Source organism: Sorex fumeus, unplaced genomic scaffold (genome assembly GCF_029834395.1).
Source record: "Sorex fumeus unplaced genomic scaffold, SorFum_2.1 ptg000006l, whole genome shotgun sequence".
NCBI lineage: Eukaryota > Metazoa > Chordata > Mammalia > Eulipotyphla > Soricidae > Sorex > Sorex fumeus.
In genome coordinates, this window is record NW_026606063.1 from 59,789,682 (window position 1) to 59,846,952 (window position 57,271).

Sequence of the window (57,271 nt, forward strand, 5' to 3'; positions counted from 1 at the left end):
TCAGCCAACAAGTTTATGTCACACTTTCCGGATAAACTGCTGCCTACCGCCTGGCTAAATCCTGGACCCCGCTGGCCCAGCACCGAGCTCGCCCCACCTCCAAACTCGGGCTCCGCCTCTACCCTCGCCGGAGCCCCGCCTCCCCACTTGGCCCCGCCTCCCCACTGGAGCCTAGTCTCGAACCCCGCCTCCTCGCTGGGCCTGCCTCCGCTCTTAACCACGCCCCCTACATGCCGCCGACTCCTACAGGCCCCACCTCCTATCCCGGCCCCGCCTCCCAGTCTAGCCCCGCCTCCAGCCTCCCGGCGCGTTTCCGCTCTTAATCCCGTCCCTGATTTTAGACTCGCCTCCTCCGGCCCGCCTCCAATCCCGGGCCCGCCTCTGCCCCTATAGCCTTTTGTTCCGCCCTCACTTCTGGCTCCGCCTAAATTACGCGGTCACTGCTCTTGGACCCGCCTCCTCCAGGCCTCACCTCCAGTCGTGGGCCCGCCTCTGCTCTTAGTCCCGCCCTTGATCTTGGGCTCGCCTCCTCTGGCTCCGCCTCCAATCCTGGGCCCGCCTCTGTTCCTATAGCCTTTTGCTCCGCTTTCACTTCTGGCTCCGCCTGAATTACCCGGTCCCAGCTCTTGGACCCGCCTCCTTCAGGCCTCACCTCCAGTCGTGGAGCAAAGGGCCCGCCTTTGCTCTTAGTCCCGCCCCTGCTCTTGCACCCGCCCCCTCCAGGCCTCGCCTCCAGTCGTGGGCTCTCCTCTGCTCTTAGTCGCGCCCCTGATTTTGGGCTCGCCTCCTCCGGCCCCGCCTCTAATCCTGGGCCCGCCTCTGTCTCTAAAGCGTTTTGCTCCGCCCTCACTTCTGGCTCCGCCTGAATTACCCGGCCCCAGTTCTTGGGCCCGCCCCCTCCAGGCTTCGCCTCCAGTCGTGGGCCCGCCTCTGCTCTTAGTCCCGCCCCTGCCCTTGGATCCGCCCTCTCCAGGCCTCGCCTCCAATCCCAGGTTCGCCTCTGCTCTTAGTCCCGCCCTTGATCTTGGACCTGCCTCCTCCGGCCCCGCCCCCAATCCCGGACTCGCCTCGCGGCCGGCCTGGGAGCTCGCGCTGCCCCCGCCCCTGTACTGCACGCAGTGGCTCTTCTAGCTTCTCGCTGGGAGGCCCTGAGCTCTTGCTGCTGAGACCCAGCGAGGCAGCCCGGGCTCGAACCGTGCTTGGCCATCCCGGCCAGGACTTCTCCCGCTGCCGGCCGGAGCCCGGCTGCTCGGGCGAACCCGCCTCCCGGCAGCGGAGTGGCCCCAGGTGCGGGCCGGGGCGTGGCGCCGGGGCGTCGCGGAGCGGCAGGTGCGGCTTCCGTGTCAAGATGGCCGCCGCGGGCCGCCGCCGCCTCCTCCCCGCCGGGCTCGGGCTGCCGCGCGTCGCCCTCTGTTTGGCCTGCTGGGCGCTGGCTCCCGCGGGCGCCGTGCCCGAGCTCGGGCTCTGGACAGCCACGGTCACTGATGTAAGTGGAACGGGCGCCGGACGGGCGCGTGTCCCGCGTGCTTTTGCGCTGGCCGGGCCTAGCCTCCTGTCGTGTCTCCGGGCCCGGGCTGGGCCGGAGGCGCGCGCTGCCGGCCGGGCGTGCGTGTAGTCCGCCCGCATCGGCTCGCCCGCAGTTCCCGGCCTTCTGCTCCGCCCTGACTTCTGCCTCGTCTGCTCGTTTATTCAGACCCCAGCCCCGGTCACCCCTAACGGCGTCTTTGCCGGGCGGGACAGGTCGCTCTCCTCCGGGTTTGCAGACTCGGGGCCGCACCCCTGACACCGCCAGGACTTTGCGGGGCTTCACTTTCGGCTTCAACTTAGCCCGAGTGCCTCGTCTCTTTTTCTCCTCCAGGGAGAGGGAAAAAAAAAAAAGGAGCATGTAGTGATGTAGTGTAAGTAGGCGCCTTCCCCTCCTTACAACTTCTTGGTTTATTGGGCTCCCTAGCAGCGTTGGGGAGCTGTGGGCGTGAAACCGTGCTGGAAAGTGCGATCGATTAAGGAGGAAATTGGAGGCCTTGAGTTTGATTTCCTCTGGGGTCCCTAGCAGCGTTGCGGAGCTGTTGGGCATGAAACCGTGTTAGGAAGTGTGATTGATTAAGGAGGAAATTGGAGGCCTTGAGTGTGTGGAAACTTCGCATTCCCGGGCAGCCCATTTGAGAACTTGGCATCCAGTTGTAACCTAAGATGATGTGGGCAGGATGCAGAGGCAATTTTTTTATAAAGAGCTGCTACAAAATTGTAAATAAATAGAAGGACCAGGGGGAAATGAGAAGAGGCGTTATCTTCTGCTTTTCTGGGGTTACGGGAACCTCTTGGCTGTTTGGGATCTAGTCTTTTTCACGTGCATTGAGATGTTGTCCAAGTCCAAAAGGCAAGACTTAAGTTTTATTGCTTCAGCCAGATAAAGAGTGATGTCAGAGGTCCCAGAAATATCCTACAAAACAAAAACTGCATGGAGGAAGGAAAGTAGTTCTCTTCCGGAATCTCCAAAGACCTGTGTAGTAATTTTTCTTCCCAGGTTCTTCCGAGTCGCTTCCCTGTTGCATACTGTGCAGATGAGCCTGCTTATTGCATTTTTCCTAACATTTAAAGGCGAGAACCTCATCCATGGTTTCCCCGACTTCTCTAGAGAATGGGCACAATTAATAGCTACTTCACAGGACCAGAGAGATAGTACTGCGAGTTGGGTGCCTATGTGGTCCCATGAGCAGCATTGGGTGTGGCCCAAACCCTTACCTCCCCCCAAGAAAAACTTCAACGAAGTCACAGTAAACAGTACTGAGAGTGACTCAGATCGTTTAACTACTTTACTATGTCTGTAAAGATCTTTGCCCAATATATTGCATGGTGAGTTTCCCAAGACCTAAGGAAAGGAATGGCTTTACTTGCTACTTGAGGCAGTATTTTTTTTCCCTTGGGTCTCTTATATTCTTTAGCGTGGTGTGACCCCACAAAATTCTACATTGTAAAAAGTAGCCTGATCTTTCCCCCACCTTCCATTCCAGCTGTCAGTCAGAACTTGTTCTTCTGAAAGAGATTAAAATGGCAAGTCTTTCATTTGTACTGTGGATCTGTCAGGAAATTGTTCTTGTGATTGTAAATTGCAGCACCAGATTTGTGTCCTTGTCCGGTTATGGTTGTGGGAAAGATGAGTTTTAGACCCACCGTGCCTGAGGCTTACACGATAAGCTGATTGATGTGTAGTAATTACATGCATGACAGCACTTGGGAGCTCTTGCTGGAGAGCAAAAACGGGCAGCTAGCCTTGCTCACATGAGCTGGTCATGCCTGTCCAGGTCTTCATATCTGAGTAGAAACCATCTGGCTGAGAGAAGGAATGGGAGAGAGCAGCGGTTAGGCAGGAAATTCTTTTGGGGAGGCCATACCTGGTGATGCTCAAGGATTACTGCTGGCTCTACATTCAAGGATCACTCCTGGCAGTGCTCAGAGGAATATATATGGTTCTTGGAGTTAAACTCAGGTTGGCCACATGTGACGTTAGCACCCCATCCGCTACACTACCATTCCAGCCCCGAACAGAAGATCGTTGGTGTCTGATCCTGCCATTCTGTTAGAGCTCTCAGAGGACTCTAACATGAAAGCCCCCACCTACCTTCCGTTTCTGAACTAGGTCATGAACCTGAGGCCAGGAGCCTCCAGTCTGTACCCTTGGGGACTAAAGCAGATTGTCAGTGCATGACTAGGATTGCGGGGCAGGACTGCAAGTCCTTTCTGGAGAGGCATCCAAAGAGTCTGCTGGCATTTGGGAATCTGGAATCAGTTGGTGGATACTTGCAGTGTAGGCACAGAATTGCCAGGTCTCTCTTTATGGGCGGGGAAGGTTTAGGCTGCATCTGGTGTTGCTCAGGGTGTATTGACTGAACTCAGGGATCACTCCTCCTGGGGCTCAGGGGATCATATGTGGTGCCAGGGATCAAACCCAGGTCAGCCGCAAGCCAAGCAAATGCCCTACCCACTGTACTATCTTTCTGATTCCAAATAAAGGGTTCTTTTTTTGTTTCTTGTTTTTAGGGGATTTTTTTTTTTTTGGAAGGGAGAGGGGTGTCATGTCTGTCTTTTTTTTTTTTTTTGGGTCACACCCGGCAGTGCACAGGGATTACCTCCTGGCTTTGCACTCAGGAATTACTCCTGGCAGTGCTGAGGGGACCATATGGGATGCTGGGAATCGAACCTGAGTCGGCTGCGTGCAAGGCAAACATCCTACCTGCTGTATTATTGCTCCAGCCCCTCATGTCTATCTTTTAATGGGAAATCTGAACCTATGTTTTTATTAACTAATTTGCAACTATAAAAAGGACCAAACAAACAAAAGTTAAATGGCACCACCACCAACCCCTGCTAACCCTAGTGGCAATTTTAGGGTGCCATTGAGACTTCATAATGGCTCTGGGTGTTAGCTAAGGATGAATGGGCAGTCTTGAGTCTGGAGACAGGAATATCACTTGTTAAATGCACAAGTATAGGCAGGAAAATATTGAGGTCCTGAATGAGGGCAGCTGTTGCAGGAATGGAAGGGAAGAACTGAACTGGGGATGTGTGTGAGATGAAGTGGGCATGGCTGGGGGGTGGGGGGCGATGGAGTAGAGGAACCATGCCTGGGAGGATTGCAGATGGCACCACCTACAGCCAGGGCCGACTCTGTGGGAAGGATGAATTGGTGAGGAGCCAGGAGCCGACAGGAAGGAGCCTGCATTAGAGTGACGTCACTGTGGGTGGCCTGTTGGTCTCAGCCATGGGACTGAAAATGTGGTTCTGGAGCTCAGAGAAGGGCTCGCACCGGGAGCCTTGATATTGTCCTTGGAGTTTCATAGTGGGAGGAGAAAGTTGTTTGGAAAGAGCTGTTTGTCCTGTTTCCTTTTGGTTTTTGTGGAGAGGTGGCGTTGTACCACATCTGATAGTGCCCAGAGCTTATTCCTGAGTGTGCACTACAATCACTCCGGGTGGCACTCTGGCGACCCTTTGCAGTGGCAGGGATCAGACCTGAATTGGCCGCATGCAAGGCAGGTACCTTCACACCAGTACTCTCTGGGCCCTTGTTTTGTTTCTTAATTCTTCATTCTCTGTTCGTTGAACCCAATTTCTTCAGACATGAACTAGCTCATTAATTGGTTCTTTTTTTAGTTACGGTAAGGACGTGAAGAACACATCCTCAATACCATGTCAGGGATGACCAGGCCTGGTGTGGGGTGTGGTGGGCGAGTTCCTGAGGAAAGGGCTTTGAAAGTGGGCCTTGAAGGAGAAGAAAGGAACTCAGTGAAGAAGGAGTAGGGGAAGGTTTTTAAGAAAGTCTGTGGGTTCATCAATAAGGTTGAGAGGGAATGAAGATGCGTGGTTTTATTTATTTTTTGAGGTTTATTACTATTATTATTTTTAATGAATCACCGTGAGATAGTTACAGCCTTACAGACTTGCATGCTTATGTTTCGGTCATACAGTGTTCAAGTACCCATCCCTCCACCCGTGCTCTTTCTCCGTCACCAATGTTTCCAGCATCCCTCCCACCACCCTCTCCCCACCTTGCCTCTGTGGCAGGCACATTCCCTCATACTCTCTCACTCCTTCTGGGTGTTATGGTTTGCAATGCAGGTGCTATCGTGCTTTCTCTTTTTAAGTTATAGTTGTATTTTGTTTGGGGGCCACACCTGGCTGTGCTCAGGGCTTACTCTTGGCTTTATACTCAGTGATCACTCCTGGCGGTGCTCTGGGGACCGTATGGGATGGGGATGCCAGGAATGGAACCCCAGGTTGGCTGCATGCAAGCCCAGCCCCCCACCTCCACCCCTCCCCCACACCCCATCCCCGGCTATAGCAACGCTGGGAGAGTTGGAGCTTACTCTTGGAGAGTTGAAGTGCCGAAGGGACCCATGACAATGTAGGAAGAGGGTGACGATTATGTCGAAAGTTTGTTCATATTGGTGCCAGAACAGCTGCAGACGACCACTCAGCCCGCGCTGGAGCTGCATTCACTGAGCAGTGGCCGCTGCGCCTTCCCTCTGTCTTGCTGGTCCCAGCTAAGGGCTAGAAGCGAGAGCCTTCCCAGCCTAAAGTCAGCTGCAGGCAGGAGAGACGCTGTAGGTGATTTTAAGAAAATGAGCCTGGTGATCAGATTGATGTTTTGAATAAATTAACACCCTGGGGCCAGAGAGATAGCACAGGGGGGTTATGCACTTGCCTTGCACAGGCCAATCCAGGTTCGAACGTGGAATCACCTGTGGTTTCCTAAGCACTGCCGGGAATCACTCCTGAGCTCAGAGCCAGGAGTAAGCCCTGAGCTTACCTTTGGGTGTAGCCCATTCTCCAAGTTCTTTCCCTCATCCCTTCGGATAAAGCAAAACAGCATTCTGGTCTCTGGGGGAATATACAGATTAGAAGTCTTTATTTTCCAGGCTAAGCTTATGAAACGAACAGTAGAAAACACATTTTTAACAAGTTTTTTCCTATATTTTGTTTCTTTAATTTTAGAAATCAGGACCTTTGGTATTTAGGAAAACTATGTTTAATTCTACTGAGATCAAGTTTTCTGGTAAGTATACTAAACTAATATAAATAAAATGTAATTAAATTATAATGACTAGCATGTACTAAAAATTTTCATTAATGTAAGTAAGTATGACCTATATTATAAATGAGGCAGCAATTTTGGTGTTGATCAGGTAGAACATTGTAGGAGTTTCTTTTAGTTCAGTAAAGACAAGAGTGGGTTTTTTTTATCTCAGAAAATGTAATGTAAATCATTCCTTAAAAATGATATTTGAGGGCTTGGAAAAATAGTACAGCCAGTAGAGTGTCTTGCATGCAGCCAACCCACGTTTGATCCCCAATATCCCATTTGGTCCCCAGAACCCACCCAGCATGATTTCTCAGTGCAAAATGAGAAGTAACCCCTGATCACTGCTGGGTGTGCCTCCCTCCCAAAAAAAGATAATTGAAGTCTAATAAAGTAAATTTCAATAAAGATAGTTAATTTTTGTGAGATTTGACTCCAAATCTAGGATTTTAAATGTAAATCAATTTCTTTTTGTTAGCATATGAAATGGCTTCATTGTGATAAATTCTTAGGCCCCTGAAAATTTTCTAAATATACACACGTGTGAAATAAAATATTTAATAGCTAATCATGAGGTAAAAATTACTAGATGTTAGCACATTAATCTTAGATCTTTGACAGTAAGAATACCAGTACAATTACTGATTTTGCGCGACGACCAACAACTCATCGATTTTCGAGTTTTCAGGTTTCTGAATGGACTAATGTTAGGTCAGAGTATTTATCGGTAATTTGGCTAGACAAGGTTTGGGATAAGCAAATTGGCTTCCTAGGATCCAGAGCCTGCCCTGTTTCTGTACCACACCATCTTCTGGTTGTTTGTTGGGTAATTCTGCTGTATTTTGGGACCTGTGCTGACATCAGCTAGAAAGCAGAAGGTGTACACGGCAGTTTGGCGATCACAATCATTAGTGTTGCTAAGAGCTTGGTAAGAGGCAATATAAATCCAAAGTAGGTGAGGAAAAACTGTTGACATTTTAATTGCCTTAATCAAAATATTGGCATCTAGATGCTTTCAAGTCCACTGTCTAGACAAATAAAATTTAAAAGCGTGGGGGGCTGGAGTGATAGTATAGCAAGTAGGGCTGACCTAGGTTCATCCCAGGCATCTCTGAGCACTGGCAGCAGTAAACCCAGATCTGGCCACAAAACAAAGCAAATCAAAAAGGCTAGAGCAGAAAAAAACACGTCTATGGACCACAGAAACACAAAAAATGATTTTAAAACCAGCCATATTTAGTTTCTCACATCTGCCTAATAGACCACAATCTAGAGAGGGATTAATATATATAAAGAGTGAGGCATTTAGAGTAAAGAGTAAAAGAGGGGCAAAAGCATTCTAAAAAGAGGGTTTAACACAAACACACACACAAGTATTTTTTAAAAAAGGGTTTAGCACACACAAAAGCATTCAAAAAAGAGGGTTTCACACACACACACAAACACACACACACACACGATCCATGAGACATGATAGGGAGCTGAGAGGAGTTACAGCTGCTGGCATGCGTGATCCACCTTCTCCCTGACCTGGGAGGCAGGACCAGCAGGTAATTTCACCCTTCCTGGAGCTGCTGCTATACTCTGAAGTTCTCAAACAGCACAGATTTTGTAAAAATGAATTTTTTTTTTTAAAAAAAGGGGAGGTTGAGTCAGGCCAAAGCTGGCAGTGTTCACCCTTCGATGAGAAAGCGGTGTTGAATTGTCACTGTGGCTGTCACGGGTGGGAGGAGCATCTGCCTGAGCGCTGTGCTCACCCACCCAGCACCCTTCACCCAGTGGGTGTCTGGGAAGGCCTGCCGAACGGGGAGAGCCCATGGATAATTATGCTGCCACTGCACAGTTATGGTTCATTCGAGTGAGCAGTCAGATACTCTGCTTCTACTTCTACCTCAAAGGTTTGGTGAAGAAGTGACTCGGTCTCTGTGTTTACACAGAACTAGATTCTCGTATCTCCCAAGCTAAAAAAAAATTTAGAAAAAACTCAATACCCATTCTGTGTAAAAATACTCAGAAAGTGGCCAGAGAGGTGGGGGTTAAGGGGCTTGCTTGCATGCGGCCTACCCTGATTCAAATCCCCCATACCACATACAGTCTGGGGGCACCACCAGGAGTGATTCCTGAGCACAGAGCTGTGAATAGACTCTGAACACTGACAGGTGTGGCCCAAACCTACCCACCCACCTCCCTAAAGAACTCTGTAAAAGAATAAACATCCCCCTCCACTTGATATAGGGCAGCTATGAGAAATATATCTCCAATTTCATACTTTCAATTTTTCCCAGATAAATTTTGATTAATGATAATCAAAATCCAAGCCTATTTTTATATGAAAGTTGAGTAGGCATTCTACGTGTTTGTATGAGAATATGAAGAACCTAGTATAGCAAAACCATTTTGCCAGTGAACTTTTTATTGTTTGATTTCAAAACAAAAAATGGAAATTGTGTGGTACTGGTATCAGGATGGACGTAGATTAATGGAACAGATGAAGGAGCCAAAAATAGGTCCACGTATACCCGGCCAATTGATTTTTTTTCCCTTAAAATGACAGTTCCAAGATAATTTATTGAGGAAAGGATCATCTGATCATCTTCTCGACAGATGATTCTGGACACCTGATAACTGTCAGCATGGACTCTTTTTTTGGGGGGGTGGGTCACACCCGGCGGTGCACAGGGGTTACTACTGACTCATGCACTCAGGAATTACTCCTGGCGGTGCTCGGGGGACCATATGGGATGCTGGGAGTCAAACCCAGGTCGGCTGCGCTCAAGGCAAACGCCCTACCCGCTGTGCTATCTCTCCAGCCCCTCAGCATGGACTCTTACCTGGACTGTGGACTCACATTGTGGACTGTCCTTCTTGGGAACTCCACGTACACATGCTCGGGCCTCTTGGCATTGTCCCACACATCACTGTACCTGTGCTCACTCACCACTCTATCTTCAAGTTAGGGATCTCTGCCATTTCTAATCTGCCATTTTGTTAAGTGAATTTTTGTAATTTCAGTTGTTATATTTCTTTAATCTCTAGAAGTTTAGCTTTGGAAAAAATTTTTTTTTTATTTTTATCCTCAGTAATTTTATATTTTTCTATATGTCTGTGAACATATAGAAACTAACTCGTGTTAGCTATTCTTATATTTTAATTAGTTATTGCCCTCATCTTTCTTATACTGAGTGATCTATTTTGTGGTTATGGGTCAAATTTTTCTGCTGGTGTTTTTATTTAGAAGGTGTGGGCATTTTAAATTTTGCTTTCTCATGAGTTATATAATGTTGGATTCTTTTGACAACTTTGTTCTGGAAGAGAGTTAAGTTTCTATTGTACAGTTTCCTTCTTTCTAATTTTTTGATTTTTGAGTCATACCTGGTGGTGCTCAGGGATTACTCTTGGCTCTGCACTCAGGGATCACTCCTAGAAAGGTTTGGGGGACCATATGGGGTGCCGGGTATAGGATCCCAGTCAGCTGCATACAACACAAGCACCTTGCCCACTGAACTATCTATCGCCCACCTGTTTTTCACTTGGTCCCCTTCAGGCCCCCTGGATCTGGGTGTCTGTGTTCTCTTAGCAATAATATTGTCTTTGACTGTGGCTTCATCAGGGTTGCCTCCTGGCCCTCTGGGACCTGTAATTCTTATGTTGTTCCTCTTAAATTCATCCCAGAGTTTTCTTGAATGCTGTTTGTTTATTTTGAGGCTTATTTCCATGTCTCTTTTGTGTGGAGATTTTCTTCACCTTATCTTGAAGTTCACTGCTTCTGTCCTCAGCAGCTGTTACTCTGCTGCCAAGGCCTTCACCTGATAAGTTTCTCAATTTTGTCATTTCCAGTTTCCTCATTTCTGCTCACTTATCCTTTTGTGTCTTATTGGATGTGCATTTCATTGTTTCTTTGAGCTCCTTAAATATCCTCAACATTTCCCCTCTGAGGTTCTGATCAGAGAAGTTTTAGAGCTGGTTAATACTGGTGGAGTTTTCCGGGCTGCCATCCTCACTCACTAAGCGTGGTGGGGTTTTGCCTTGCTTCCCCATGTGACTGCTGCAAGCTGGAGGTGTTTCTTGTGTGTTTTTGTGTGGCTAGGTAACTGGAGTTAGGATGTCTTTGAATGTTCATGGTGAGATATCAAGTAAGACCACCCCACTGCCTCTGCAGTGCCCTGTCAGGATGGTCAGACAGTCTTCTCACACAGCCGAGGCCCAGAAGCCTCCAGGGCACATGCCCAGTAAGATTGATTGGGTATCTTCTGAGGCTTCACTACCCAGGTAACATCACTGCTGCCATGGCACCTGGACTTGTGGCAGTTCTTTTCAAGCCTGAACTGGGCTGCTGTGTCTCGCCTAGACACAGCACATCACGAATACTGGTGGCCGGTATTCTCACTCAAGGACAGAATAGCGGGGTAGTCCCCTTTTTAGGGCTTTTTAGCTTTGACTTGATGTTTCTTCTGTCGCCTGGCTGTCTGCACCCGTCTTCTTGGCTTCAGGGCCCTTCGCTTAAGCCGGCCTCTCCACCTCCTGCAAGATGGGAAGGAGCCTTTCTGGCTCTGTTGGGAATGTCTGTTAGAATGGAGCCTTGGCTTCAGTGCCACTTCTGAGGTGGGACCCTTCTACAGCTTTTCAACACAGAAAAAGTCTTCTCCACTCTGACTAGGGGGCACTCATAAAGTTCCCACCACCTCTGTGTGAACTCAGAATTATTAGTCTTCTTCTTTTGCATGGACAAGCTGCTATTTAAGGGAATCTCTGCAGATTCTTTTCTTTTCTTTTTTTTTTAAAGTGGGGGGTTGGGGCCACACCCAGCAATGCTCAGGGCTCACTCCTGGCCTGGTGCTCAGAGAGAAGTCCGGGAACTGCTCAGGGGACCATCTGCAATGCTGAGTATCAAACTCCTGTACTGTCTGGCCCCAAGATTTTTCTTGGATGGAAAAGGAACGATTCCAAAGTAGTGCTCATGGGCCCCCAAGTCCACTCGCAGTGATTGTTTTTATTTTGGGAGCCACACTCAGTTGATGCTCAGGAGTTTATTCCTGGCCCAGGAATTCCTCAAAGCAGTGCTCAGGGGGATCATAAGGGATGGCTGGGGATTGAATGTTAATTGACCTCATGCAAGGCTGAGGTCTATCCCCAGTACTATCTGGCCCCTGAAATTCTTTGAAAGAGAATTCAGTGTGAGGACCCAAAAATCGAGCCTGCTGCTCAGGCCATGTGTGGTACCAGCACTCTACCTCAGCTCCTCTCCAGGTTTCTTCCTTTTCTTTATTGTTGGTTTGGGGGCCACGCCCAACCAATGCTCAGGGTTTACTCCAAGCTTGATGCTCAGGAGGTCACTCCTGGTAGGGATTGGGGACCATCTGTATTTCTGGGGATCAAACTTGGGTCGGCCACGTGTAATGCAAGATTTGCCTCACTCCCCCTCCCCCTTGCAGATTTTCTATCTTCTTTTCTCCTGATGTAGCTTCTTTCAGTCCTTGGGTATATTCTAGCCCAGAAACTCTGCCAGCCTCAGCCTTTTGGATTTTTCTCTCTTTGCTCTTTGAGTCTCTCTGCTTCCCTGCCTTTGATATGGCTTGTAGTGATCCTTGCCTTTCAGTAGTCATGAGTGCAGGCAGTTCCTTATCATACTAGGCCCGGCTGCCCAGGTGACTCCCAGCACCATAGCACAGGATCTGTGGATCTCTGAACTGAACCACCTGCAGCCCTGCTCACTGAGCTGGGGCTGGGAGGGTGTCCCAGCACCCAGGCATCATCTGGGAGCTGCTCCCATCACCACAAAATACTTAGCATTTGGATAAATTCAGTCACTGCTGACTTCACTCTACAGTCACCGATTCTCTTTTTCTTCCAGTACTTAGTCACCCCTAACATGGGATTACCACCTCTCCTGGGTCAGGTGATAAAGTTGTGCGTCTCCAACCCTTGATGTGAGAGGGACTAGGGGAGAGGATAGCTAAGGCCTAACAGGCCTTGATAGAGTGAGGGATTTAGAACAGAAGTTCAAAGGTGCCCTGAGCACCACCAGGAGTGATCCCTGAACACATAGCCAGCAGGAGGCCCTGAGCACCACTGGCAGTGGGTCCAAAAGTCCAAACCAAAAAACCCCAAAGCAGCTCTGGGCAAGACTCTGGGCAAGGCACCTCTCACAGTCCACAACATGAAGAAACCCTTTGGTAAAGGACGCAGAGAAGTCAGCCAGGTTAAAGGGAAGTGTGCAGAAGACACAGATGGTCAGGCTGCGTGAGAGCAGGGTGCGGATGTGACACCGTGAGAACCACCTGCTCTAGTCAGATCAGGGCAGGAGGGGGGAGCTGGCACTGCGGAAGAGTGATTTCACCAGGACTCTGATGCATGAAGGGGTTTTCTTGATTCTGTGTATGACAGGGCACCATCGAAAGATTTGTCTGGAAGGGCAATGTGATCAGACAGACTAGTAAGAACTAATTCTAGAACTGAAGCAAGTTCCTCCTGGGCAGCACCGGGACCCCTGCAGTGCTGGGACTCAAAACGGGGGACAGCTTCATGCACAGCATGAGCGTTATCTCTGCATTGCTTCTGCACTGCCTCCTACGAGGCTGACTGACACACTGGACTTGGCATGGAGGAAGTGAATAGTTTAGGAACCTCTGGTCAATGAGAACTTAACGTAATGAATCTGTTTATCTCATTTTTCAGTGACTTTTTTTGGAGGAATTAGATAGTATTTTACTCAACATTTCATTAAAGTAGTCCATTTTTATTTTTCATTGAATAACCATCAGATACAGTTACAGACTTATAAACTTTCGTGATTAAGTTTCAGTCATACAATGATTGAGCACCCATCCCTCCCCCAGTGCCCATTCTCCACCAGAAATGTTCCCAGTATCCCTTCCACCACCCCTACCCCTCCCCATCCCCTGCCTCTGTGGCAGGCACATTCCCTCTTACTCTCTCCCTCCTTTTGGGTGTTCTGGTTTGCAGTATAGGTACTAAGAGGCTGTCATGTTTGGACCATAGTCTACTTTCAGCACTTATCTCCCATCCCGAATGATTCCTCGAACCATCCTTTACTTAGTGGTCCCTTCTCTATCTCAGCTGCCTTTTCTCCCTGTGAGGCTGGCTTCCAAGCCATGGTGCAATCCTCCTGGCCCTTACCACAACTGTCCTTAGGTGTTATTTTCCTGTTATGTTCCTTTATATTCCACAAATGAGTGCAGTCATTCTATGTCTGTCCCTCTCTTTCTGACTAATTTCATAAAGTAACTTATTTTTGCATTCTTGGAACCTTACACATTGCAACATCTTGTCATATATATAATTTTTTAATACGAGACTTTCTTTTTCTGAACAGTTAAATCATTCAGTTGTTCTGGACCTATGAAGTTTACCATAGAATGGCATTTGAAGTACCACATCTGTTACAATGACTTCTATAACCTGGAAGTAAGTAAAGCACAGTTTTTAATTTATGTGAAGCTCTGAAGGGAAATGATAAATACAAAGCATCAATAGAGCATCCACTATGGGGACTAGAAATACAGTAGCCTTTGAAGTCCCACTGATTTTTTTTCGGGATTTCAACAGTAAGTGTTCTAATTCAAAGTTTCTGCTTTCTGAGAAGTATCTAAACGTTTCTTCTTCAGTTCTTAAGAGAATTGTTAGTAAACGTTTAAGTCACCTAGGTAGAAACCATAAATAAAGGGTCCGTGGGTCACATGCAGATATAAAACAATTGAAAGATAGTGAGATTTTATTGCATTCAAGTTATCAGATGGGAAGCCTTGGACTTAACGTAGGTCTAAGATGTGAGAGGAAGAAAGGAACCAGGCAGGGGAGAAGGGAGAGTTGGGAGGGGAGGAGGGAGAGGAAGGGGGAGTCCTAGATGGGGATGGTGGTGGGGAGGGGGCCAACTGGGAGGGGACAATGGAGGGACCTGGCTATGGTCAAGAATATTCCTGGCTCTGAGGCTGGACTCCCGCTCTAGGAAGTCCATGGGTTCCCTGGGCCAGGGTTTCCGTTCAGTTATTCTTATGATGGTTGCTTGGATCAGTTCCTTTCCTGCTTCTCTGTTATCTGTCAACTCCTAGTTTGAATAATGTGCAGATATCCAAATTCATTCTCCTTGAACACCTGCTTTATCTCCCAGTATTTCCCCTGATATATTTACCCCTTGCCTCAGAGCAGAGCTGCTCACTAAAAGTCAGAATGAGAAAGGTATGGGCTGACTGGTTTCAGGTTTAGGTGAAATAGAAATTGACAAGCAGATGAGATGAATCAGATCTCTGGGTTCTGACAGAACTGGCCACCACAGGGCAGGACGTGTGAGCCAAACGTCTAAAACATGCACCATGCTATGAACCAGTGTTACCTTAATGACAGAAAAGAAAAAGATGCTCACTTAAACAGTGCAGTTATCACGTGACAAGACCTGGATCGTTCTGAAGCATATCAGGGACAGTCAAAGTGATGGACATTCTGTAAACATGTAAGCATGTAAGCATGTGTTTTTTTTTTAGTGAAACACCATGAGGTACAGTTGTAGACTTAAAAATTTTTGTGTGGGCCGGAGCGATAGCACAACGGGTAGGGCATTTGTCTTGCATGCGGCCAACCCAGGTTCAATCCTCTGCATCCCATATGGTCCCCCAGCACCACCAGGAGTAATTCCTGAGTGAAGAGGCAGGAGTAATCCCTGAGCATCGCTGGGTGAGACCCAAAAAGCAAAAAAAAAAAAAAAAAAATTGTGCTTGGGTTTAGTTATACAATGATCAAGTACCCATCCCTACATGTGGGTTTTTTTAATTAGTCCTGTGATTCTTGCCTGATGAGTAAGTTGCTACTGTGACAGTTGCAAAATGATGATTTTTCAAATTCTAGTTTTTTTCTTCTACATTTATTAGCATTCTGTAAGTACGTTCTGCCTTCCCCTTTGCTCTTTTTTACCTGTCAGTTGTCAATAAGAGTTCACTCTTTTCTTTGGTAAGTGAGTTGTGATGTATTTCTGTTCTTATTAACTTCACTTGTATTGTCCTATCTTTCGCCAGTGGGCACTAGCTTAACCTACCTTCGATGCCTGCTAGCCATAGTTCTGTCACAGTCACCCTTTGGAAGAAATGAAACACTTCTGGTTATGATACTTGAATATTAATAATTTGAATATAGGGGAGCCTCTCCCATACATTCAGTTGACTTAGCAGCTTTATGTTACAGTTGGATTTATTTTTTTTCCGATCAGATAGCTTGCTTTCTCTGTCTAATTGCCTATACATGGGAAAAATTCTTGTTATACAGTGTTTCCTTCCAATCGTGCGGTAAATCACTCGCTCTTAAGATTATGCTTGCATTTTATATCACTATATGAGCCAGTTGGACTAGTTGAGATGTTGATTACTTCAGTTATATGTAAAACCATTTTCAAAACTTTTCCAACATTTTGTTTCACCTGTTTCCAGTTTTGGTAACTTGTATATGTTTAATTATCTTTTACTAAATTATTTGTATTGTCTTGGGTAAGCAGTATGGAAATAAGCCTTAACCTAAATCTTATTTTGGGTAGGAGCAGTTACAGAAGCATCAGCTGACTATCAGTGAAGACTTTTGTGGTAGTTATTTCAAGAACCCTGATTGTTGGACAACGAAAAATGAGAACTTAGATTGCAACAGTGATTTACAGGTGTTCCCCTCATTTAATGTGAGTATGAGTTTCCCTTGTTAAAGCAGAATCTATTTTGGGCATGAGTGATAGTACAATCGGTAGGGTGCTTTCCATGCATGTGACTGACCCAGGTTCACTCCCAAGCACTGCCATAAGTGATTCCTGAGTGCAGCATCAGGAGAAACCCCTGAGTAGCATTGCATGTGGCTTCAAAAGAACAACAAATAAAAAAACGCCAGGATCTATTTTAATACCATGAGTATCTGTTAATTATCTTAACTGTTTTGATAAAACAGCACTTAGACTTGTTTTTAGCTTTAGTTGTGTCTGGAGTAAAATAAGGCATTTTATCACTATTCTGTATCTTCCACCTTTTATCGCAGAGCCATTCCAAGAGGAACTGTTTATCATCCTTTTATGACCTACAGCAGTTCATTTCTCATCCTCCTTTCTGTCCATTGCTGTCAGACCTTTGCCCCCAACATTCCTTCAGAACTGCTCTAGGCAAGATCCTTGGTATTCTCCCAGTTGTTAAATTCTCTGATTTGCTGCTATTCCGAGACTTCTGTGGCTGTGCTTGCTAGGTTTTTCAGCATTTTAGTACACCAAAAGTTTTCTCTCTCCTCCTTGTGGAAGATGAGATTCTAAGATACTCATGAGCAGTCAACCCTGGGCTATATAGGTCAGTATAACTAACTTGGCTTTTTTTATACTTGACTATGTAAGAAAAATATGTAGCGAAGATTTCTAAAGAGCTTAAAGGAGTTCTTTTTAAAGTGTATGCTGAAGTATCACGCAATGAAATACATATTTAAGAAGTCAGCAGTTTGCTAAAGATTTCAAAACCTGTACCACACCCCATGCATCCAGCACAGAATATATTAGCACTTAGAGATCCTATCACATCCTCATACTCTCCCTACCAATGACATTCAGTTTTCTGATTAAGTGCTTTTTCTTTTTTCCTTTTTTTGGTGTGTGTGTGGGGATGGGGGAGTATACCCAGTGGTGCTCAGGGATTACTCCAACTATCTCTGGGGACCATTTTGGGTGACAAGGATTGAATCCAAAACAGCTGCATGCAAGGCAAGCACCTTCCCTGCTGTACTATCTCTCCAGCCCCCTAAATGATTTTTCAAAGACAGGATTTGGCTACTCTGGTTTGGAGTCCAGTCAGATTTGTTCTCTATAGTCTTCAGTTTTCAGAACTTTGGTTTTTCTCTTACCATGTTTTCTTAATTATTAAACATTATTTTCCCTTCATAGAAATACAGCGGTATATAATAGAAAAATTTTTTTTCCAGAATAAAGACCTAATAAATGGCAGAAATGTTTCAAACCAGGAAGGATCAATGGTATGTCATTTTATTTGTCCTTAAAGCAAATCTATAAAAGTCATAGTGAGATTAGAAAAAAACCTGATGGATATAAAGTAGGATTATAAGAATTGGCAATATAAAGTATGATATTAGAACTGGGGAAGATGGAATGCATGTAAAGCAGGATTAGCAGGGTGGTTGTTGGTTTTTTTTTTTTGGGGGGGGGGTCAGTTTTCAGATCCCAGACATGGAAAGTGTACATTCATCACTGCTCCTAAACAGTGTATTTGTTATACCTATGAATTTTACACACACTTGTTCCTGTCTTTGTGGGATATCCCTTTTTTTTTAAATTTTTTTTTTTATTAGTGAAACACCATGAGGTACGGTGTATAGACTTACAAACTTTCGTGCTTGGGTTTCAGTTATACAATGACCCATCCTTCCACCAGTGCCCATTCTCCACCACCACTGAACCCAGCCCTCCCCCTCCCCCCACCCCGCCCCACCTCTGTGGCAGGGCTTTCCCTTTTGCTCTCTCTTTCCTTTAGTGTGTTGTGGTTTGCAATAGAAGTATTGAGTGGCCATCATGTTCGGTCTATAGTCTACTTTCAGCATGCATCTCCCATCCTGAGCGAATCCTTCAAACACCCTTTACTTGGTGTTCCTTTCTCTATCTGAGCTGCCTCTTCACCCAGCATGTGCTGCCAGCTTCCAAGCCGTGGAGCAGACCTCCTGGTACTTTTCTCAACTATTCTTGAGTGTTCATCTCCCATTCTGTTACTTTATATTCCCCAGATGAGGGCAGTCTTTCTACGTCTGTCCCTCTCTTTCTGACTCATTTCACTTACCATGATACTTTCCATGTAGAACCACTTGTATGCAAATTTCATGACTTCATCTTTTCTAACAGCTGCATAGTATTCCATTGTGTAGATGTACCAAAGTTTCTTTAACCATTCATCTGTTCTCAGGCACTTTTTTTTTCCCAGATTTTGGCTATTGTGAACAGTGCAGCAATGAACATACAAGTACAGATGTCATTTCAACTATACTTTTTTGCCTTTCCGATATATATTCCCAGGAGTGGTATTGCTGGGTCAAATGGGAGCTCAATTTCTAATTTTTTTGAGAATCGTCCATACTGTTTTCCAAAAGGACTGAACCAGTCGGCATTCCCACCAGCAGTGAAGGAGGGTCCCTTTCTCGCCACATCCGCGCCAGCACCGGTTGCTTTTGTTCTTTTGGTTGTGGGCCAGTCTCTGTGGTGTGAGATGATATCTCATTGTTGTTTCGATCTGCAGCTCCCTGATGATTAGTGATGTAGAGCATTTTCTCATGCGGTTTTAGCCATTCGGATTTTTTCTTTGACAAAGTTTCTGTTCATTTCATCACCCCCTTTTTTTTTTTTTTTTGCTTTTTGGGTCACACCCGGCAATGCACAGGGGTTATTCCTGGCTCATGCACTCAGGAATTACTCCTGGCGGTGCTCGGGGGGCCATATGGGATGCTGGGAATTGAACCAGGGTCAGACACCCTACCCACTGTGCTATCACTCCAGCCCCTCATCACCCCATTTTTTGATGGGGTTAGATGTTTTCTTCTTGTGGAGTCCAACCAGTGCTTTGTATGTCCTTGATATCAACCCCTTATCGAATGGGTATTGGGTGAATATCCTTTCCCATTCTGTAGATTGTCTTTGTATTTTGGTCACTGTATCTTCTGTGGTGCAGAAGCTTCTTAGTTTAATATAGTCCCATTTGTTTATCTCTGTTTGCACTTGGTTGATCAGTGGCATGTCATCTTTGAAGATACCATTACCCTCAATATCATGGAGGGTTTTGCCGACCTTGTCTTCAGTGTACCTTATGGTCTGGTCTGATGTTGAGATCTTTAATCCATTTTGATCTGACTTTTGTGCATGGTGTCAGGTCGACGTCTAAGCCCATTTTTTTGCATGTGTTTGTCCAGTTATGCCAGCATCATTTGTTAAAGAGGCTTTGTGTGAAAGCCTTTTTTTAAAGTTTTGGCCATCACAGGAACTTTTTTGAAGCCTTCTTGCTTCAGAAATTGACACTACACTGTAAGGATATAAAGAGTTAGGGACTGGGGTGGGACTTCCGGAAGAGGCAGAGAGAGGTACAGCAGAGTCCTCAGTACCCTCTAGGTGTGGCCTCAACTTTCTGAAAAGGACAGAAAGAAATTGATCCAAACCAGGTCCCGGGGAGGATCTGGAGTTGGGGGAGTTGCTTAAGTTGGAGTAGTTAAGAGTTCAGAAAGGTTTAAGAGTTGTGCAGGACAATATGGGCATTCCTTCAAAAACTAGAAATTGAGCTTCCATATGACCCTGCAGTACCGCTTCTGGGAATACATCCCAATGGTGCAAAAAAGCACAGTAGAAATGACATCTGCACCTGTATTGTATTACAGCACTGTTCACAGTAGCCAGAATCTGGAAACAGCCGAGTGCCCGAGAACAGATGATGGTGAATGAAACTTTGGTACATCTACACAATATATCTAGGCAGCTGTTAGGAAGATGAAATCATGAAATTTGCTTATAAGTGGATGGTTATTTAGAGTATCATGCTAAGTGAAATGAGTCAGAAATAGAGGGACAGACATAGAATGACTGCACTCATTTGTGGAATATAAAATAACATGATACTGATACCCAGGGACAGTAGACACAAGGGCCAGGAATATTGCTCCATAGCTGGAAGCCTGTCTCCTGAGCTGGGGGAGAAGGCAGCTGGAATAGAGAAGGGGTCACTAAGTTAGTGATGGTTGAAGGAATCATTCGGGATGAAAGATGTGTGCTGAAAGTAGTTAAAGGACCAAACATGATAACTTCTCAGTATCTATATTGCAAACCATAATGCTCAAAAGTAGAGAGAGAGTATGGGGGAAATTGGCATAGGGGCAGGGGGAGGGTTAGATAGTGTAGGGGGGCAGTATACTGGGGACATTGGTGGTGGAGAATGTGTACTGGTGGAGGGATGGTATTGTATGATGGAAACTCAAACACGGAACTTTTGTAACTGTGTTCCACAGTGATTCAATTAAAAAAAAGTTGTGTAGGAACTGGGAGCAGGCTAGGAGCGGGTCGAGCATTTTTCATACCTTGACTTTCTTTTTTTTTTTTTTATTTTGCTTTTTGGGTCACACCCAGTACTCCTGGCTCTGCACTCAGGAATTACTCCTGGTGGTGCTCAGGGAACCATATGGGATGCTGGGAATCAAACCTGGGTCGGCTACATCAAGGCAAACACCCTACCCGCTGTGCTATCACTCCAACTCATACTTGACTTTCTTTCCTCTGCTTTTGGCACCATGCCCAGAGGTGGTCAGGCCTCACTTCAGGTGCTGCACTCGGGGGTCACTCCTGGGTGCTTGGGGGACCACGTGGGGTGCTGCGGACAGAAACTGGGTCAGCTGTATACAAGGCAAGCTCCTTCCCCACTGTGTTATTGCTTTAGCGCCCACATAGCATGGCTTTTCTGTTTTCTTCAACCACCTGAATGAGTAGTGGGAAGATGAGGAGCTGTGCGGAGAGGTAGCACAGCAGGTAGGCTTCTTGCTCCCCTCAGGCTGACTCCACTTCAGGTCTCTGAGCCTGGAACCGGGATTCCTGAGTACCACCTGAAGGGGCCCCAAGACAAATGAGTGATTTGGGACTCGCTCACTCGCCCAGCAGTGGCCAGGAGAAGCTCTTTGCCATGTCCCTAGTGAGGTGGAAAAGTCGGAAGAAAAGGAAGAGACATATTCAGGAGAAAGAAGGAAGAGCTTGGCCCTTGTGTGGGTGTGTCTGACTGTCGTGGCCATTACTGGTCATTGCTAGTCCTCACCAGGAACAGCTAGTAACATAAAAGCTAGTGCAAATTCAGCGATTGAGACTGTGTATTTATGTATGACTCTGACATCCTCAGTTCAGTTAAAAAAAATTAAAAACTTTTTATAATAAATGATATTAGGATGGGAAGAGAGAAGCTGGGGGGAAATGGTTTGAATGGTGATACTGAATAAATTGAATAAATTATAGTGTGGTAATATTAGAGGGAAAACCCACAGAAAAATCAAAAGCAGTAATCACTCAAGAGAACCACGACTCTTACCTGCCTCCATTCCTTTGGGTCAGAGAGGACAGTAGTTTTGGAAAAAAAACAAAGTCCACTGTGTTTCTTTTTCTACTGTCTTTTTTTTTTTTTTTTTTTTTGCTTTTTGGGTCACACCCGGCGATGCTCAGGGGTTACTCCTGGCTCATGCACTCAGGAATCACTCCTGGCAGTGCTCGGGGGACCATATGGGATGCTGGTAATCGAACCTGTATCGGCCTTGTTGGCTGCGTGCAAAGCAAACGCCCTACCCGCTGTGCTATTGCTCCAGCCCCTCTACTGTCATTCTTTTTCACTAATTTAACTCGGTGTTTTAGAAGGGTGGTCTAAGTCAATTATAATCGTTTTAAAGTGTGGTGAACTATTTGGCTCATATCTTTTGTACCAACTAAAAAATTAAAGAAGTTTCCCTTCTCCCCTCTTGTTTTAGGATGTTGTGGCCAGGACACAGAGAGATGGGTTTCATATCTTACTTGTTTCTATTAAAACGGACAGGACAGATGCAAGTTGGAGTTTGAATGGTATGCTAAAATTGCGAACCTGCTCACAGTTCTTTTCTGTGTTCTTGTCATTGATCTAAGTCTATTCAGTGTTAAAACTCCACACTGGAGATTAATATCTGTTATCACAAAAATTCATAATCTTGTTTATTTGGGGGATTAAGTTGCTTTCTTAATGCGTTCATATGTATGCGTGTACATAATGGATTGGAAAATGAATATTGACTTAAGGTAAATTTAGAACTATTTATATTTGTGGCCGGAGCAGTGGTCCAGTGGGGACGGTTAGCATGCAGCTGACCAGGCCCATCCATGGGCTCAGTCACAGAGCCAGGAGTGATCTCCTGAGCACAAGCTCTGAGAACAGGTAAATATGTGTCAGCCCCCTCTACACCCCCCTCCCCCCCAAAAGCCACCAAATTTGTAGACTTTCCCACCCCCTTGGATTTCATTTAAGCTGCAGCAGTGACTGGGGGGATCAAGCACCAGCAGTTTTTTCTCCCCAACAGCGCTGGCACAGGCTCCTGCCAGCAGACCACCCCTTCTCCCCCACCCAGGTTTATTCTCTGCCCCAGATTAAGCAGATTCCTCACAGGCTCCCATTAATCCCCTTGTTTAAGGGGAAGGACCACACCCAGCAGTGCTTAGGGGCTACAACAGGCTTGACTGCTACTGTGATCAGGGGACTATGTGGTGCCAGGGGTTGAACCCCGGGTTTCTGCATGCAGAGTCTTATCTCCAGCCTTCTGTGTCATCTCCCCAGACCACAACAAGAGGGTGAATGTTTTTGAACCATCTGGTTGCTTTGACCTATCTCCCAGATAGCATGTGAGGGTCCCAGATGTGTGCAGATAACTCTGACTCAGCCACGGGGTACCGAGGTACATTGCACAGGTCAGGCTTCTCTCGCCAGCCCTGGCAGAAGGCTGGGCAGCTGACATCAGCCAGTAGAGGGCGCCCCTGGCATTCTGCTGCCTAGCTCTGTGCCCTCTTCCTTCCGGGATTGATTCTTTCTGACACCAGTAGTGTGCTGATAGCTGGGCCAGTCTCTGAGCCCTGGCACCAGGGTCTGTCCTGTGCTGGCCACTCATTACTATTGCTCTCTCAGATGACAACCCACCCCCATGCTGACATTCCGTGATTCATCCCCCAAGTTGTGTGAAGAAAGTCAGGGTCTTGGGCATGAACTTCAGCGGGGTGCAGTTCTAAGGCCAGAACTTTTGTGCTGTCTCTGGGAAGGGGGGATTTGACCTGGGTGTTCTCCCAGCGCCTATATAGGCAAGAGTATCTTGATACCCATGGCATATCATCAGGCACTAGTCATTATCCAGTTTCCAGTGTGCTGGGTGAAAATCAATTGTTTGTTACTTCTGGGAAGTGAAGTTATGCTTGAAGACTTAAAAGGCCAGTGTCTAATTCTTTCATTTCTTTGTTTCCACTCTTACCTTCATCAGTGTCTCTTTCTATGAAGGGGCCACATGGCTATATCTCTGCATCAGATTGGCCGCTAATGATTGTGAGTAAGCCATTATTTAATTTCTTTTTTTATATTTTGTATCTTAATTGGAAAACTAGTGCCCTAGAGCGTTGACATACTTTCTATTTCTGGTTTGAGTAACTAGAAAATACAGCAATCGGTTATTGCTTATAGAAAGGGTTAATTGAATTGTTTCTCTCCCTACAGTTTTACATGGTGATGTGTATAGTGTATATTTTGTATGGTGTGCTCTGGCTGATGTGGTCTGCCTGTTACTGGAAAGATATATTAAGGATCCAGTTCTGGATTGCTGCAGTTATTTTCCTGGGAATGCTCGAAAAAGCAGTGTTTTATAGTGAATACCAAAATCTCAACAGCACGGGGCTATCAAGTAAGTCGAGTCTCTCTCTGTGAATGTGAATTCAGGGGCTCTAGGCGTTTGCGAGTGCAGCTGGAGGGGCGCCTCCTTCACGCGGTGTGTGCTGGGGATATCAGTATGATAAAGGAGAGGGACCCCAGGAGGTGTTTCTCAGAGCCAGATTCTGATGTCAGCCAGCACGTCTGTGGTCCTCATCTTCCGTTTGCCTTGTTTCAACTTTGTCTTTCTTTTCCTTCTGGGGAAAAGAAAATTCCCATGCCTTTGGGTGATAAATGCCCAGTGTGAAGTTCTGGACAGGGACCTGTGGGGGTCAGCTCCTGTTATCTGCAGAAAAGGGCAGAGAATGTGGCCACAGGGAGTCAAGTTGGCAGTGCCGGGCAGACGGCATCTGCAACCACTTTGCATCTCGCTCTTTGCTCTTACAAAGACCCTCTGTGATCGCTGCAAACTCCCCCCATCCTCCCTCACCATGACCAGTTCTGGTGGCACACACGAAGCAGGAAAACCAGGTAGTTGCACCTCAACCAGGTGCTTCGGGCTTGGAGGTAGGATGGAGAAAGGGCCGGAAGGAAAGGGGCACGCTGGGGGAGGGAGCTCGTGTGGAAAGGGCAAGTGCCCGGAGAGGTGTGAGATGCCGATGACGGCTGCTGAGTAGCCACTGGGAAATGAACTTGGTGCACGTTTTCAGAGGACGTGCTTGCACTTGTGTGTCATAAAATTCCTCCAGAGGCCGGTAATGAGTTGGCATGTCTGTGAGTGATTATTGACACTGAATAGTGGGTGTGCGGAGGTTTATTATGCTGCTTTTAGTATATTGGGGAATGTTTGTAATTTACCTGCCCCCAGAAAAGTTTAGGGGGGCAGAGAGATAGTACAGCAGGTAAGGTGACTGCCGTGCACATAGCCAATCACGGCCCCCGAGCACCCTTTTGGATTCCCTGAACCCTGTCAGGAGTAAGCCCTGAGCATTACCAAGTGTGGACCCCCAAAACCAAAATACCAAAAAAGATTTTAAAAGACGTGCACAAAAGATTAAAAGAAGGACTCACTTCCAGGAAGGTATATTAAGAATATTATTTCTGTTTATAAGTTGAGGTAAGATGTATATGTTGGTGTATAGGTTCTCAGTAAACCAGATGAGGAACAGTAAGGCAGATAAACATGGCTGACCCCAGTTCAATCCATAGCACCACATCGCTGCAAAGCATCCCATGAGTCCTGCCAGGAGAGAACCCTGAGCACAAAACCAGGAGTAAGCACCACTGGATGTGACCCAAAGAAGATAATTAAATATATTAGTGCTTAACACATGGCATGCTTGGATCATGTTGTATTAGCTATGAATACTGATACTTAGATAGGTAAATGAGGGGTTTATTTCTAACTTCGTGGTCTGTGAGCTGTTTCTCTAGTTTCACTGTTCTGTGCACTGCCTCCTAGACCAGTGGTCAGTAAGCACTTCAGTAGACCAGTGGTTTTCACCCAGTATTCTTGTGCAGAGAGCCTGCCCCCCCAAAGCCCCCCCCCCCAGGATATTTCAAAGACAATACAGATTGAAAGTGTATAAATGTGGGGGACCTTAGCACAAAATGTGAGGGACCACTGCAAGAAAGAAACAAGGTTGCGAGGAGGCCAAGGTTGATGCTCCCAAAGACATTGTGGCTTTATTTTTCTTATTTTGGTGCCACACTTGGCATTACTCAGAGTTTATTCTGACTGCTCAGGGATCACTCGGGGTGGGGCTCGGGACCAAATGCAGTGCTGAGGATCCAGTCCAAGTCAGCAGCATGAAAGGCAAGCGCTGTACTTGCTGAGCTATTGCTCTGGCCCTAACATGGTTTTAAAATAGTCACAGGATGGAAAATGGATCTAATTCTTTGTAGCCTCACAGAGAAGAAGGTAAAGGTAAAGGTAAAGGCCCTCCCGTTGATCATCGATTTGCTCGAGCGGGCCCAGTAACATCTCCATTGGAGACTTTGTTGTTACTGTGTCTGGCATATCGAATACTCTCGGTAGCTTGCCGGGCTCTCCGAGAGGGGCGGAGGAATCGAACTCGGGTCGGCCATGTTGACTGCGTGCAAGGCAAACGCCCTACCCGCTGTGCTATCGCTCCAGCCCACAGAGAAGAAAAAAGACTAGAAATTGGGGGGGCCAATTTAGATTGATAAAAGACACCTGTGCCCAGTGGCAGAATTTTTTCGGAGCTTATGAGTTGCCTCAGTGGGACTGTCAGTGTCATTTGGACCCTGTGACTGTGGAATCAAACATGGCTGATTTAGACAATCAGAATGGAGCTGTCCACGATAGACACTCCAACGCCTGGTGGCAGGCCTGGTGCTAGAGTGAATCACTGTCCATCTCCCTCCTTAGCCCAGAGTCTCTTGATATTCGCGGAATTGATATCGGCCGTGAAGAGGACATTGGCCCGTCTCCTGGTGATCATCGTGAGCCTGGGCTACGGCATTGTGAAGTAAGTCCTGGGGCGTGAAGAGACTGGACCTGCAGTCTTGTGGTCCTGGCCGTTGACATTATGACTGGCACATGGCGGGAACCATATTCATACCATAATCTAGGTCTTGCAGAGAAATTGCTGTAAGCGCACATTTCACAAGGATTTGCGTGTGCTGAGTATTTGATAACCACCTTCAAATAGAGACCCTGAACTTGAGTTCCAGTGACTTTGTGTAGTCAGAGGATTAATCTCCTTGAAAGATTGCAGACATCCTTTAAATGATGCTTGAGGGCTGGGGAGATGCTGAGAGGGCCAGAGCACGGGCTTTACATGTAGTAGGTGCAAGGCTCCCCTGTTCTCCACCCCACCCCCAGCCCTCCCTGGGACTGTTGTGGTCCTCAAGCGCTGCCTAGCAGCTGAGCTCCAAGCTGGGAGTAGCCCCCAGCACCGCTGGGTCTGTCCTAAAAACCAGCCAAGCAAAAAGAGATGCTCAGAGTTCCAAGCATTTCCTGTTCCTTGCACAGCACCGTGCTTTCATGATTGTATCTGAGCCTCCTGAGAAACAGGGCGTGGAGATGGGGGCAGCGAGGAGAGGGTGGCAAACTCCAAATCAGAACATTTTTGATGGATGGGTGGCTCTCTCCTGAGGACGCAGAAACAGTTCCCCTAAAATTTTGATTATAAAGAAGACATGGTTATGATGGGTCAGTAGAGTCTGGAAAAGGACTGCAGGGGCCAACAGTCGACTGTTCACTCACCCGCCCCTCCCGCTCCCCTCTGTTCTCTCCTCCCCATCCAGGCCACGTCTCGGCACGGTCATGCACCGGGTGATTGGCCTGGGGGTTCTCTACCTCATCTTTGCAGCTATTGAAGGCGTGATGAGAGTCATTGGGGTAAAGCCACATTAATTCTACCACCGCTCCTGTGTGTTATTGCTGTGAAGTACAATTTTGCTTTCCGTTGCCTGGAGAAGTGACGAAAAGCAAAATTTTATGTCTCGCTTAAAGTTTAGAGGTGAAACCTTAAAGCACGGAAATAATATGAGAAAGGTTTTTATTGGAGGGTTTCTCTCCCCCCTTCACTATTTTGCTATTTTTTTAAGCCTTTCCGAACTTAAAATTCTACACTGCATGCTTTTTTAAAAAAATTTTATGTGTTATGTAACTACTGTGAATCACAAGAGTTACAAGGTTATTCATTAAGTTTCAGGCATACAATGTTCATTACCCATCCCCTCACAGTGTCCACTTCCCTTCACCAGTGGCCCCATTTTCCCTCATGTGCCTTCCCCCCAACACACACATACTCCCTCTTTGACTGACACTTTCCCCTCCACCACTGTCCTTGTGTTCCCTTCCCTAACTTATCCCCTCCCACCCCCAATCTAGTGGTAAAGCTGCCTTCCAAAGACCAGTTCTTCTGCTCCTTGTTTCTATTACCTTTTTTTTTTTTTTCGCTTTTTGGATCACGCCTGGCAATGCACAGGGGTTACTCCTGGCTCTGCACTCAGGAATTACTCCTGGCAGTGTTCAGGGGACCATATGGGATGCTGGGAATCGAACCCAGGCCAGCCGCATACAAGGCAAACACCCTACCTGCTGTGCTGTCGCTCCAGCCCCAGTTTCTATTACCTTTGGACATTTGCTATTCCCCCTAGGAAGTATTCGAGATAGATCATTCTGTGTTTGTCCTCCTCCCTTTGACTAACTTGACTCAACACCATAGTCTCCATCGAGTACTTTTTTTTTTCAATGATGTTGCTGATTATAAAGCTTCCCCCCCCGATGTCACCCTTGGCATTAGCTTCCTCTCGTTTATTTATTTACTTATTTATCTTTGCTTTGGGGGGGATACACCCAGGAGTGCTCAGGGTTTACTCCTGATTCTGTACTCAGAAATTATTCCTGCTGGTGCTTGGGGAACCGAAGATCAAACCTGATTCAGCTACATGCAAGGCAGGTATCCTACCTGCTGTACTATTTCTCCAGGCCCTGCCTCTTTTTTTTTTTTTTCACGAATCATTTGTTTTGTAACTATGCAGCTCAAACATTTTCCTTGCTTCTGTAACTCCTAATGCCAGCATGTGTGCAGTCAGTAGAAAATGATTTGAACCCTTCTTGCATTTGTACCTGTTTACACATTCGTGCTTGAGTGGGTATAAGTTTGCTCTGACTCCGTGGCCCTCACATATTTGAGAGTTGACAGACCCTAATCTTGGAAGAAGCAGGAGAAGCTTCTTCCAAGATTAGGGTCTTGTTCCAGGGGAACAAGACTGGGACACACGTCACAGTGCTCCCCCTGTAGAGAAGTGCCAGAGCACTGATCACGCCTGGGAAGACCGCTCATTTTCTGGCCCTCGATTTTTCTTAAGAGTGTGATTGAGGGTCAGGAGCAGTAGTACAGTGGTTAGGGCGCTTGCCTTGCACGTGGCTGGCTGGCCTGGGTTTGAGCTCCGGCACCCCCATATGGTCTTCTGAACTCTGCCAGGAGTGGTCCCTGAGTATAGCCGACTGCGACCCAAGAACATGGTTGAGGCCTGAGTGGTTAAAAAGCTTACTAGATTTTATTTGCTTCACAGAACTTTGTGATGCCCACTCAGAAGGACTTTGGCTATTAAGCGCTTCACCAGGCCCAGAGTCAGTGGCCTGTCTGTGCTGTACATAACATTTACTTGTGCTCTAACCCAAAAAGCAGGGCATTGGTCTTTCACAGCTCAGGTTTCCTTATTCTTCTACTGTCTGTTTCTGTATTAGACACACTTGCTCTTCACAGCTCTGGCTGCGGCAGAAGAGGCTATTACTGCTTTATTGAACCTTTATATAAAAATGATGTGTGCCTTTATATGTAATACGTGTCATTTTATAGGAAACTATTTCTTGATAGAAAAGAGACAGGAAAGATCAATATTCTACATTCAGATATCATGTATATATTATATTTCTTTGAATTTTTACACAGTAGCATCTTAGAGTTTTAGAAGTATGGTTCTCTGTTTACCTATTTTTATTTTCCAGGATTCTAACCATTTAGTTATGTGGGGTGACATCCTCTTAGCAGTTATTGACTCCATATTTGTGTGGTTCATATCCTTTACTGTGTCCTATAATTGTTGTATCATTGAAATCATATTACTGTTCATTTGTAATAGTAATTGAAATAGTTATGCTTTGTTGTTGGTTGAAACTGGAAAATCAGCAGTTTCCCAAAGAACACACATACACATATATGTGATTTTATTTTTCAGTTCAGCAATTTAAGAGCTCAACATGTGTCTCCATATATAGAGAGGCTTAGGGGAAAAAAGATGGTTTCTACATTTAAGGAATTGTTGCTGGGAGAGACAGTAGACAACTAGGGACAATATAGAAACAACTATCACTAGATATAGAAAGCATCGTGCTAAGTGGAATGAGTCAGAAAGAGATGTACAGACATAGAATGACTACACTCATTTCTGGAATATAAAGTAGCATAATAGAGATTAACACCTAAGGACAGTAGCGGTAAGGGCCAGGAGGATTGCTCTGCCGTTTGGAGGCTGATCTCACGTGCTGGGGGAAAAGGCAGTTGGGATGGAGAAGGGACCACTAAGTAAAAGATGATTGAAGGGATCTCTTGGGATGGGAGATGCGTGCTGAAAGTAGACTAAGAACCAAATATGATGGCCTTTCAGTATCTGTACTGCAAACCATAATGCCTAAAAGGAGAGAGAGAGAGTAAAAAGGATTGTACCTGCCACAGAGACGGGGTGGGATGGGGTAGGGGAGGTGGGAGGGATACTGGGAACAATGGTGGTAGAAAATGCACTGGTGGAGGGATGGGTGCTCGATCATTGTATGACTAAAACGTAATCATGAAAGTTTGTAACTAAATAACCATCATTTGGAAGAGGCCCTATACCTCTTCAGCATAGAAATTCTAGCATAACTACCATTAAAGTAGTCACAGGAGAGGAAGATGTCTGAATTCAGACTGGGTTGACAGAGGGGGCTGTTACTAGAAAGAGAATTTGGAAAGAGGCCATTCTTGGAAGAACCAAGGGGAATATATAATTGGAAGCAGAAGTATATTGGTGCAGAATGTTCCAGAATAGCTGGCCTTTGTTGAGGGAGAATCAGAAAAGGAAAGACAAATAACATGCCCTTGACCTGAAGGAGGTGGCTTCATCTTTGAGATCAAAAGGGCCTGAGTGGATGCTTTGCATGTAGGGGCCCCATTTTGATCTTGGCATTGCCAGGTGCATTCTCCAGATTCTGAGCTGAGAGTAGTCCCTAGTACCCTGGCCCCAAAACAACAGAATGAGAGCTTCCTGTTGAAAAATGAAGACTCTGTACCTATGTCAGGTGAGGCAGAACCAGTACATGGAACCAACATTTTCTAATTTTATTCCTAGTTTTCAGAGTCTAAGACAAAACATTGTAATTACACCAGTCAAAAGAAATATTTCTTCTTTTTTCTGAAAGTTTGCTACAAATTCTCAAATGTATACTGTATTCTGTTCATGATTGCAAAATTCTCCACAAAGCTCTTATTCTGTGCTTGTAATTTTCTGTCTTTGCAATTTTAGAAAATTTTTCTAATCCTGCTGCATGCAGTTTTCTTCATCTTTAAATTCAGAGTATCACAGCCATTGGTTTACTTAGTGTCTACTAATAGTACAAACAGAAAATGATTTATGAAAATAAAAGAAAGATGTTCAAGGGCCTCATTCTGTAGCCACTTTACCTCGGTGGAGCTGCATCTGTGCTATGTAGTAGCCCTTGGATCGGCAGTGCTAATCAAGGCAGTAGAACAGTGGGTTTCAGCCTTCTTCACACCTGCGGACAGCACCAGTCCACAGATGGTGGTTGAAGAACTTTGACTTAGAGAGAAATCAGAGCTGCATCAGTCATAACAGTCTGTGTCAGAAAGAACTCAAGGGTGACATCAAGATGTGAATTGGAAGAGGACTGTCGGTAAGGAGTCACTCACAGTAGCTAAGAAGGGTTAAGGAATGGGTCTGAGGGTTACATGGGGTAGCTGGGGTGAGGTTGTCGTTCCTGAGGTGTGGAACTTGGGCAGGGGACCATATGAGTAAGGGTTGAGCTTTGCAAAGCCTCAGTTGATGAAGAGAGTTGGAAATCCCAGTCCGGGTTGGCAGGGGAAACCAGAACCGATGCTAAAAGTTGGAAGTAACGTTTCGTGAGAGAAGATTGCAGTCTTGGAAACAGTACGAGTTTATGAGGGATGAGAAGCTGAAAGGTGCCCAGTGAGGCAGAGAGGTTGGTAGAAGGAGACTTGTCATGGGAGGGATGAGAAGCTGAAAGGTGCCCAGTGAGGCAGAGAGGTTGGTAGAAGGAGACTTGTCATGGGAGAGGCTGAGAGCGTTTAGTAAGAGGGTGGGTGTCAGAGGTGGTCAGTGCTGCTGAGGTGAACTAACTACCAAGGTTCACCTGTTTCTTCCAGAGGATACCACAAGACAGTAAGAAAGTGACTTCAGGGAAGGAAGTGGGTTACCGCTGGAGTTTTCCGGTCAGTGTTGACCAGTCCTTGAGTACCTTCCTTGCTGATCCCTTGAGTCCAGTTGAACCTGAGAAATTCCATCATTTCTCCATGGCAGGCCCTGCTAATAACATCCAGATTCACAGGAGTGGGAGGCGATCTCAGGGATAAGTCCTGGTTTGCGGCAGAAAGCAAGACGTCATTTCAGTTCTCTCATCTCCATTGGTGTCGTCTTGGAAACCTGTCTCTCAGTTTCTGCCCGCATTTAGCTTTGATTTTCCTTGTGCTTCTTTCCTTCTCTACACCTAAGATCACCCCTCTGGAAAGGGAGATCCGCCTTTGCTGGCTCAACTGAGCAGCCCCTGTCGTCCCTTCTCTGGAAGGAATACTCACTACCTTTGCTGACTGCCATGTGATGGAGTTTCTCCTTCCAGTCTGACCCTGCATTTGCTGTCCTGGCTGTGAAATTCTTTCCTCTGTTTCCAAGTTCAGAGCACACCCAGAAAAAAACGTGTTAGTGTGGACTTATCTGTTACCACGATCTTTCACCAGTTGTGGACAGCAGGGTTCAGAGATCTTTTGAAACTCTGAAGGGAGGGGCTGGAGCAATAGTACAACAGATAGGGCATTTGCCTTGCACGCGGCCGACCCGGGTTTGATTCCCGTCATCTCATATGGTCCCCTGAGCACCGCCAGAACTAATTCCTGAGTGCATAAGCCAGGAATAACCCCTGTGCATTGCCGGGCGTGACCCAAAAAACCCCCCCCAAAAAAACAAACTCTGAAGGGAGACTGTGAAACCTCCTTTCCCAGACCCCACACAAAGACCTCATACAATGAAGGATGTCCGTGGGTCATCGGTGTTGAGGCTGCTTGCCTGACTTAAAGAGTGGTATCTGACTGAACTTACTGAAGAAACCATTCTTCTCTTGATAATTGAGAATCCAGATTTTTTATGTTTTGTTTTTGTTTGGGGGCCACAACCACCAGTGCTCAGGACTTGCTCCTGCCTTTGCACTCAAGGATCGCTCCTGGCAGAGCTTAGGGGAACTTTTGTAGTGCCAGGGATTGAACCCAGGTCAGCCAAAAGCAAGTATTGTCTGTTTTCCTAGATTGTGTGTACTAGTAGAACCTTTCACACCTTAGGGAGTGAATTGAACTGTAGACAACGTTTTTCACATTTTTAATGTTTTTGGATAATGTCCTTTAAATGATTTTAGTTTTAAGTATTGGATAAATTTAGTGTTTTTAGATAATTACTTACAGATAATGTATTTCAAAGATACCTTGTTCTTAACCATTCACAACGTATTTACTAGGAAGAATACTCAGTAAAGCCACTTGACAGCAAATTCAGGGAAAAGGTGACTATAAAATTCTAATTCCCTCTAGATTTGAATGAGGTAATTTTCTATCTATTGGAACATTTATGGCTATGGTCTGTTCTGAGCTGTGATGAACCAGGTAAGAGTGAAGAGAAAAGGAAGATTACCAAATATTGTGTGTGTTTGATATTGATATTTTTAGTAAAGACGTGTAAGAAAGAAGCTTAGGAATTTGACAGATCTTGGTAGCTTTTTTAGAGAGAAAATTCATTTCTATTTTATCTGAATTTCTGCTTTAACCTGAATTTCATCTCTTTGACTTTAGATTACTGCAGGGTAATTTTTTAGTTTTTGTTTTAAGCTGGGGTGAGGGATGCTGGGCCACAGCCTCACTCTGCTCACTTGGTGCCGAGGGGGCACCCCTGCCAGTGCTATGGGGAAGTGACCATAGGTGGTATAAGGATCTTTTTTTTTTAATTGAGGTACTGTCAGTTACAGTACTTTGATGATGAACCTTTTGTGTGCATATAGTTCCAACACCACACCCACCACCAGTATACACACCATCCTCCCTCAAGTCCCCAAGGCCCCTCCCTTTTCAGCCCTCCCCATTCCATGCAAGTGGTCTTTTTTCCTTTGACCATTTGCTGCTGCTTTGCTGTGTATCTTTAAGCCGTAGACATGAGAGAGATTGTTCTGCATTGTCACTTTCCTTCAGCACTATATCCTCTAGTTCCGTCCATCTTGCTGTAAATTGCAGGATTTTCTCCTTTTTCAAAGCTGCATGGTATTCCACCGTATATAGATATCACAACTTCTGACCTATTCAACTATATTGGGATATTTAAGTGGTTTTCCATATCTTGGCTATTGTACTAAGCACTGAAGTGAATGTAGATGTGCATTTATATATCCTTTCAAATTGATGTCTGTGGTTGAGGGGTAGTTGCCAAGAAATGGAATCCTTAGGTTGTATTTTTTTTATGAGTTTTTATTACAAAATACTGAATTTAGGGGGGAAAATGTACAAAATGTCAGTAGTCAGATGTGTACACATACAGTCCCAGGGAAAGTACTGTGACATAATTAAGTGATTTCTATGACCAACAGCTTTCCATGTCACAGACTGACCCCAGGACCACATAAAGTCTAGGAAGAATACTCAGTAAAGCCACTTGACAGCAAATTCAGGGAAAAGGTGACTATAAAATTCTATAGTTATCACTTCTGAATGCAACCTCAAACATTTTCTAGTCATTCTGACTTCCTTTTGAAAGGAAGAATAGACTTTTGTACATACGCACTTATATACTTTTATTAAACATGACTTTAATATAAACTATGTACAAAAGATCAGCATTCCTATAAATTAAAACATTAGGTGGCAAAGAGGCACTTGTAAGTAAAAATCCACAGTAGTTTGTACAAGACACATCTTACCTCATATGTTGTACAATAAACATTAAAACAATTGCCAAAAAGTGTTCACCATTTTCCTTATTGAAAAGTCTGTATTTCTAAATTCAAAACTGCTTATCTGAAATTAGCATAGTGTGAAACCAAAGGCAAAGCTCTCTGCCTTCTGGGCCCCTGCTTCCCTTATTGCATGTTGCAGTGGCAGGGAGCGCTGTCCTTTACAACTGCTAATACTATCGATGGCAAAATAGTTCCTGGGAATGCAACAAGTATAAAGTTACTTCAAACCCGCTGAAGTTTCATTTGACTGTTTCACAACTTTTAAAATGCTGTATATTAGTCACAAAAGTGAACAGGAAACACACTGGTTCACTTGGTGTGTAAAAATATTTTTCCACTACACAGAATTTAGGAACTTCATGAGACTTGTCAAATGGATATTTTCAGCAGAAGCACCATATCAATCACTATCCTCTCAAGGGGATGTTAGAAGGCTTCCACTTTTGACAATGCTGCAACCTGTTTGAGAAGTCCTATTTTTGGCCTGAGGCTGGTCCACAGTTTCTTTGAGAGCCGTTCCATACTGTCATCTTGGTTCTTTAAGTTCGACTCCTGCAAGTTTACTTTTGGCTCCGTCAGCTTCTTATCCTTCTCCAGAATGGTCTAGTCCCGCTGCTGCAGGAGGCGCTTCAGGGGTAGCACCTCCTCCTTCTGCAGGCCAATGAGGACAAAATTATCCCTTCCCCACTGACTGATTTCTAGAGCTACTATCTCCATGAGTTCACTTAGCTTCCAATTTGGGCGTTTTCTTTGGAGTTTCATTCTGAATTGTAGCAGAGGATTTATGTCTCTGTTTCCACAGCCTTTGCTCTTATTCTGGACTCAAGTTGCTGATTTTGTGCTGGCCGCTGCGGGGCCATGGTGATGGGGCTTTGAGTGGTGCTGGTCCTTCTCTGGAAGAGTTGAGGAGGAATTGGGATGGGAGGTGCCCCGGCGCTTCCTCTGCTCCTTTGTCTTCTGTAAGACAGAGTACAACGCCAGCAGCGTTAACTTTCCATCCACCTTCCTCCTCCCCGCCTCCTTCCGGTCCAAACACACTGCTGCTTGCACTGCTCACAGGTCTGAGGCGCCCTGTACTTCTTTTCGGAATTTCAACAAGAGTGCAGTGCTGACACTTTGTGCCAGTAAACACTGCTATTATGTTAGAGTGCTGACAAGGCTTGGGCCTGCCAAACTGTTTCACATTTTGAACACACTTATTACAAATTGTGTGAGTTTTGCTCTCTTGTTGAAATTCGGATCTGCAGTAAGTACATTTTACAGCAGGATGTGCAGTCCATCATTCCTCCTGTGGGGAGAAGTCAGTCCTGCAGCAGCAGACGTGTCCCCCAGCCTTCACCCTCCCCAGTGTCCATCTCGGAAGCCTCTGGGGAGTCCAATGCCTTAGGCCCACTTGCCGGTGGCATGTATTTGGCAGAGTGTGAGTGTGATGGGGGATAGGAGGTTACACCCATCAGTGCTCAGGTCTTGCTCCTGACTCTGCCCTCCGGGATCACTTCTGGGGCTATGGGGACCACCTGGGGTGCCGGAGATCAAACCTGGGTCAGCCACGAGCAAGGCACGCTCCCCACCTACTGTACTTTCTCTCTCTCTCTCTCTCTCTCTCTCTGGCCCCTTGCTTGGATATTGTAAATTTCATTTCCTCCCTGCTACCCTTCACTGCTGTTGACATCACTGAATACGTGCCCGTGGCTGGCCACAGTTTGCAGTGCTCACTGAGGCTTGCATCCTTTTTCTGCGGTGCTCACACATGGGTGTGTGGGATGAGGACTCTTCATTGAGGCCCACACAACACAGGTGCTGGACAGGTGGTGCTGTTTCCCTAGGCCTAATATGTGAGTGTATGTGTGTGGGGTGCCAGGGATCCAGCCCAGGACTTCCCAAATGAGGTGTGTGCCCTGCTCCTGAGCCCCGTCCCTGGCCTCTGCTCCCTTGACTTTGGTAAACTATATGCCTAACCCTATAGGAATCAAATTCTAAAGCAACAAAAAAATATAACACCTCCCCCCCACCCCACCCCCACTTATTCCCCTTCCCTATTCAAAAGCCATAGAATTTTGTTTCCTGCTTATTTTGGTTGTGTTTGTTTTGTTGTTTTGCTGCAGGCAAATGATTCTGATCTTGTGCTTCTGACCAGCCTCCCTCTTTCTCTCCTTGACTCTGGCTTGTGCTGGTGGATATCCTTTTCTGTGGTTCTCGCCCAGGAGGACAGGGCATGCTTGCTTTGGTGGCTGCTTTCCCTTTGTAGGAGAAATGGTTGAAACTTGACCTAAAGTGAAAGGCATCTTGGTAAGTTAAGGCTGCTGGAATTTGCTTTTACTCTCCTTACTCCTTGGTTTTAAAAACTTAGGAATAATTAAATGAGACTAGATCTTTAATGCAGAAAATAGATTGAAGACAAGATTTTTTTTTTTAAGTTTTGTCTTGTGAATGTTTAATGAATAAACCATTGTTTGTCAGGACTGAAGATTTAAGTGAATTGTATTCTTTGAGACGATCTGCATTTGCAACTCACCAGCAGTTAGGAAGAGGGAAAAGTTTTGGTACGCTGTGGTACTGAAGTGAAGTTTTTCATTTGATTAGTTAAATCTTTTTTTTTTTAAATTTAATCAATGAAGTCATTGGAATTTAAAATCGGAAGCAGGACTAAAAAATTTGTCACTTTTTTATTTTTTGCTTAACTCCATTATTTTCAATGTGTGGTTCCTGAGTACTGCTTCTTGCTTATACTATCGCTCCCAAGGGAAAACTGGGGAAAAGTCTGGATCGGACCCCAGCACCACTGCTGTGGAGTCCGTGGAGAGGCCTCATAGTGTTTTCTTATGCTTGACAGTCCTGACCTTGAATGTGTCCCCATGCTTTTGGAAAACAGCCATAGTTAGGAAGACCCCAGCCCTTGCCCTGCCAGAAGTTGGGGTTCCCAGGACCTCACTCTCCCATAGCACTGAGGCCAGGCTCTCGACTCCCCCACTTGTTGACTCCCACACTATTGCTTCCTGGTCCCACTTACTCTTAGCTCACCTCTCGTGTCTGGCCTTGGAGACCCTTGCAGAATCTGAACATTCCCACCCAGCATTCTTCCTGTTTCGCTGAGTCTATTGCAGTAATTCCTGCAGTCAAGTTTCTCCTAGTCTAACTGGCTCCATATTCATTTCATTTTCTTTCTTGAATGTATAAAAGAAAACTGATAGATCACCTTGCTTAGTGCCACCTTCTGTGAGGTGCCATTCAGAGGATAAAGCCAGCCCCAGACCAGGACGTTTGAAAGACCAAGAAGCAGAGCCGGGAGGCCTGGGCCATGTGGCAGGTCCTGATGTGACCTCTAAGGAAGGCTCGCCCATTGGGGGACCAGGAGCTTGGGACAGGAGGAGCATGAGGCCGATTTTCTTCAAACAGTGGGAAATCGTAAAGCAAGATGTATGGTGGTATCATGGTTGTTGACGAAATGTTGACTGTGATTATGCTCTCAGTATGTATGTGGCTTAGATTTTATTTCGTAGTACTCATTTTAGAAATACAGAAGAGTCCTTTGTATTTTATTATCTTAACTGTTTGTTACTGAAATGTTTTTTCCTTAACTTTTCCCACATTTTTATAAGTTTGGCTCAAACTATGAAGACTCTTAGGCTAAGAAAGAACACAGTGAAATTTTCTTTATACAGGCACTTTACAAATACTCTGATCTTTGCAGTACTCGGTAAGCAATTTGATTTTTCTTACAGCCATAAATTATTTTCGTGTTGCATGTTACTTCTACAAAAAAGTTGACTGTTTTGGTTTTTGTTTCAGCTTCCATAGTATTTATGGTGTGGACAACTAAGACATTTAGAATTGCAAAATGTCTATCGGTAAGTATGATCTCTCTGATTACACAGTTTCCATTAATTCCACTGCTTTGTGTAATCTTAAAAAAAATTTGTGTTTGTAAATGAAAATAATTTTAGGGAGATCTTGTTTCCTTTTAAATTTCTTTGATAGAGGATCAGGGATGTGTCTCAGGGGGCAGAGCATGTGCTAGACATTGAGTGTGCTGCTTCTGTACCCCTGTCCTTCCTGCAGGGTATGACCCCCCCCCCCCAATAAGAAGAAGAAATTCTTTTCTGTAGGATTATAATCTAAAAGCATTGCCTCCATTCAGAAACTTCCTCCCAGATCTGCCTTTTTGATTGTGTCCTTTCTCTAGTTCTCTGTGTCATTTTAGATAGTAGAACCTATTTCCCTCCCATCCCCCATAAGACTGGTATATTGGAGTGGGTCTGTGAACTCTACATTGAACTTGTTTCCAGGATAGTGTGCTTGTTCTGAGCACTGCAGAGCTCCTGAGCAGTGATCCCTCTCAGCAGGAGATGATAACGATGATGCGTTGCTGTGTTCCTTAGACTTAAGCTGGAAAAGTCTCTTTGTCTGGTGGTGTCAGGAGTGGGAGAGCTCTCTAGTTCTATTTGAACATTTTTAAAGCCCTCTGTAGTGGCTGAGATCGTACAGCAGGTAGGGCACTTGCCTTGCATGCAGCCAATCCAGGTTCTATTCCCCAGCACTGCATTGGGTCTCCCAAGCTTGCCAGGAGTAAACCCTGAGCACTGTCAGGTATGACTCAAAAAACCAGAACTGTAGGAGAAGGCACTGGATATGTTTTTTTTTTCTGTTTCCCCCCATAATACTTTTCACATGAGATTCTAAGTATATGTATGATTTAGATTTTTAGTTGTTTTCTAAATATTTCTGTTAACCCTCCAGTTTTGTGGGAGTAGTTATTGTGTTAAAGATTCATTAGATCTATTTTCAACAATCTAAAATCTATTAGAAGCAAAAAAAATAAATATAAATAAATAAATAAATAGAATCTATTAGAAGCCTTTTTGGAAAAACCACCTTGAGATTTTTGGATCTTATAATGTCGTGATGTGAAAAAAAAAATGCCCTTTGTCAGTTTAAGTTTAACTCTGCCTTGTGATTTTTGTTTAGAGAATAGAGATTAAGTGACCTCTCAGACCCTTTTGAACTCTTGATTTTTTTTTTACTTGTCTTTTTACTTAGTTTTTTACTTTTACTTATCTTCCAAGTAGATTTTCATAAATCAAAAGATATTTTCAAGTCTGTAGAGATCAGATTTTAAAACATAGAAACAAAAAACAGTAAGAGAAGAGAATATTAAAACATTGTTAATCTTAAAGGAGACAGGAAAGGGGAAGGACGTTAGGGACAATGTTTTACAAAAATCATGATTCACGAAGTCATAGTTGAGTTTTAGATATACAGTGTTCCAACACGAATCCCACCACCAGTGACAACTTCCCTCCACCAGTGTTCCGAGGTTCCCTCCTACTGCCCTTCTTTTTAGCTAATTCTTTTCATGAAACTATGTTAGGATTTTATTGATTTGATTTTTAGGATGAAGTAAGTCTTCATGCTGATTTTATAAAGATAGCATCTCTTAGGTTTTATATTTCTTGAAAGAAACATATATGGAAGTCTTAGGGTTGGATATATATTTACACTGTTTGAATGCTCAATCTTTGTATTTATCAGAAAATTAACTTTTCGCATTTTGAATTGTCCTTATTATAGAATTGGATGGAACGCTGGGTTGACGATGCATTTTGGAGTTTCCTGTTTTCACTTATCCTTATTGTAATAATGTTTTTGTGGAGACCATCAGCAAATAATCAGAGGTAACTAAGACAGGAAAATTACTATTCAGCAAGTGTTTGCTAAAAAATACCTTTGTAGAAATGATAGAGTAGGGGCTGGAGTGATAGCACAGCAGGTAGGGCGTTTGCCTTGCACGCTGCCGACCCGGGTTCGATTCCCAGCATCCCATATTGTCCCCTGAGCACCGCCAGGAGTAACTCCTGAGTGCAGAGCCAGGAGTAACCCCCGTGCATCGCTGGGTGTGACCCAAAAAAGCAAAAAAAAAGAAATGATAGAGTAGTAGTCCTTACTTTTAAGAAGAGAGACAAACAGCAAGTGCTAGACAATGAAATAGATGTATAAAGTTACAGGCCTGGGGAGGTGGTGTATCCATCCCACAAAAAGATCTTGGGGAGGGGTCAGAGAAGTAGTACAATGGGCTGGGAAGTTGGGCACTTGCCTTACACTCGGCTGATCCGGGTTCAACCCCAGACCTGCCAGGAATGATCCTGAGCACAGAGCTAGGAGTAAGGCTTGAAGCTCTGCCAGTTTGGCACAAAAACAAACAAAAAAGGCAGGTGGAGGCTCCTTCCCTGGACATTACTTGTTGCAAATTGGCTTCCAGAAAGATTTTTACCTTTAGTAATGGGGAGTAGCAGTAGCTATAGCTTCTTTGTAATAATTTTTCCACATTTGACAGTGAAGTAATTAAATTTTATTATTTCAGTTTATGAGAAAGTTTGAAAATGGTGGCATTTTTATATGCTACTGCTGGAGCGATAGCACAGCGGTAGGGCATTTGCCTTGCACGCGGCTGACCCAGCCAACCAGGGTTTGATTCCTCCGCCCCTCTTGGAGAGCCTAGCAAGCTACCAAAAGTATCTCACCCGCATGGCAAAGCCTGGCAAGCTACCCGTGACGTATTCGATATGCCAAAAACAGTAACAACAAGTCTCACAATGGAGATGTTACTGGGCCCGCTCAAGCAAATCGATGAACAACGGACAGACAGTGCTACAATGCAGTGCTATGATTCTGATACCAACTGAAAGTTGAACAGGTTTAAACATGCTAGTAAAACTACCTTTAAAAAGCAATTTTTTTTATTGAATCACAGTGAGATACAGTTACAAGGTTGTTCATGGTTGGATTTCAGTTTGTAAAACTACTTTTCTGTCTTTGATATAGATATGCCTTCATGCCCTTAATAGATGATTCTGATGATGAAATCGAAGAATTCATGGTAACTTCTGAAAATTTAAGTAAGTTATTTTGTTTTAAATGTTTTGATGTATTATACCAGAAATATTGTACCTTTAGCTATAATGCAGGTTCATTTACATTTCCCCCCACCATCACCATAAAAATATTTAGCTGTCTCTGTAAAATCCTCTTAAAAATCACAAAGAAAATTCAATAATTAAAATCTCAGGATTATGAAAGTAGTTTGAACTTCCGTTACTTGTTTGCTTTTAAATCTAAGTATTGAGGTAAGTACACATTTACACAAAAACAGTTTACTACATTTTGTGCTTAGCTTCTAAATAATGCTCATATGGTTAATGATTATAGCTAACTTTCTGTGGTTCTTTTCTTTCTTTTTCCATACGATGCATAACTGTAATTTCCTGGTCACACCGAAGCATTTCTAGTTGTGACTGTAAGGACTGTTTTTATCTTTTCTCTGAGTTTCTATGAAACATCGTATTTCAGTTTTGTCATAGTTCTCTAGTTTAGCATTTAAGATACTTTAATAAGGAAATCAGATATTGAGAGTGATTTTAATCTTTATTCATTTGCCTTCCTCTTTGATTTCTCTTAACAGCAACATTCTTTTCTACAATCATTTTGCTTCTCTAAAATATGTGAAAATTTTAGAATCTGATTGTCATGTAATTAGTGTATTCAGTGACCCCCTCCTTCTTTCAATCTCCTCTCATCTTGCAACCGTTCTCTTAAATATTATCTTATTTTGGGCAAAAGATATATAGCTGGTAGGAAACTTGACTTGCACGTGACTGGCCTGGGTTTGATCCCCAACATCCCTTAGGGTTCCTCAGCCCCACCAGGAGTGGTCCCTGAGTATAAATCCATGAATAAGTCTGACTCCTGTTGGTGTGGCCACAATAAAAAAAGAAAAAGAAAATATTGAATTTTCCTGTTAAAGGAAATATGGAAAACTTACAATGACAAAGATACTAAAAGTGCAGCGTATTAAGGTTTTTGTTCCAGTAATGGTGGGGTGAATTATGTTATACATAGCTAATGTAGATTTCGGGCAGAATTTTAAGGAGGTGTCTACCCCTGGTAATGTTTGGGGGCTACTCCGTTGCATGCTTAGAGGTCATGCCCAATGGTGCTTTCGTAACCAGACGGACCTGGGAGTTGAACTTGGGTCTCTCACTTGGAAAATATGCTCTCTAGTCCTTAGAGCCATCCACAGGGCCCCAGAATTGTTTGTTTGGTTGTTTAATTATCTGAAAGCACTGGGGAGCAGCCCAGTATCCTGACTATTAAAAGAGTCCTGGGGCTAGAGCGATAGCACAGCGGGTAGGGCATTTGCCTTGCGTGCGGCCGGCCCGGGTTCAATTTCCAGCATCCCATATGGTCCCCCAAGCACTGCCAGGAGAAATTCCTAAGGGCAGAGCCAGGAGTAACTCCTGAGCATCGCTGGGTATGACTCAAGAGTCCTGACTATTAAGAGAGTCTCAGACTCTCAGGAAGCCCCACAGCCGCTGGTCATTAACATGCCTGCAGCAGGAGAAAGGCTAAAAGTAGTTTTTCAAACTGTAGAGGAGGAACGCTGTAAGTTTGAAATACAGTTCTAAAGAATAAAGAATAAATCAGAACACTGAAATTAAGACATACTAGGATAAGTACAAAGTGCTTCCCTTTTTTTTCATTTATCTTTTAAAAGTTGACTTTATGGCAAGAATAAAAATTTGAGATCTATAACATAGGAGTATATTAGGCTATAACATAGAACTATTAAGATAGAAGGTATAATGGAAATCAGCTCTATATTACAGCTCTTCTAAGTAGATTTTAATAAACCAAAAGATATTTTCAAGACTGTAGAGATCCAGTTTTAACATATAGAAACAGATTTAAAACAAAATTAGTAAGAGAAGAGAGAATATTAAAACATTACTAATCTTAAAGAAATAGGAAAGGAGTAGGACATTAGGGACAAATAGCTAAAATCAAAACACAGTGTGGGAGGCTTTAGCCCTAACTATTTTATTTTTTCTTTTTGGGTCACACCCGGCGATGCTCAGGGGTTACTCCTGGCTCATGCACTCAGGAATTGCTCCTGGCGGTGCTCAGGGGACCATATGGGATGCTGGGAATCGAACCTGTATCGGCCATGTTGGCGCGTGCAAGGCAAATGCCCTACCCACTGTGCTATCACTCCAGCCCCATTAGCCTTAACTATTTTAATAATTATATAAAATGCATATGGCCTAAATACTCAACAGTAGGAGTTGAGTATTTACGAATTTATGAATGCCTCCATTCAGCTAAGGATGTGACTCAAGTGGTTCAGCACATGCCTTGCACGTGGACCCTTCGCACAGGCCTTTAAGAAAGTCTGTGATGTACGCAAGGATCACTTGCCATTTTGGTCCTTCACACACTCAAGGGAACCACACTCTTGTAGCTCTGGTGCTCTCGAACATGCTGGGTGTGCCCAGGGGGTCGCTATGGGCCCACACGCACGCATTCCCGAGACCAGGAGTCTTGACTGTGGTGCTTGCGCATTCTCCTTAGTAGCTGGGTGCAGTGGGCCCACCCTCTTCACCTCCTCTGCCCACCAGCCACAGGGGCCTGAAAATTTCTGATGTCTCTGGAACTACAGAATTCTGAGCTGTGCACCTGCCTGGCGGGCACTGGATTATCCACTGAGCTCATTTCCTCCCCAGAATTTAACTCATATATTCTCTGACTTTAAAAAAATTAAACTGTAAGCCAGTAACAGAGAAATAAATACTATGACGTTTTCCATATGCTTAGAAGTTAAACAAAACATTCTTCTTCCATGGTTTAATCAGACAACTCATTTATCAAGGGAAAAAAAATGGTAAAATAATATTGGATGCAGGGATACACCTGGCCATGCTTGCAGGTTACTACTCCTGACTGACTCTGCCCTAAGGAATCAATCCTGGCAGTGTTCAGGGGACCATATGGGGTGCTGCGGATCAAATGCAGGTCAGCTGCATGCAAGACAAACACCCTCCCCACAATACTGTCTCTTCAGCCCCTGGAAAATATCTAAGACACTTTTAAGACAGACGTTCAATAGTATAAAATGCTAAGAAAGAAAATATTCTTTTTTTTTTTTTTTTTGCTTTTTGGGTCACACCCGGTGATGCACAGGGGTTACTCCTGGCTCTGCACTCAGGAATCACCCCTGGTGGTGCTCAGGGGACCATCATATGGGATGCTGGGAATCGAACCTGGGTTGGCCGCTTGCAAGACGAACGCCCTACCTGCTGTGCTATTGCTCCAGCCCCAAGAAAGGAAATATTCTTGAATACATAATTCACTTCAAGAATCTCCTCTCCAAGAATTAAAAAAAGGGGGCTGGAATTTGGCTCAAGTACAAGGCCTTGGGTTTGATCCCTGCATCACTTGGCCTCCTGAACGCCGTGGGAATTGGTACTCCATCTAATGGAGAACCCCAAAAAAGGATCCTGAGAAGGAAAAGCCTCATTGGAGCATCAAAGTAGAGTAGGAAATTTAAGAGCAGGAATCCACAAAATTGAAAACAGAACCAACAGAGGAAATCAGTGAAACCAAAAGATTTTTTTCAAAGGTAAAAAAAGTGGGCCAAAGATACAGTACAGTAAATAAGGCTCTTGTCTTACACCTGGCCTACCCCGGTTCCAACCCCCACACATGTATGTGGTCCCCAAAGCCCACCAGGAGTCCACCTGTGCACAGAACAGCTGCTGCCGTGTACTGCTGGCCACAGTGTTGACTACCGTCAAGTTCTCAGATCCTGTGGTTGATTGCTGCCAGGGGAGAAGATACTCCCTCTGCATTTTTAAGTGGTTAAAGTTAACACTCACCCAGCGCACCTATTAGAAACTTGCCTTTAAAAAAAGACAGCTGGGGCTGGAGTGTTAGAAACTTGCCTTTAAAAAAAGACAGCTGGGGCTGGAGTGATAGCACAGCAGGTAGGGCGTTTGCCCTGCACGTGGCCAACCCAGGTTCAATTCCCAGCATCCCATATGGTCCCCCGAGGACTGCCAGGAGTAATTCCTGAGTGCAGAGCCAGGAGTAACCCCTGTGCATCACCAGGTATGACCCAAAAAGCAAAAAAAAAAAAAAAAAATTAAGAAAAAAAGATATAGCTAGAAATATGAATGTGTAGTATTTTCCCTTAGTTGATTGTTAAATGTGAGACTATGAAGAAAATGCTCTTGCTTCATATGTTTATATGTAAATCTTTGTTTCTCATAATAGCTGAAGGAATGAAATTACGAGCGTCAAAAGCACTTTCCAATGGGACAGCTAAACCTGCTACTTCTGATAATTTTGTGAGTATTCCATGTATGGTAGGATATCAGTTATCAGTCACTTTAAAAGTCTGTACATGTCACATTTATTCAACATCACGAAAACTTCTGTGGGTTTTTTGTTTTGTTTTTGTTAAGATTTTCTAGTGGTAGCAGGCAGTGACGGTAATTTAGTGATAACTGTGATTATGCATCGTTGCTTCTCAAGAGTTCTTCTTGGGCCAGCTGTGGGAACATCCCCTGGAAACTCATTAGAAATGAGTCTCAGGCCTTCCCCACACAGATTGCATAGATGATCCAGATGTATATATGAATTGACTTAAAAGTCACTTTAAAATGCTGCAAAGCTATGCATTAGCTTTTACTGCAGTAAATTTGCTTAACCTTTAATGTCCATTTGAATCATCCTTGTGGCTTATTTCTACTTGAAACTGAGAATTGACGTTCTAGTAGTATTGGCCAAGTTGTCCATCAGTCCCTCTCTTTTGAAGAAAGTGAGGGGTGACTCTCATTAGAGCTAGAATATTCCACGGAGGCAGGTAAAAGACAAACATTTTATTTACACTATACACAGAAATACCCAGAATATTGCTGAGTGTGGGGCAGAAAGATAATAGTACTGTGGGTAACATACTTACCTTGCATGCAGTGGACCTGAGTTCAATCCCCGGCATCCCATATAGTCCCCTGAGCACTGCCAGGAGTAATTCCTGAGTACAGAGCCAGGAGTAGCTCCGAAACAGAAACAAATATTTTTTTTTAAAAATGCTGATTTTTCTGTTTTGCAGTGAGAGAACTATAAAGAAGTTTTGGTTTAAAAAGCAAATCATGGGGCCTAGAGCAATAGCACAGCGGGTAAGGCGTTTGCCTTGCACATGGCCGACCCGGGTTCAATTCCCAGCATCCCATATGGTCCCCTGAGCACCACCAGGGGTAATTCCTGAGCGCAGAGCCAGGAGTAACCCCTGTGCATCATCGGGTGTGACCCAAAAAGAAAGAAAATAAATAAATAAAAAGCAAATCATTTCAGCTTACATTTTTGGCTCCTAAAGTGAATTGATCATTTAATGATGAAAATAGACCTTTGCACAGTTGACATATTTGTTCTATTTTTTCTGTTAAATTTTAAATTTATTGTATAAAATTTGAACAAATTAGGGGTTGTGTAAGCAGAGTGCACAAAAATCAATATAAATTTTCTATTTTCTGTCTTATAAGTCAGTTTTTTGTATTTTTACTGTCATTTTTCGAAGCCCCTTCCCTCCTCCACCCTCCCCTCCCCAAAATGCCTCCATTCAGCCAGGGATGTGACTCAAATGGTTCACACATGCCTTGCACATAGACCCTTCACACAGCCTAGAAGTGACCAAGTTGCTCCTTGGAAACACAGCAAAACACACAGTAACACTTTTTTTTTCTGCTTTTTGGGTTATACTTGGCGATATTCGGGTTCCTCCTAGTTCTTCACTCAGGAATTACTCCTAGCGGTGCTCAGGGGACCATATGGGATGCTGGGAATCGAACCCGGGTTGGCCATGTGCAAGGCAAACACCCTGCACACTGTGCTATCACTCCAGCCCCCACAGTAACACTTGCACCTAACTAAAGCCAAGAAGTACAACAATCTAGATATTTGCCTCGTTAAGAAATGACTGGCATCTTTCCTGGGTAGCATCAGTGCCAACTTTCTATGGAATGAAAAGAATGTCATACATTTGAATTCATCCACTTAAATGTTGTATGTGTCCTGTTTTAAAATTCTGTTTTCAGGTGATATCAAGCAAATGCTAATGAATTTAAATATTTGTTTCTGCAGGATGAAGATTTGAAGTGGGTGGAAGAAAATATTCCCTCTTCATTCACAGATGTGTAAATATCCTCTTTGAAAGTTTGAGTGTGAGATTTAGACTGTAGTCTGAAGGGATCACTTTTATACTTTGTTGTCTGCCTGGCGAGCTTTTGTGAATGACTGATTCACCCTTTTCTTCCAGAGTCCTCTTTCAGTCTCCCTTTCTCCTTTCCCTCTGCTCTTTTTCACTTTTTTTTTTTTTTGTCTTTTGGTCTTTACGCCTGATAGTGTTCAGGGCTTACTCCTAACTCTGCTCTCAGAGATTATTCTTGGTCGGGCTCTGGGGACCATATGGGGTACCAGGGATTGAGCCCAGGTCAGCCATATACAGGCATACACCCTCCCCTCTGTGCTGTCACTCTGGCCCCAATCCCTGCGCTCTTGAATTGTTCAGGGTCCTTCAAATGTTCTGTTGGATGATGAATTACAAATAGTTGCTTCCATAGTGAAAAACAGTATAACTAGATGTGGTAGCTTTTGTGTCCATTGATCTTTCTTTTCCATGCTCCCTATATACAAAATTTCTAAAAAACTTCCTTTATGTATAATTTTGGCAGTGTAGTTTTGCTGGAAATGGATCTCTGTGGTTTTATTTGTCTACAAAAGTCTCTTCCCATTTAAAAAAAAAGTGTTGGTGGGTCACAAATGTTTGGGGCACTTGCAACTCAGTGTTCTCTTTAGCTTTAGTTGATAAATCACCTTTTAATACTTCATTATCTCCCCCCCCCCTTTTATTTCAGAGCTCTTCCAGTGTTGGTGGATTCAGATGAGGTAATTTATAGATTTACTTATTACTTTGGAGTTGTTATATTTTTACAGTATAAATATGCTTCAGAAAGAAATTCTGAAAGTTATTTTTTTTTATGATTACAAATTGAGCAAGCTAAATTAAAACAGTGCATTTACTTGTGGGTGGAATTAAAGGAATTGGATACTCACTTTATATAGGAGTATGATAGAAGCTTATTGGTATCAGAGAAAGAAAGAATTAGGGGATTTTGACTCTGTGATTCTCTCTCATCTGTAAGTAAATACTACCTTAACATGGCGTTTTGTCTAATTTGCCTCAATCTTCTAGCTGTCTTACAGGACTAGGAAATAGAGCTTCTGGGTCTTGTTATTTACTAAGGAAATTCAAATAGAGAATGTGGATTTTAAAATAGGAGAAATAGTGATAGTTAAGGAGTAATTCATGTGATGGTTAATAGACCGCAGAGAAGCCCAGCTCTATATGAATGGTAAGGACAATAATGACTTTGGTCCCAGCAGATTGATTTGGTTACAGGGGAATGAAAAGTTGTGAGAAGGCTACAAAACATGGTAAGCTTTGCTACTAAACAGTTAAACTTTAGGATTTCTAACTCTGTAAAAAGTTATACCATAGAATGGCTCTTAAAGGAACATTTGTACTGTTCATTTGATAATTGATTTAAAATTTCAAATATACATTAATTGTATAAAGTGAGGCAAATTTCTAGCAGAGTCACTTGAGAGGTCCATTTTATTTATTTTGCTTTTTGGGTCATACCCAGCAATGCTCAGGGGTTACTCCTTGCTCTGCACCCAGGAATTACTCCTGGCGGTGCTCGGGGGACCATTTTAACTCGGTCTTAACCGTTGTAGCTAACAAGACGTTAAATTATATGGTTTACATTTCCTGTATCTATTTCATGGAATATTCCTAGAAACTATGACTATTGAAAGATTGAGTGATTTTATTAGTACAGCATTTTCACGAGTATCTTTTTTTTTTTTTAAGGAAATCATGACCAGATCTGAAATGGCAGAAAAAATGTTCTCTTCAGAGAAGATCATGTGAATGGGACTCACATAAATGAAACCCTACTAACAGAGAAGGACATCTTAGAACTAGAAGAGAACTTTGTTCTGCTGCTGTGCAACAAATTTTCATTGTATTCTTTTTGGAAATAGTTAAGACTCAGGTAGTGGGTGGACTCTGCAAACCTTTCAAAGCTGACTCTTGAAGGTCAGGTTAGTGCCCACTACATGACCTGCAGCCGGGAATAAACTTGAGAGAAGTATTACAGAGATACATGCCCAGATGCCCTTAGCTGGTGGATGGTGGCATGTGGATTTGGGTATTTTTTCCTTCTGGAAAATATAGCTAATGCAGATATATCGATTTTTTTTTTTTAAGTAAATACCTCTACTCTTCTTCCACAGACTTTTGAGGTAGAGGAGCTAGATGATGTGATTCTTCAGAAGTGTGGTAGAACATTGTCTCTTGCAGTTACTGGAGGTAATTACCTCTGCGTTTCACACAGAGATTATGTAATCTGATCATCAAGTGCAGCTTGCTTTGCCTTGCACCATAAGGATGTCAGGCTGGTGTAGCCTGGTGCACAGCCGTGTCTGCAGAGAGCCCTTGTTTGTAAATATCCCCCTGCTCATGAACTCCTGGGGTTTCTCTTCTGTGCCTGAGCTTCCCGGAACACAAGAGAATGGAAAGCTTGGTCCTGAGAAGTTTGTCCGAAGGTTTGCTGGCCTCGGTCCCTGCCCACAGGCCAAATGTGCTCCTGTTTGTCCCACCACTGACTATTCCTGAGGAGGCCAGGAGATCGTGTCCTGCAGTAAACCTACAACCTTAACCATGTTTTATTTGGAATATTTGGTTTCTTAATAAAACATATTTAACTGCACAATGCATCAATATTTGGTAATTTTTAAAATATTTATTTATTTTTTGCTTTTTTGGGGGTCACACTCAGCGATGCTCAGGGGTTACTCCTGGCTCTGTGCTTAGGAACTACTCCTGGCATTGCTCAGGGGACCATAGGGGATGTCAGGAATCGAGCCCAGTTCGGCCACAGGCAAGGCATATGCCCTCCCCGCTGTACTATTGATCCAGCCCCGTATTTGGTAATTTCTTAACCTTCAACTATGGTTTGTACATTATTTGATTTCATTGTCTATGTAATGTGTCAACTTGAATTTTTTTTTTCCTCTTAAACATGCAGGGCGTCCTGAACTTGAGAGCTATTTGTATGTAGAATAATGGAATTGTGGATAGTTTTGCTGCTCATAACCAAAGATATGGGACTCTGGACATTTAAAATATGAATTACAATTAGAAACATGTAGATCACTCATTGAAGGAATCCCTGCCCTTTTGAATTAAGAATGACTTCAGGGGGTTTTGGTTGAGAAGCACTGCAGTCCTAACCATTGGAAACACTTAAATAGCACCTTTTTTAAATTGTGAAGCTACAAACGTTTTTCTTAAAAAGTCTACCTTTTGGATTTACCTCATTCATATCTTTGAGGCAAGGAAAAGAAATACTCATTTCAGGTAGTATTCTCTCTTGAGTTTTTAAATTATTTTTAGTAGTGAATTCAAAATGTTCTGATAAATGTTTCAGAAAAAGGTGTGGATTTCAGGACAATGTTAGTTTGATACCTTCCTCATAAGAGAATTCCTCGATTAACGGGGATGTGTATCTTGTTTGGCTTCTGCCATAGTGATGTGCTAACCTCACCCCCACCCCCAAATCATACACATACAGTATTTGTGTCTGTTCTGGTTTGGGTGTATCCCACCCTCTTCCCTGCTATATCAGAGCAGATGTGCCTCTGCCTTCTTGTTTCTGACATTTTTGTAGTATCTCACAGCCCTTAGTTGGAGGTACATTGACTCCCCAATTCATCATCTGGCTTTGGTAAATCCTGAAGTGCAGAATCCTGGTCTTCCAGCTCGTCAGAGCTGCACAGCTCGTGGAGTAGGCATGGGGAATAGACAGTGACAGCAGGAAGAGAAACTGCTTCTCACACAACCTCATGGCATTTACAAAATGATGCCATAGACATAACTCACTGCAGGCAACCTTTCCTGGCCATTCAGAGCAAACAGGATCCCCTCTGGATTAGCCCAGCCTGGAATGTTGTGCAGAGAACATCTGCTATGTTTTTTCGAGTGAGAATTATGTGATCTGTCACACTCTTCTATACTGAATTGGATATTCCTGTGAAGAGTCTTCTTAGGCCCTTCCTATGAACTGGGACCATACCTGGGTTCCTATGAAACACACAAGGGAAATGTTAGCCTAGGACCACTAGGCACTGTTCAGTCTACTTCTGTAGAAACTTTCCAGAAACTGCTTATCAAGACTTTGATGGCTGTCAGAATAATTTATTCTTAGAATGCCACAAGATATAATGATAATGGTAATGAACTGAGAATGAGATTAGTTCTATATGTTTCTAGCAGAATGGTTAGACCATCTAAACAGATAGTACAGCAGTTATGGCACTTGCCTTGCACCCCTCTAACCTGGGTTCAATCCCTGGCATTCCATCAGGTCCTCCAAGACTGCCAGGAGTAAGCCCTGAACATGTTGGGTATAGCCCCCCAAAAAATCTTATGTAAAATTTTCTTAAAAGGGAATCTATTTATTTGAGTTTGTATTTAAGTATTTGTTTTAAAGCATACTTAGTTTATACTTTAAAAAAAGGAAAATAGATGAACGTCTGAATTTTTAAGTCCCAGAGACCATAAAATGAACCCACATTTTCACTGTAAAATTAAAAATTAAAATTCATTATATATTATAGGAAATATGTTTCCCCTGTAATACAGTGTATTTGCACTAAAATATCAGTACTGAAAATGGGGAAAATGTGAATATAGGTTGATTTTTATATACCATTTTTAAAGCAGGGTTTAGCTCTGTGGAGTGACTGATAGTCTAAACTATACATGGCTAAAGTTGAAATGTTATACTAAATTTGTAAGTCACAACTTTTGGTACTCGTGTTTTTGTATAACCTACAGCATGCAATAAAAAGTATAAAGCATCAAGCCTTATACTTGAAGTTTACCCACTGAAATGATTAATATCAAATATGTATAAGTGACAAACTAGATTTGGGGAGAACTGTACATTATAAAATGAATTCAGTGCTGCATTAAGAATTTTATTGGGGCCAGAGCGATAGTACATGGATAGGGCATTTGCCTTGTAAGTGGCCAAACCTGGTTTGATCGCTGGCATCCCAGATGGGCCCCCGAGCATCACCATGAGTGATTTCTGAGCGCAGGGACAGGAATAGCCCCTGAGCATCACCTGGTGTGACCTAAAAAGGAAAAAAAAAGGAGAGAATTTTATTTATAATTAGGAAAACATTTATTTGGGAAGAAAGTTCAGGAGTATAAAAAGATATTTTTCTGTCTAAAGGATTTAAATTGTATGATTTGAAAGACATTGTTTTGAACAGTGTATAGATCTATTTCAAATCAAAGATTTTTATTTGGAAAATTGATGTATTACTGTGCCTTAATATTTGTTTTGACTTTAATAAAATGGTTCTGAAATTTTGGATTATTGGTTCTCAGTGATAACTTATAGTGCTAGATATCTTGTATAGGAAAGGTAGATTCCAACAGATCGCAAGACATGAGATAGGAGGTACAACTAATTTGTCAAATGGAAAAGGGGTCCCTCTCCTCTCTGGAAAGAAAGATGGTGGCCGCATGGGAGCCTTGTGGACAGCAGGTATGAACCGGGGATGGGGGTGCGACTGAAACCTCGTGGGACGGGGGGCGTTCCGGCCCGTCCTTCACGCCCTACCGAGGTCACCAGTTGCCCCCCACGAGCGGCTCTCCGGCACGGCCATGACTCCAGAGCACAGAAACCAATCTCTTAATAATCTGACTCTCAGTAGAAATACTTCCAGGGTTAATAAGTAAAATAGACGAAATCCAAAACCACGTGGCCGCGCGCGACATCATTTAATTCTTGAACCCAGCTGTAGAAAGCAAATCATTTCACAATGCTTTTTCAGCATGGCTGATTCGCGGAGGGGGGGGGCAAACTCTAATAATGGTGCAACTTTTATCGAAACAATGAAGCTAGTCAAAGTAATTAGAGAATTAACTAGAATTCATCTGCCTCACAGACATGGGGGGGGTTATTGGGGTTCTTCGTGGTGAAAAATAAGTATTGGTAAAGGGAAATGTGATTGATATTTGCATGACCGAGACCTAAACCTGAAAGCTTTGTAACTTTTCCCACAGCAATTCAATAAATAAATAAAAAAGAAAAGGGGTCAGCCACAGTAGTAATCAAGGAAATGTAACTAGGGAATTTAAGACATTTTAATTTTGAGCTAGCTCAGTGATCAAGGATACATGCTTGCATGCAAAGGAACCACTCCTGAGCACTGCTGCCAGCACTGCCGGCCATCAGAACTTTGAACCATCCAGCCAAGTTAATTGAGTATAGCCAGGGTTGGGACTGCCCCCGCCCACCCCCGACCATGGTTTGAGTGGCCCCTCCAAAAAAGTCAGATGACTTTACTGTTATGTACTTGAAAAATTGCTTTCAGAGTCTGAGATGAGTACAGCAGTAAAGACAAAAATGTAAGTGATTCAGTTGTTGAAACAAGAAGCTTAAAGTTTAATGACCTTTAAATAATGCAGTTCTGGTAATACTTAATAAAATGATTCAAAAGACAGAGTGAAAGTGCTGAGCATATTATAACAGTATTTAGATAAAGACTTAGAAACAATAAAAGTGAATGATGACTAGCCAGATATTTCATGGAGTACTACACAACCAATAAATTACTTAGTAGACTAAGTAATTAAAACCAAGTCAGCTGTGAGGTGCTACACCAGGTGGAGAAATGATTGAACAGAGGTGCTAAAACAGCCCTGAGGTTCTGATTCTCCTAGGCTGTACCCACAATTTGGTCCCAGTGGTTTAATTAGCTAAGGTAAAACGTTTATTTCCCAATTCCATAACTGTTCAGGGTTAAGGGAAGATTTATTCCCTTGTTGTGACTGGCCCTTCCACTAGGGCCAGCAGATGAGGAAGGTTCTTCCAGCCTGGGGGGTGTAGTGGGACTAGATTCAGAACTAATGTGCATATCACTTAGCATTGTGTTCAATTACAGAGAGTCACATGACCACACCAGAAGGCCAGTTAGACTGGGATGGTTTTGTGCCCTAGCTGAGACTTCAAGGTCTTTCTGTGTTTCCTTAGTGTTCTAAGGTTTACCAAGAAACACATAGAGTGATGATGTTATACTATGTGGTCTCAAACTCTGGAAGTAAGCAAAATCTCATGACAGCTTAATCTATTTATAAATCCATTTTGCCCCCAAGTAAATGGAACATGGGCAGTTTTCATCATGGAGAGTCTCAGTGTTGGGGGTGGTCTAAGTGGGTCAGCTGAGAGGAAAGCAAGATCAATCAGAACTGTGACAATTGAGAGTGTCGGGAGTACTTCAAGAGCACCCGTTTTGTTTACTATGCAATGTTACCTTATACTAACCAATAAGGTGTTCAAGCAGGCCCAGTAACGTCTCCCTTTTGAGACTTGTTACTGTGTTTGGCATATTGAATATGTCACGGGTAGCGAGATACTCTCGGTAGCTTGCCAGGCCCTCCAAGAGGGGCAGAGGAATCGAACCCAGCTCAGCTAGAGCGATAGCACAGCGGTAGGCCGTTTGCCTTGCACGCAGCCAACATGGCCGACTCGAGTTCGATTCCTCCGCCCCTCTTGGAGAGCCCGGCAAGCTACCGAGAGTATTTCACCCACACAGCAGAGCCTGGCAACCTACCCGTGACATACTTGATATGCCAAACACAGTAACAAGTCTCATGATGGAGACGTTACTGGGCCCACTCGAGCAAATCGATGAACAACGGGAGAACCGTGACCGTGACCGTGACTGTGAACCAATAAGGTGACCAAAACCAATGAGCTTAGGGAAAACGGAGACTTAAATTGAATTATGTACCATAAGTCATCTTTTGGGAAATGACAGAAGTCGTTTCATAGTGATGGGCAGCATCTTTGAATAAGTGCCCCCAAACTCCTGGGCAGAACAGAGTTTCATTTAACAAAATATGTGCTTTTTTTTTTAGAAGATTGAGTCAGATGATGCAGCTGAAGTCGTGCACTGGCCTTCTGAGATATTGAGCATAAAATGCAACAGGGATTGCCCCAGGCCTGCTGCAACACAGAACTCCACAAGAATTCAAGCAGTTCCTTAGTGCATGTGTTAAATTGTTAAATCTGTTACAAGGACAGATTCCGTGGTCCTTAAGTGATAGTGGACTTACAGCTGAATTCCTGGTGTTACAGAGGAAAGAAGGAAGAAGGACCAGAGTAGAGAGGCACTGAATAATCAAAATCTTCAATTCTGAATATAGGATATTCTCTGATTAGTCCCACAAACCTCAGATGGCAGAAATAACTAAGGGGTGGTGCTTAAAGAGCTGGAGCACAGGCTTCGCATGAGGGAACCCTAGGTTCAATCTTTGGCACCATGTGCACCCCCCCCAATAATATTAGAAGTGATGCTCCACCCTGCACAACCCCTCCCCCACACACACACACACATCCAAGAAATACTGAATAAGTAGTATCCACCGTTTAATAGCAGGTATGGCCCAAAACCAAAATTAAAATTGAATTGTGGGCCTGATAAAGTTTTTGAAGTGAGTCCAGCAAAAAGTAAACTTCGTCAGGCCAGGGAGATTCTTAAAGGCCTGGGTCACAGACTTGCCTACAGGAGCCTGCAACACGTGGTCTCCTAAGCACTGCTGGGTGTGGCCTCCTCACCCCAAAAAATCATTATGTGGGGGAAAATGGAAAGAAAATGGAAACTGAGGAATTCTAAATGCTTAACCTTTAAAAAACAATGAATACATCTCAAAAGCTTTTAGAATCAACATTTCAGAACTCTGGAAATGAATCAGTCCTCCAGCAACTCAGTGCATTTACTCCAGAAGAACTCGTGAAGGGAACCCTGGCAGGTACCACAACCACGTGACTGAGCGCCACCAACCAGCATGTTTGTGACCCTGATCTTCACAGTAACAGTAGGAAGCGAGAAGGGGGGTTGGGGAAACTGCCTGTACTCAGTAAGAACCCCACGCTTAGTGGCTTTTGAATTTGCCCTACTCCCCATATTACCATCATTGTAGGGAACAGAATGGAGCTGTAGAGTTTTCCAAATCTCATTTACAAAGAATTATGATTATTTGACTTGTCTAGGTTCTCCTTGAAAGCCTTCACTAGAAAAAGATGTGTCTTGATTTGACCTGGGTCAGAACTTTCCCAGTGTTAAAACCTCTTCCTTGGGAATGGCTGCTAAAAATATTTGAAGTTAAATATTTTTATGTCACAGTTGCTTGAGGCAATAAAGAAAAAGGGAGGTGAACGGTAGAATAACAAAAGTCCCAGATAGCAAAACTTAAAAGGGAACCAAAAACTCAAAAAAAGAAGAGGCCCACCTACGACATGGAAAGGTTCCCATTGTAATTTCTGGGAATCTAAAAGGTCAACTTTGGGGCACTTTGCATGCTGGGAAAGACTGCAAGAAAGATATAAAGACCAAGGCTGTTGCTAACTTACAGGATGAATGTTGAAGATGAGTCTCACCACATGCTCAAGCACTTTGATAAAGATCGTGAGACTTATAAACGTTTAAAGAAATCTTTATCCAATCTTTAGCTTACTGGGGTCAGGAGATAGTGCAGCATTAGGATGCATGCCTTGCGTG

General features: G+C 44.0%; 1 protein-coding gene and 1 pseudogene across 3 annotated transcripts; one reads left to right on the forward strand and one right to left on the reverse strand.

Annotated features, from left to right (window-relative positions):
- The first annotated feature begins 1,133 nt into the window (after positions 1-1,133).
- On the forward strand, positions 1,134-50,407 carry TMEM87B (transmembrane protein 87B). 3 transcript variants are annotated; one of them, XM_056128825.1, is made up of 19 exons: positions 1,134-1,486; positions 6,490-6,550; positions 13,908-13,999; positions 16,113-16,247; positions 17,516-17,566; positions 22,076-22,166; positions 23,600-23,661; positions 23,830-24,013; positions 26,372-26,471; positions 27,253-27,346; positions 29,468-29,535; positions 38,323-38,432; positions 38,525-38,583; positions 40,304-40,407; positions 41,555-41,628; positions 45,839-45,912; positions 47,708-47,760; positions 48,481-48,511; positions 49,500-50,407. In XM_056128825.1, the coding sequence occupies exons 1-19, from the start codon at positions 1,349-1,351 to the stop codon at positions 49,557-49,559; spliced, it is 1,641 nt and encodes a 546-aa protein (XP_055984800.1). In that variant the 5' UTR covers positions 1,134-1,348; the 3' UTR covers positions 49,560-50,407. The 3 variants fall into 3 exon arrangements, with proteins under 3 accessions (XP_055984800.1, XP_055984797.1, XP_055984809.1); XM_056128822.1 differs by lacking the exon at positions 29,468-29,535 and adding an exon at positions 36,841-36,912 and having other exon boundaries at positions 38,324-38,432; XM_056128834.1 differs by lacking the exons at positions 6,490-6,550; positions 29,468-29,535 and adding an exon at positions 36,841-36,912 and having other exon boundaries at positions 1,391-1,486; positions 38,324-38,432.
- LOC130033989 (protein FAM76B-like) lies at positions 35,151-36,005 on the reverse strand (annotated as a pseudogene).
- Positions 50,408-57,271: the final 6,864 nt, after the last annotated feature.

Excerpts from the sequence above, each read along its gene's own strand:
- TMEM87B (XM_056128822.1), top strand. The coding sequence starts at position 1,349 with ATGGCCGCCGCGGGCCGCCGCCGCCTCCTCCCCGCCGGGCTCGGGCTG. Across the intron at positions 24,014-26,371 it reads CAACAGCACGGGGCTATCAA|CCCAGAGTCTCTTGATATTC; the intron begins GTAAGTCGAGTC and ends CTCCCTCCTTAG. Across the intron at positions 38,584-40,303 it reads GAATTGCAAAATGTCTATCG|AATTGGATGGAACGCTGGGT; the intron begins GTAAGTATGATC and ends TCCTTATTATAG.